The sequence below is a fragment of the Ptychodera flava genome, chromosome 6, assembly GCF_041260155.1.
Source record: "Ptychodera flava strain L36383 chromosome 6, AS_Pfla_20210202, whole genome shotgun sequence".
Taxonomy (NCBI): domain Eukaryota; kingdom Metazoa; phylum Hemichordata; class Enteropneusta; family Ptychoderidae; genus Ptychodera; species Ptychodera flava.
Window position 1 is genome coordinate 15,272,970 of NC_091933.1, and position 72,089 is coordinate 15,345,058.

Consider the following 72,089-nt stretch of genomic DNA (forward strand, 5'->3'; position numbering starts at 1 on the left):
TAAGATACCGCTTTCCGTATTCGACTGCTTACCCTTTGATGATTTTTTACACCAATTTGTGATCAATGGCATCTGACGTGGTTCGATTATGACAAGCTAGACATTAATACCTTTCTCTCTCTCCTTGTTAAATCCGATGAAGGTCAATTGGTTCGTCAGTAGACTAAGCTTTAAGAGGGAGAACAACGGTATACATCGGAAAATCATGAGAGAGCAACGACGAGAAATACAGGCGCCTACTTTATGGAATACTCCAAGTCGGAAAATAGGTCGATCCGATGCGAAACAAATTGCGTAATTGAGATTTGTAAAAGAATATCCGAAGAAAAAAGAATGTCAAAGAACTCGTACATGTTCAATCTAATGTTTCCAGTTAAGGCTTAACAGATGTCTTGTGGTCTTTCAGCATTGATGGTTAATCTCACCAATTCTTATTATTCTTCATCACCACTGTTGAGGAAAGTGGCCAAGGATTTCACACATTATTCTACTCTTGAATAATCAAGGTGCCAACACAACGATAAAGCAGATCGAGGCGTCCACTGCAATATGTTCCGGCACATAAGGGAGCTTTCAGTTGTTATGAGAGTGTTAGCTGGAGGAATTGGTAATGAGAGTGTAGGCTGGAGGAATTGATAATGAGAGTGTAGGCTGGAGGAATTGGTTATGAGAGGGTTGACCGGAGAAACTAGGGAGATCTTTTTTCAAACATTTCTTAAACTGAGCTTTGAGGAAAGTCACATTTTACATTTGCTAATTTTGCTAATTTGCTAAATTTGCGAATACATTTGAAAATTCCTACTATATTGTTTACAGTATAAGAAACTGTTCACATTCTACAAGAATCGCAATAGCTCTAATGCAGTACGTAAATTACATTGAATCAGTTGAATACACAAATATGTTCACTTTTGCAGTACTAAAGGCAACAAAAGACACACCGAAGCTCATGTATTCTATCAAAAACCTTTCCAATTACAGAATTATAAACATGTATCTCTTTTTAGCTCCAGCTTCACATGGTTTACAAAACCAATGTACCTTGTATCGCATCATATCAAAGTGTTTAAACATAGAAGGTAGACAGACAGATGGGCTGATATATATATATATATATATATATATATATATATATATATATATATATATATATATATATATATAATATACACATACAGACATAAACGGATAGATAGATAACTATTTTAATAGATCTATTAGATCGATCAATCGATCGGTCGATGGATAGATAGATTGACAGATAGATAGATAGATAGAATAGACAGATAGATAGATAGATAAGTGAATATACGTGTGGATTATACAAGCTCCAAAACTTCTAATATTCAATCTCTGAGTATACATAACTATAGTACAATACTTTCACAGTTGCATTCAATATAAACACTCCAGGCAATGTCGTGGAAAAAAGATAGATAGATAGATAGACAGACACACAGACAGACAGACAGACAGACAGACAGACGACAGGCAGACAAGCAGATAGATAGATAGATAGATAGATAGATAGATAGATAGATAGATAGATAGATAGATAGATAGATAGAGAGATAGAGAGATAGATAGAGAGATAGAGAGATAGATAGATAGATAGATAGATAGATTAGTGAATATATGTGTGGATTATACAAGCTCAAAAACTTCTAATATTAAATGTTTTCAGTGCACAGAACAACATTTCCAATACTTTCACAGTTACATTCAATAGAGACCCTCGAGGCAATGGAAAACAGATGGAAACAAACAGATGATGATTTTGGTTATGAAGATGGTGATGATGATGATGATGATGATGATGATGATGATGATGATGATGATGATGATATTTTAAAAGTGCTAAAAAGTGACAGTGATTGAGACTGCGGTGAATCTACAAACAGTAAAAATGATAGCGATATAGACAGTCATATAACATATATTTCCCAAGTGACTCAGTCAGGCCAAGGGTGCGCGACTTGGAAATCGTGCTATCAGTATTAATCGAACAAAGTTTGAATTGTGTGGTTACCAAAGTTTACACACACGCACAAGTCGTTCATAACATAAATGAATGTCTATGGTAATCGGTCTCAGTACATAATGTCTCTGTTAGTGCGAACATCCCTATATTTTCTTCGAACGGTTAGCTAACGCTTGTGTATTGGTGCGTCAGCACTCAAACGCTCAACCCGGCATGACTGGCTTCGAAAACAAACTTAACTGGCAGATCGAGGCGTCATTTCATAACTTTCGATCATAGGCATTATCATGTTGTACACTATGTACAAATTTCGAAATATTTTGCATTTGATCGCTTGGTTGAATATGATGAAATCAAATACCTGAAGAGCAATTTATCGTATGCCTTAATTGTTATTTCAAAGGTATGAGAGAACAAAATGTAGTGTTAGAGGGAAGGGCACCCACAACACTGGATAACTGACCGCTCTAGGCAAACCCACCCTGAGATCAATTTTGAATATATCTATGATAAAGTCAGCAGTTCTATCAAGGTTATACAGGCATTTCAAACCTTCAAATTTGAAGTCAGGGGAGGGTAATGCTTTTAAATTGGGAAAAGGGTAGGGTCACGTTTTAGAAAGGAACATTATGGACGTGCATATTTTAAATAATGGACCACCCGGCCCTCACCCTTCATGATAACTGAGAGCTCCCTTAGTCCATTAACAGCGGTACTGACGTACACAGGACGCTTGCACAGAGATCAATAATCGAGAAACGACACTGCAAATCCATTGCGAACCGCCAAAGAGAGAACGATGCTTTTTATTCGTTTTTTGTACCCTTTGAGTCTGTGTATTACGCCGCATGTACCAATCTGACATCAGGCATCGTGACGGAAAAAGAGCTCTCGTCCTTTCTGTTGACAAATACGAAATAGAGCTCTTATTGCTTGTTCATTATCTTTGGCTTCAGAGTCGCTCCACTGCAATGTAAAGTCTCAAATAACACCAATGAAACAAATTAAACTGATTAATTCTTGTACAGAAGGAGGAAATTAGAATGGTTATTTGTAATTCCAAATGACTTGACTTCGTCTCAAAACGTCAAAAAGCCTGCGTCATTATTACATTTGGGTCTTAAAAAATCCCAAAAGAAGTATGGCGAATCCAGCTTTCCTAGATAAATATCTTCAATCATCACGTGACAATCTTGTTACAAATTTTCACCTGACTGGGCTCCTCGTGTGCTTGATTTGTGTAGAGTCAATTTACGTGAGGCATTTCAACAAGCTCACGCGTTACTTCATGACTCAAGATCAAAAACAAGAACCTCTCAGTAAGCACAAAACAAATTTACAGTATGACGTCATAGAGACTAATTATAAACATTGCAATTTTGCATGACATCTGGTCTGGGTACAAACATATTATGACAACAACTAATCCTTAGATCCACTCGGCATAGGGTTGTCATAATGTACTCCACGCGCCCCCTAGCTAAAAGCGTTTGCGACACAGATTAACATTTTCAGCAAAGGAAAATTCATTCCGCATTTATCGCCAATAATATGTCACTAAATGATGAACGACTGGAAGGTGAAATCACTTCAAACTGCCGAGAGATCTAATAAAATGTCAGATGCCATGGAGGTGACTTAAGCCCTTGAACACATAAGAGGCTTACTTCAGTCACGGCGGCACTTGGCTGTAACCACTTTCCTCGCGAACTTAATATTTTAGAAAGCCAACTGACTTGGGTATAATACGCTTTGCCATATCTCCTGTTCTAATTCTTATTCAGTTGACATGTTTGTCGATGCCCACGTCCTGTAATCAGCTTAGTTATTATTTTTGCCGGTGATGCAGTGTCAGATATCGCGCGGTCAGTTCACTGCCGAAGATCACCTTAAGTATATACATCTGTGCGTGCGCAATCTCAAACATGTTATATTTTTGGTGACCGTTTACCTTTCTTATAGCCGGTAGTGGATTATGGAGGGTTACATTATTTGATATTTTCTTTCATATTTCAATTTACGTTGCAAAGGTTAGACTCGCAAACCTGAGGCGTGTGCACTAGGCGCATCGTTCACGTTGACTTATTTTTGTCATATGTCAATTTTGAGTGGTTGCAAATAGTTGTTGATTGAAAAACTAAAATTGCCCGAGGTTCCAAAAATCACCGAGCTTTGCTAGGCATGTCAAGAGTCTGGCGTTGAAGATAACATCTGTCAAGGCTTGATGTTGCAAGCAAGGAATACGGGATTGATCCGAGTTTACAAGATCCCTAATTGAGTTTCAATTTAGCATCATACTGCGACTTTCGATCTAAGTGTGGGTGTGGCCTGTATATTTTAGCTTATGTAATAGATACCTCTGGTTTTTTGTAAGACTCTGTACGTATCTGTCCGTCTTTGTGTTCTTCATCGGATTTTTGTTCCATTGTCGCCTCAATGATGTCAGCAAAAAAGTTCATATGGTTTATATTAGTAATGAAAATTTGCATAATTAATGAACTTTGAAACGGGACGCTTGGCACGAGATCAACTCAGAAAGTAACATACACACATATATGCATACATGTGCAACTATGTTCTGTGCGTCAAGAATACGGAAATTTGAAATCATTCTGCCTTTACAGTGCTTAATTTTCGCACCAAGCATTGTCAAATGTTTATCGGTATAATTTTTTGAAATCTAGAAAATGTATTTTTTACGTATTTTATAACATATATTATAATACGTATCTGGAAGAAAAGCTCCCAATTTGATAGGGTTTTAATTTAATTTTCATAATAGGTAACCATAGATGATACAATAAAACACCAAGAGGGGTTAATGTCAACTAATTTTTAATTTAAATATTAGCAAGGTTTGGTAATAAGTTACATTTCTATAAAAAATCCAGCTTCATGAGAAACCCCGCCGATAAATATTGTCTGGTCTACACACGAGGTTAAAAAAATAGTATCGCATTGCCACGTAATATGTTTTGTTGTGATTGTTTCAGGGGGCAAGACGGCTGATTGGAATACCCTAATCAAGGTATCAATAGGCTCGAAAGATTTGCATAACGCACACGTATGAATCTTTCACTGCAAAAATATTTTGTATCGGACTGGACAATATCTGCCGTTAAGAATGTCACATGATACATGGCTGGATGATGATGAGGTGCTGCCTGCATTGTCAGAGCTAATCTCCAATTCTGAAAATTGATTAACCTTGCTACAATATCGATAAACAGAATGCAAAGTTCACCATACGCTAATACATACGTAATACTGTAATTCGTACACGCCCTAAAGAGGACCTCTTGGGTCTACCTTTGATTGTAAAGATTGCAAAGCTGTCATTTCCGACTCTTAATACTCGATAAGTATACATAACTGACGTTTGGACGCAAGCTCACCGAAATGAGCTGACGTATGTAAACATATTGTTTTCCCAAACTATGATCTATTGCGGACAGAAATGTAAGATTGTTAAAAAGTCGTATTTTCTGGGGCTCTTATCCCAAGCCAGATATGAACTGATGATGCTCCAATGTTTCAGTTTGTATTGCAGTTGTCTGTAAATTGAAACTCTTACCACAAGTTTGCAACTTCATTAAAATTGTTATGATCATAATCGAAGACAATATTCACCATAGATTAATTTCGAAAATTATTAAGTATGCAATTATGTAATTAACTGAAATGAAAATATTAACTTTTTCACTGTTGTCATTGTATCACCAATAGCAAGTGTAATTGCCTTTGGTCAATTCCTTCAAGCTTTACATGCAAAACTATGAAAGCTCATTAAATATGCAAATTATAAATTAGCTGACACGGAAATACACAATGTCTTTCACTATTACAATATCACTCATTGTCTCTGACACGGAAATGCACAATGTCTTTCACTATTACAATATCATTTATTGTCTCTGACACGGAAATGCACAATGTCTTTCACTTTTACAATATCATTGTCTCATCAAAATCCGTAATAAGTTTTATACACTTTACTAAAGCCCTCCCAATCTTATGTCACTAATCAGGAGAGTTCGTTAAATATGCGAATTAGTAATTAAAAGCAAAAATTAAGAAGAAATGCTAAATGACTTCTTATAATCTTATATCATAGTATCTGCAATGTATGTAACAATTTTTGTCAACTTTGATCAAGTCAACCCAGATATATAGCCCTAATTAGGAAAGTTCGTTATTACATGCAAATTAATAATTAGCTGATCTCAAAATGGCAAACAAGTTGTGTAAGTATTATATCGTAATATGTACATAGCAAGGTTCCTCAACTTTGATCCAGTCAATCAATATATAGTGCTAATTAGTAAAGGTCGTTAAATATGCATATTAGTAATTAGCTGATCTCAAAATGCTAAATGACTTCCAATAATGTTATATCGTAGTAACGTCAATGTAGTAATTTCAATGCATATGGTAAGTTTTGTTAATTTTGGTCAAGTTAATCAAGATATATATCCTTAATTAGCAATATTAATCAAAAATGTTAGTCAGCGATTAACTTTCATGTCGCCCTTTATTATCTCTCATGGCTGATACATTCTTCTGTGATCAACGTTTGAAGAAAATCACATCAAATTTTTGTGCAGTCGTTCTCGATGTATATCACCGTTTTCTTAAATCATTAATTATGCAAATAAGCATAAATATGGAAACCACACCCACCAAAATTTACTTACGTGTGGGTCTTGCTATTTCCAAACAGAATCTATGTACCAGATTTGATTCTGATCGAATAAGCTGTTCTTGAGATATCGTGCCAACAGACAGACAGAACGACAGACACAGACTCACAGACAGAACGACAGACACAGACTCACAGACAGAACGAGAGACAAACAGACAAACAGACAGACAGACATCGCTGCGACACTTGAGCAAACCAGATATGAGCTGAAAAGACTCACATGTTTCAGTACATATTGCAGTTGTCCGTGAATTGAAAATCTTGCCCCATGTTTGCAACTTCACTGAAACTGCTATGATCAACATCTACAAAAATATTCACCACAGATTAAATATGCAATTAGCTGAAATAAAAATACTGATCTTTTTACCGTTGTCATCCACTTTATGTAGCAAGTGTAATTGCCTTTTGTTAAGGTTTTCAAGCTGTATATGGCAAATTGTGAAAGCTCATTAGATATAAAAAATCATACAAGCAGCAGGCACGAAAATACAGAATATCTTTCACTTATACAACACAATTGTCTCATCAATACACATAGAAAATTTCATTAACTGTTTTTAGAGTCCTGCCAGTCTTCTATCCCTATTTGGGAAAGTTAGTCAATGATGCAAATCAGTAACTTGCTGATGTAAAAATGCTAAACAATTTTTATTAATATTTTGTCATATTTCTTAAATGTACAAAGCAGGTTTCATAGACTTTAATGAAGTCAATCAAGATATATGCAAATTAGTAATGAGATGTTTTACAAAACCAAAAGTGACTTTTGGCAATATTATATCATAGTATCTACAATGTACATATAACGTCTTGTCATTATGGTCAAGTCAATCCAGATATGTATCCCTAATTAGGAAAGTTCATTAATATGCAAATTAGTAATTAGCTAAAATAAAAATGCTAAATGACTTCAATTATGTTATATCGTAGTCTCTTCAATGTACATAGCACGTTTGTCAACTTTGATCCAGCCAATCCAGATATGCATCTCAAATAAGGAAACTTTATTGAATATGCAAATTAGTAATTAGATGTTCTATAAAATCTAAAGTGACTTTTGGTCATTTTAGTGTCTTCAATGTACAGAGCAAATTTCAACAATTTTGATCAAGTCAATCCAGATATATATGCCTAATTAGGAAAGGTCGTTAATATGCAAAATAGTAGTTTGCTGAAGTAAAAATTCTAAATGACTTTCAATATTCTTTAAACTTAGTATCTTTCATTTTCATTGCAAGTTTTATCAATTGTGGTCATATCAATCCAGATATATCCCTAATAAGGAAAGTTCGTTAAATATGCAAATTAGTAATAAGTTTATCTCAAAACTGCTAAAACAACTTTCATGATTGTTATATCAGTGTACGTCAAATACACATAGCAATTTTCGTCAACTTTGATCATGCCAATGTAGAGATATATCCACCATTGGGAAAGTTCATTAAATATGCAAATTAGGAAATTGTTTAAGTAAAAATGCTTAATGACTTTCAATAACATTGTATCGTAGTATATTCAATTAACGTAGCAAGTTTCGTCAATTTAGGTCGAGTCAATCAAGATATATATCCCTAATTAGGAAAGTTCATACAAATTAGCCATTAACGTTTATGTCACACCTTTATGTCTTTCATGGCGGATAAATCCTTGTGTGATCAACATTGTAGCAAATCTCATACAATTCTGTGCAGCCGTTCTCATTGTATGTCTGCTTTTTTTCTAAATCATTAATTATGCGAATTGGCATGAAATATGCAAGCCACACCTTCCAAAAAGCACACAGTTCTGCATGCCATTTTAAACAGAATCTATATTATACCAGATTTGATTATGAGATATCGGGCCCACAGACAGACAGCCAGACAGCCAGACAGACGGACAGACAGACAGACACAGACAGACAGACATAGACACATACAGACAAACATCGCTGCGACATGAGCTCACGTGTGTGAACACGTGAGCTAATAATGGATACGGCAACATCTGGCGGATCTTAAGTGTTGATATGTGGTCGGCATTCGAGCGATTCCCATTTATACAAAAGGTCTGCACTGATATATCATAGTCCAAATTTAAAAACAAAACTCTTTCGACAGCAAGAATGTCCAATAAACCACCCTTCACTTCAAAGGTAGCACAGTTAAACACTTTGAGACAGAGATTTATAGGAACTTTCGGCCCCGGATTCATGTAAAAAGAGAACTATCTTCAACGTTGCGAGCTCAAAAGTAAATATCAATCGCCGCACACATGTATCTATAACAGAAAGATTATTTTTTCTGTCAATGTCCCGTGATGCACGGAGACTTGTTTGTGTAAAGAATAGGTAATGAGTTGAATACCCTGTATATGTTAAGGGATACGCAGAGAGGGCCGTGTTCCCTAAATGGACTTAAAGGATCTCGGTTCGCCTGAGGCAAACTCTTTCATTTTCAAATCGGTGACAACGGAAACTACAGAGGGAGTGTCAATACGGCAACAGCGTTACATGTTGCGTGACAGGGATATTTGATTCCCAAGGCAAAATATCGCTCATCCTCCATTGAACGTTCTTCAGATGGGAAAGGGGCAACAGAGATCCTGGAAAATTACTGCTACTTTGTTATAGAGCGTTGACATTTTTCGCCATGTTGTTTCTGAATGCACTTTAAACATATCAATTGTTTGGATATCCCCTGTTCGAAGCGCAATTTTGCGGCTGATTGAATGCGAGGAGTGGTTTTCAGGTTAGTTTATACGCAAGAATACCTAGGTCTGAAGTTGCCGCTGATTGCGCAAGCCGCTTGTCTGAACAGAGTATATATAGTAACCTAGCTGTACCCTTGAGTACGATACAATACGAATACTTACGGAAGCGTGTGAACAGTTTTTCATTGAGGTAGGTTTTTTGATCTCTGTGATATACTGGTTTAGTTGGTGAAGGGAATCAGAGGTATTGACTGGTATAGAATAAATTTTCTTACAGTTAACCTGGTGGGTTTAAATTGAATTTGTCCGAACTTATTGTTTCTTAACATAGCGTTTTGACGGATGTTTGTTTCGCAATGGCCATTGCACTCCCTACAATTCTCCCCAGTTACATGTGTGCCATACTGAATTAATAGGTTGGATAGTGAATGCGTATGCTTCCAAGTTACGGACCATCCATATACATGTGTATTTGACTTTTCGGTAGTCTGGATCTGACAACCCGAGCGAACAGTTTCTTATCCTTGAAGGATACATCGAATAAATGGTTTTATCTGTAACTCGTGGAACCAGAGTATTGCATCGCTTATCAAAGCACTGGACTTTTAATGCATGCTCTTTCTTCCATCATAACATAAGACAATGCCAATTACTGTAGTTGGACTTGAACTAGCTGTTGAGCCAATTTCAGCCCATGAATCATTTCTCGTTAGCGATAATCTGAGTGACCTCAGAATATCTGTCAACAGGTGTTTATATAACAGACGGTCTGGGGCCAGTGTTTTCATTATAAAGCTGTGGCTGTCGACATTTGATGGCTGTGACAGCAGACTTGGATTAAGGAGCATTATTATTGAACGGCACGACAATCGATAACGAGTAATAAATAAAAATGTCGCAAAAATTATGCAAGTGATCAGATGGTTAACATAAACGGTGGATGTTTGGGATCGACCGACATGGCAGCCTTTTATTCAGTTGTCGACAAAGTCGCTTCTTGCGTGTTCAGTGTAGAGCTCTAGTCGTATCATATGCGTTATATTATTGGCTGAAAGTGAGCGACTGTATCATTGGGTATGTTTTGTTTGACCAAAATACATATTTAAGTACGTGTATGTCAGAGTACATGCAAGAAGGCGAGTGATGTCTGGATGCGCAGAGTGCAGTCAATTTTAGTACGTCAAATGGACTCCGAGAAAGAGGTAGGGACATTTGTTCACTTTGAATAACTATGTATAGCAGAATAATAAACCGATGGCGTGTTCCGGTACGCGATGAAATCAGAGCAAAGTATAACAAATTGGGTGTGTTTACAAGTGTTGCCGTCGTACCTGATCAATCGTCGCTTGGTATAACTTTCGCACTTACAATACTTGACCCTTTTTAACATTTTAATTGTGATATTTGAAAAAGTAGTTTGGTACAATTCTCTCATCATATTCAAGTAATCGCATTTTATGTTTCCTGGTTTAGTATTGACCACAGATAGTTGATTCTTTGATTGTTATAAGAATCACCACTTTACTGTGATACATATAGCGGGAAAAAGGATGGTTTCTTTGGGAAAAAACTCATGGTGCTGATTTTTGTTTCGTGAGTTTCAACAAGAGTCATTTTAATATAAATAGTTACTTTTTCCCCTGTTAGTATCATAACTTAGGAGTAGTTTCCATTTTATCATCAGTCGACGTTTCGCTAACATCCATCATGCAGACTATTTGTCTCACCTGATTTGCCCTTTTCCCTCTCTGAAAAATTATACTACATATCGATGATGGAGCAATACTTAATGCAGATTGCGTGCAGTTAAGAGTATGATTTCTTCATTTTTATTGAGCTGGAGTGCATATTTTTATGAAATGAGATAAGGGATCTTTCATACTGGAATACTTTTTCTCTGGGGAAAAGTTGAATCAGAAGCATTTGTCGCAGATTAGCACGGTTTAGGTGAAGCTTCCAATCAAAAATAGAAATTTACAGTAATTCGAGAATATTCTCCTGTATGGTCATACCGTTATGAAATATAGTAGGTAACTGGTTACTTCATTTTGCATCTGAAATCTGTGTTCTCGATTATGATTCCACGTTATGGCGACTTTCACTGATTTTTTTTTTTTTGAAAACCTTCTCTTATTGCACGGTGGTTGACAGTATGGCTAAGTTACTTACCAAAGTTTCCGTAATAACAGTCTTGAGTCGTTCATTTTGCCCAGACGAAAACCATTAGCTGAATATTAATATCTTCTTATAAACGGCAGAAAGTATCGTTACTTAGGGCTGTAATTCTCTTCCGTGTGTTCGCAAATTTAAGGAGGTAGAGGCTATTTGATCCTCAGAATATAATTTCTGTCTTTTCAGAGTCTAAAATACCACTAAATTTAGTTCTAGCTTGTCCCCGAGCAAAGGATCCGCAGCTCAATAAATCACCAAAGCGGATGTTCAGCGCACAATGGAAACGCGACGTGAATCACGTGGGCGATCAGTGTTCGACCGGGCATGCGCTGGTTTGATTTCTCAGATAAAGGAGGGGTAATTTGCTTTTTTACAAAATAGCCGTAAAGGGAAGACTACACGTAAATATCACGACCTTCACGAAAAAGAAAGGCGCTTGATCAAGGTGACTTGGTCAAGATTCGGTCACTGTGACGCGCCGTACACCTATGAAAATTATTCCTCCGAAGAACAAACCGATTTCAAATATAAAGTAAAATAGTTTCTCAGGCAAGATTTTCTAAAAGTAAAGTAACAATAACTGAGCGCCAAAAGAATCCGCCAAAATATATCTAATAGTCGAGCTAATTTTATGGTTGAAATACAACTCAGAAGGAAAATGACCTGTGGGTCTTATTTTATAGAGACATAACGTGAATTAAATGTACCGATGTTCGCAATTACCTATCCATTTGCAAAGGACCCCCTACAAATACCTTTATAATTTTCTCGCGGTTGTCTTTGTTTTTTCCTTGAGTACGACCCCTTCTCGCCGCCGTTAGAACGAACAATGCCCCGCCCTTTATTTAGTGAATGTGAGGCTGAAGACAATGCGGGAGCTGACGTATGTAGAACTTGTATTGTATATGATAGAAAAGGGTCGGGTGGAGAGAGTCCAACAAATTAACTGCTGTACACCTCTGAAAGACCTTTTTCGTATTCCAAGAAGATCTGCCTAATCATTCATGTTATTGCTGTTCAATGACACAAATATTGGACGAATATGTGTCGCTGGCGTTCTGAACTGCAAATGAAACCGTACGCGTAATGACCAAGTGCTGGCGCTGTCTGTTTTTCGAACAACCGATTTCAAAAGTGAATATTTGCTGTCCAAACGTTTTGATACGTGTTTTCTTCGCGGTGGTTCCTGTAAGTATGCGCCTCGAAAGTGAAAGACGAACTTTTGCCCAAACTTCCCTAAATGAAACTTTCAACCATTCTCTTACCAAATCAAGAATAAAAACCAGGGGTCATCATGCAAAGTTTTGTACTAGGGGAACAAATTACCAAACATTTGACGATGTTTGAAATTGAAAATGGCCGCCACCTCTGCGTTAATTCTATGAGGAAAAATAAAATTTTCGATTTTTGAAAAACTAAGACGGCGAAAGCATCACTCATACCAAGAGCTTTAAAGTGAGCCCCACCACGAGGGGTAGACTAGAACAATATTTAAAAAATCTGAGAGCCCTAATATCTGTCACGGGCGCATTAAACATTTAAGCCACAAACACTAAACCAACATGAGAGCGGGTACTGTAATGTTTTGATTCGCGTCAGAATCCTACCGAGGTTTGGTGGGGATCTCGTGTTCGCTGTGTTGGCACTTGCTACAAACCATGCTCTGAATGTGTTCTTTAAACGTTCTGGAAATATCGAAGACTAATCGTCAAAACTATATGCAGACTATGTTTATCGTACTTTTTCCTCGGGCTTGTTTTTATTAGACAGTCAAATACATAGGTCTAAAGCAAAACAAACAGGATAATTATATATGATAAATTATTCATTCATAAAGCCGACAGACGTTTTTTTAAGTTTCGAACTCTGGTATCCATAACTAATCGTATCAAGGGGCTTATTAGCCAGCTCCACTATTTTGTCAACTGTCCAAATGACCGACCACCGAGACTGCGCGTGCGCTACATATACTTTATGTAGACGCCAAGAAAAACAGAAATCTAGCATTACGTCTCTCATCGCCCGCTCCGACTCAGAGCGTAGCCTGCCAGCAGCTTGAACGGCTTGCCGTTATGTGCTACCACGTTCCGGCGACAACAGTCGTAAATTGGCCAGTGTTCGATTACAACCATACAGAAAGACGCCGTGTTCTTCCTGAAACAGTCGCTGCTGCTAAAGTATGTTTATCGGTTTAAGTTAATTTTCCCAGAGGTTGCCGGAGTGGCGTGTTCGTGACAACGGGGGAATTTAACACTCTGTATAGCGGTGCCGGTTTGTTTCTCGGGTAAGTAAAGTAAACTTATTCGTGTCACACACATGTTCAACAAAATACTGTTGTATCAAAAAATCATTTAAGCACCAGACTTAGGTTTTTCGCGAAGATTAAGACGCGTCCCGTATGCATTGTAGATGTTTCCGTAGCTGGCATCTGGACTTTGCGGTTCCGAGTCTAGTCATCGCTGCTTTTACGTGAACTGAATGTAGCCACTGAAGATCCGTACCTCTACACATGTAGAAACTTGAAAGCAGAAGTATCGCTGGAATGGTGTGCAGTTCACTTTGTTCTAAATCAACGCACCGGTGTATATGACAACCGCTGGCTATGTCCTGCTACTTCCAAGATTTGTCGTAAAAAGAAAGCCGACATTTCCGCATTGTTTTCAGTCGCCCGAGAGGTTTTCTGTTCATAAATTTAGAGCGTCATGGCATGGTGTAATATCGGCGGCTGACACACTGTAGTGATAATTTCACAACTCGGGAGACTGGCGACAGATATATTGGCTCTGATATTTGCGAGGTGACAACTCATGATAGCGGAAGAAATGTCACACTCGTCAGCTCTAGTATCTCAAAGGGCAAACCTGTCCATATTTTTTATCGTGGAAAGCCTTTGTTTCACAGGAGAATTTACAACATTATGTCATTCTGTTAAGCGTCGTCGATCGTCATAGTCTATGCTTATGGCGAGAGGTAGTGCTCGAGTTTTTCGTCAAACAATATGTTGTAAGAAGTAATGTGACAAATAGCAATCGAGTATATTAACACACATCCGTTCCAAAGATGAATCATAGGCGACTTTTCCGGGTGTCTTCTCCACCAGGGCATACTATATACTCTCTCTCTCTCTCTCTCTCTCTCTCTCTCTCTCTCTCTCTCTCTCTCTCTCTCTCTCTCTCTCTCTCTCTCTCTCTCTCTCTCTCTCTCTCTCTCTCTCTTTTATATACAACGCAACCTTTATCTACACCCCGAATGGTATCTGGCACCCTAACTGATAACCCGTCTCAATACAACGAGGACCGTGTTCTACATGTATAAATTTACGACACTCGCAGTAAACCGATACGCAGTTGTGTCGAGTTATTCATGGCCTAGTTAACCTTGCAAATATATCTCAAACGATAAGAAAGCTATTTGTGAAATAACTGCTCTATTGATAATTCTTTAATATTCTCGTAGCTTTTTAAAATCAAAATACGGCAATAAGTCGCACGCTGTCCTCTTTTAGCCCTCGGAGTACGCTTGGCATGACATACGCGACACGCCAACAAACATCTATTTTTGCCGCGGGTCAGACTTTCGTAGCGTAATCGAATTCCGACCCCGAAAGGCACAGCGTGCAGAGGGAATGGATCACGGGAGACAAGTACAGTGCGCTTTCGTCGCTATCCTCGTAGAGCAGGCAGCGTTACCCGGATCTCGGACTCAAAGTTCTGCAGCCAAGTCGAGTTAAAGTCGGAGTGTAAAACTCTACCAGACAAGTTGCAAAGGTTTGTTTGCAGCGAACTGGTATAAATATGTGGACTCGTCAAAATCATTTTATTTACCGTTGTATAAGGAGGGCGCTATTTGAGGTTTAATTGACAGACCCCCCCCCCCCCCCCGTATAAGATCACGTTGGGCATCATCTTGTTATTCGTGGTACATACAACATAAAAATGTGGTCAATTTGAAAGTCAACAGACAATAAACGTTTTGTTAGGGCTGTTCCATGAAACACTGAATCAAATACAATCAAGGAAAATATTCACTTCTCGAGAACTTCCCGTGGCGTTAACAAAATAAACCTTGACTGTATTCCTATTGTAACTACTGAACATTGGAAAACAGTGAGTAATTTTATTTCTGATGAAGAAAAAAACACACCCTTTGCAATTGGAATAAAACCGACAAAACTCCCTATTCATTAAGGCAAAATCCGCCAGGGGGAGAGATTTTCAAATTCTCAATGTCTAACAACTCATGTGCTTGTCTGCAGCTCACTATTAGAATCATTAAAAAAATTCAAGAGGAAATAGATTTTCCACAGTGTTCTAGCGGAAATGAAATTTTGAGTTGTTTTTTTTTCTTCAAAGTTCAATCTCCCCCCTCCCCTCCAAAAAAAAAATAATCGGAGATTAGCTATCCTTCGGAAGTTTGAAATGTCGGTGGTATTTAAAGTAAACTGCTTCTCCATTCCAAAAATTAGCCGTTTGACATTTGATGATTCTTCATTATTGAAGAGGACAGTATTAACTTTTCCTGGAGAAAGCGTGCGCGAAAGCTTAATTTTTTTCATATATACGGGACTATATTCTACTTTTTAAATTGATTGAACGAAACCAAGTCACCGAAAAAAGTACATATTTGCCTCAAAGTGATGAGAATCTTCGTGTCCTCGTCAGGTGGGTTTCGTTGTCGACAGCTCAGGCTATTTAAAACTTCTGTGCACGAGGTTGTTATTTACAATACATCCAGATTAATGATATGATAACACACGCGTCGTCTGTTATTTTAAATAACTCTTTAAAACATGTGCTTGCGTGTGATGCTATGCCAGTTTTTCTCTACGCTGAACTCTGCTTACGTTTATTATCCGCCTTGAAATGGTCTGCAATTATGTTGAGTGTTTTAGATAGGATTTGACGCCTACAGAGGCATGAATGTCGATACACGTATTTGGTAACAGTGTGGAGACTTACATCAGTCACAATCTGTCAACGTTGAAACTTTTATTACGCCTCGTCAGTTTGTGAAAGTTTTGAATCACCTGGTAGCGAAGGGTCTTCATCGGCGCCGATGATTCGCAAAGCTTCGTATGTCAATTCACCGTGGATATTCGGGGTTGACATTTTAAAGTTGTGTAAGCGGCTGACGTAATTAAAAGGAGGTTGGAGCGTATTTTCGGCACTGAACTCGGTTTGTTGTCCTTTCATTGCGTCTCTTTGAAGTACGATGGTGTGTATCAACGCGGAGCTATCCTTAATGACCCCGGACTTGGCTCCTTTCTTGAAATCCTACCACAAATGTACGATATTCAACAAACACTGAAATGTTTCTTTGATAGGATGGTATTTGTCAGAGTTGCTTCATCAGGCTGGAGGGCTGACGCGTTCATTTTGGATGTAATTTGTTCTTCGATTTTTTTTATTAGTACTTATTTCTTTGAGCTGATTAGTTTTATTTATTTATACGAGAGTGTTTAACTGTCTGAGAGGCTCTGAAGAAAGCACAAATTCAGTTTTGTACACATGAAATTCAAAGATACTGAATTTTGGGTTTGAGGGTCTCTCATTGATGGAGTGTCTCGGCAGGCGTACTAGTATTTTCACGTAGATTTTGTTTAGAGCGTACAGTAAAGAAACTTCAAAAATCAGGTCGATATGCCTTGTGTTCAACTTATCATTACAGCACAACATTGTGTATGAGTAACGGCCGATCTTAGAAACTCTCTTGTCAAAGATAACACTGTATATTGCATAAAACGTATTGTATTGGTAAAGCTAATACTTTGTGTAATTCAAGTTTCTCTCCAACATGGTGCATTTCTTTCATATTACAACAATTATGAAAATACCCAAAGTTACAGCCACTGTATGCTTTAAAGGGAAACAGTCGTCGGAACTGCGTCTGTGCGAGTTCCTTGTTTACAAACAATGTATTTCGTGCACGATATCTATAGATGCACCTCATCATCATTGCTGCAACATTTAAATTATACGATGTAGATTATGACAGATATGTTTTAACTTTCATCAATCACCATCGTACCTTGGATACAGTGTTTACATTGGTCGCATGGGTCTCATACGACCTTTGAGCGCAGTTCCGACGACTGTATCCCTTTAAATGTGCCATGTAGTGGGATTGAATTCGCCACAAAGCACCTACAACAAAAGAACCACGAGGCAAAACTTCAATATGACCCTAGCTGAAGCATTGATGCATGATGGAGACAATGTTTTTCATGGCAGATTACATCGTATGTGGAGAAAATTCTCAGAGACAGAGAGAGAGAGAGAGTTTAAAAAGTGTACGCCGAATGATCGAGCGCAAGACCGAATGACGGAAATAAGAAGCTTTGGAAATGTTAATGCGATCTCTTTTATGTGTAAGGGGATGCAATAATTTCCTGTGCGCTTTCTGGATCAAGCAATTAACCTCACGGAGAAGGATTTTTGCGTGTGGTGGAAAGAGTGCTTGCTTTTCCAATTGGATAATACCGTATTAACCTTACAAGACAGCAGAAAGGAATGTAGCTTTAATGCGGTTGCTTTTCTCGATTTAATACCTTATTAAACTGCAAGAGAGGGAAAAACGTATCCGTGTGCTCAGCTTCATTCATGTGAGTTTCTGAAGAGAAAAAAACAAAGTATAGGTATTTTGTTTCACTTCGAATTTATCTGCGAGTGATGGGACACTGGAATCAATATTCAAACTGCCATCACGAGAATGAAAACGTTCAGGTTGCTGAATGATATTCCTATTATCGCGTACGATTGCTATGCACCAGCTTGACGACTACAAGCTGACGCCGATAATGATTTGCCGTCGGCTGATGAAAATCTTTGTTAACTTATCACTAGACGCTCATCGGCGGCACGGGTTAGGTTACTATGGCATAAGACAACAAGAATGGTTGGTTTGGCTGCGCTACCATAGCAACTGGCGGCACGGGTTAGGTTACTATGGCATAAGACAACAAGAATGGTTGGTTTGGCTGCGCTACCATAGCAACTGACACCGACAAAAACAGTCAGTATATTATCCTCGAGTCTTTCTGTGTCTCCAACCCCCCCTCTCTCTCTCTCTCTCTCTCTCTCTCTCTCTCTCTCTCTCTCTCTCTCTCTCTCTCTCTCTCTCTTTCTCTCTCTCTCATTATACATTTCACTTATACCTTGAAATTTGCTATTCAGAGCAGCTTGTTTCACTGGAAAGAACGTGTCGAGGGCTCGACAAGATTTGTGGGCATGTTCGATGGGTGTGCAGGCAGACGGAAATTTGAAATATACAAATTGTCACCCCGAAACATAAATTAGGCCTTATAGTCTTCATTATATGTTTTCTGTGAACCAAACATGTCGTTGCTAGAGATCAAATTTATGCTAGTTGTGGGGACGCTGTGACAGGCGCGATTTTAACGGTCTACGTACGTAAATCTTTTTTTATTCGAAAGTCACTTCGAATATTAATAGAGATCATTTGAGTTCTTGATTGAAACAACCGGTAAGAATAACATGTTAATTTACCAGAGAATACCGAACAATAGAAAATTTCAAGTGTATTCAAGTCAGCCACTGGCAGGCACTCATCGAATTTTACACCCTTCGTTCACTTGTCTTAATTCTGAAACAATTCTCAGGGCTACCTCACGGAGCACGATGTCAGAACAGCCTTGTTAAATGTTAATATGTACAAATGATGCTTGCGCCTATCTTAAATTCTGATAACAGTAACTGTAAAAAATTCAAATTTACGAGACTACTATACTCCGAAGCTGACGGCCATCGCAATGTTTTGTAAAACTTACACCAAACATGAATGCCTTGAGATGGAGAAAATATCACAGTACTCTGGGGAAAAAACACGTACCGTGCTAACAGATTATAGAATCGTACGATAGGAGAAAGAGAAGAAAACTTGGATGGTTGAGTCTAGTTGGTCCATTTAAAGAGTTGGCAGACGGTAACTCCACCTGGAGTGAAGCGACCATGGCTAACACGTACAGGCTAACACGTATAACATGCATAGATGGGCAAGTGAGGCAAAGACTGTATGCAGCTTGTATATACGAAGGGTCCCGTGTATCACATGGCTGTAGTTTTACGGTCTCTTTACATGCCTTCACGGTGTCCAAAATGGCCACGGAACGAGACTACAACATTTTCTCAGACAAACAGCAGTTAACCTGTTGACCTGAGCATTTTACCGAGTACTTAGCGATTTTTTTGAAGAAGCCAGTCCTCTGATGGAAATCTAGAGTTATTGCCGCTGACATGCGGCTTAAAATGACAGTGTTGCCGATCATTGTCGCTTAACGTGCACTGTTCCCATTAAGTTTCACGTTAGAAAGTTGACTGGCAACGCAAAGTTTCTGTAGGCCCTCTGAAAATGGTTTTGACCCCGATTACGGTCTAAATATGATCTAAACGTGATAAAAACAGTAAAGAGCCATTTCGCCACCTGATCACGTCGAACTGTCAATACAATTCACCAGCACGAAATCTCAATGTAGCATAGCGAATCATTCCCTCGATACCATCTTCTCTCCAGCATCTACTGCCCGTTTAGCTGTCTCTGTCCTGAAGTTTGCTTCAAATACTAGTATGCTCCGTGCTTGCTTGCTGACGTGATCCTCTTATCCCACTTTTCGGACCTCTGCATTGACTAATCACAACACGAGATGGGCCTAGAAACCACTACCAAATAATTTATTTCTTTAAGTATCAGTGTATTTGCTGAGACGATGTAAAAGGTTGTAATCTTGTCTCGTACTGGCGTTTGCAGGATTTCCGATAAGAACTTCGGCAGTGGTGTTTCTCTTGCCATTAAGGGGAATGAAAACAGTCTTTGATGGAATTCGAATCTAAAAACCTTTTATCGCAACTAAAGAATCGTCTTTGTGAACTTTCTAGGAGCTGAACTAGGAACTCAGTAATGGTTGCAGTTTAAATGTGATCTTTTTTGCTTTTTGGATATTCTTGGAAATGTTTTCAATGAGTCATGGAAAACCCAGTGTCGCCTTACCGGTAGATAAAATTGCCCCCGGCATTATTGTCTGCGCCGAAAACGTTCAAGTCTTACATCCAAGTAATTGGTCGACACTTAAATTGGAAGGGGTGGCAAATGAAATATATACATTATCTTGTTGTAAAGGCAAAACGTAGTCCCTGTAATAGTATATTACGATGCAGTTTACGATTTGAGAAGAGCTTCCTGTGAGAAGAAGGAAATTGCACTTATCTCGAAAGATAAGAAATCCTTTGGAAAACCATGCCCAGACGAAATCAGCATAATTCTTCACTTTTATGGTGAAATATTTCCGACAGCGATATCAGGTTCCCGTCGGGTTTATACGGTAACCGTGGATTGCAGATGGTAGCAGGATTACTTTAAAGAAGATCCCAAAAGGTGTTACAGATAAAAAAAATAGTGACACGAAAATCAAACAGCACAGATACATAAATTTACCAGAATTACCGAATCAAATTTCTCTTTTTACTTTCATACCGAACTTTGGAATTTCAAAGTATAACTCTAACAGCCCCCTCGGTCCTTTTTTTGTCAGCGAGAATTTCCAGTCCCTTCTAAGTAATCACATGATCAGAAATTCGGCTGCAAACCGACTGTAGTTCTCTCCTTAGAGGAGGGCTCTGATCGAAATAATGGAGGGCCCTAAGGTTTTAAGAGTGGATTTGAATAGGACGGATCGATAGGTATCTTTTTCTCACCGTACATAATTTTGAGGATAAAACGCGTCCCGACGGTGAAAACGTAATTACTTCTGTTTGACAAAATCCAACCATAGACGTCGTCTAGCTTTGCGATAGTGCTATTTGTTCGAAACAGATAAATTGAAGCCGTTCACAGGCAACGGGGAGGAGAGTCAAAATAAGTTTTTAGAATATGTCTGAATAATTGAAAGAAATGGAAAGTCACTCAGTTAATCGTTGGGATATTTTATCGTATCATCTCCAGTCTATGTGCACCCCCTCCCGCTCATACAAAAAATTGCCGAGAATGTTTCTTTAAAAACTGATTCACTTTTTCATCATGATATTTTCTGTACAATTTTAGAAAGATCAATCGTAATATGAAAGAGTGTTCGAAGAATGTCTGTGAGCTGCAAACCTGCTAGACAGATATTATCTCAGCTAGCACCAGAGACTATCCGTGACTTGATCGACATTTATGAATTGCAATTCAAGAACAGAATTCCGCCTGTGGCACTTGTAAGTTTTGTTTTTTTATCGAGAGTAAATACAATTGCAAAAAATGGCATACGCGTAGATCGGTAAAATTCTCGACTCTTTCATCTGTGCCGGCATTCTTACACAATAGGCGTATACTGGATTTAAATGGCGTACTATGACCAACGCTGAAGCAGCGTTTTTTGAAAACAGGGAACTCTGTAGAAGCCACGTTGTTGTGGAACTAACAAATGCAAATATATGAATGTGAATATGAAATATGAACACATATTTCTACCCGCCTCTGCTCGCTATTGTGTTTGCACCTTAGTCCAGTCGAACGGCGGTCCGGATTTCGCCTACTGTTAAAACATAAACAGTGGTGTAGCTTGGAAACTAAAAAAGTTGGAGAGTGTAAAACAGTTTATATCGAGGATTAACCGGCACTGACATATTGCATAACTGAAAAAGTAACAAAAAATAAAAGCATCGCCTAGCATCGTAACTATTTTACCAATGGAAATTAAGATTGCAGTGGTAAAAACGAACAATTTTAATAAGAGTAGGGTCACTTCACGTAATCCAGACTGCAAATACTATCGTACCAAAAGAATCTTGAGCATAATTACACACATGCTTTCAAAGTTTTGGCACCAAAGAGTGTGGTTCGCTAATCCAGTGTTTGTATGTGCTAACAAATTCAAATTTTCGTGTTTTACAGCTATTACTTCATAAATTTCTTTCTGAATATGAGTCTGATTGTGTCGAACAAATAAAGACTTCAAATTAATAGTATACGTATTATGTAAACGTTTGTTGTATCGGTAAACTGGCAGGCACTCTTGGTGAGGACGCAGACAAGGAAGTTAGGGCAAAAACCAGAGAAGGCTATTTCGTCACATTGGATGGCAGTACATACAAATAATCGCAATAACAAATCATAGTCAATTAAATGTAATGGTGCGGTCGTATCTGACAGATCATGGATTTCGTACAATTGTTGCCGTTAGCAACGTCAGAGCTTGATAATACCAAAAAGATAAAAGAAAACTTAGTCTCTAATAGGCCAAACCCGGAATTCGAATCGACCACGGTACAAACAAGCCATGTGCGCAAACGCGCATAAACGTACGTGTATTCCATGCGCGTTAGTACACATGTGGGCTTGTTTGTACCGGCATCACGTGATTATTTGGGCGTACTGAGTCTGTAGAACGTTAACGCATCGCGTCTTTTTTTATTCCGGAGTAGAACCATTGAATTAATTGTTCCTTAGCTTATATATAACTTTCTTTTGAAATTTGCACTTCTTAGTAATCAACAGGATTGCATTCCTCGTGTGATCACAGAAACTCGTTGATACATGGAAAAACAGTCTCAAATAATATGCATCGATTTTCTCTTCGTTTTGGACACTACATAATTTTATCATCGGAAAGAGAATTGTGACAAACAACTGGAGTATTGCCGAAAAATATGTTCACAAAGGAAGAAAAATAGTTGTTGTTGTTCTTTGTGATTTTTTTAATTTGTTATTTTCTTGTTCTACTAGTTTATATTCCGGGGTGAAAACTAGGTCGGATCTCGTATGCCTCCTTGTGGAGTTGTAAAGCAATAAGATTGATAGTGCAAGTTTTCCTGAACGTTTATTGATACGGACGTGACCGTGATTCAAAGTAAAAAGACACTCTCACAGCCGTCCCACGACGGAGGCAAACTCGTCGATTCAGCTAGGGTTGTTGTGCGTCGTATGCAATAAATAATATTACTTTACGACAATGTCGTCAATTTTCGCAGTACTCCCTAAATCATCAAAACAAAGTAACGCAGAAACGTCATAAGTCATTTACAGCAATTTCAAAGTTACTGTTCACGGATTTAAAAAAAAATGATTACTGAAGTGTTGCTGCCGTCAGGATGTGTTGTATGGATGCTGGACTACTTTTTTGGCGGATATTCACTGGAAGTGTTATTGTTTTCTGAAGCGTTGCTTCGATTCTACTGTTTTACTAGATCGCCTGTCAATCTAATCCTAAACAAAAACAAATACAATTTCAATTTCACCCATGCTTTGCAAGCTTTGTATTCAATAACCTGATCCCGTGTCAAGATTCCTGACCCTAATAAGGAATTGAAGTCAGCGTTTATCTATACAAAGCAATATTGATAATTTACATCTACGAGAGGTATTAGGCAAAATAATATGCCGAGCTTCAGAAAATACAAAGTTTACAAAGTCAAGGTCAAAATTAATGGTTGGCACGACGCAGAGTTAATAGAATGACATCGCATTTACTGCCCGTCAATATCCAATTTTCCAAAGACACACTTACCTTGTGGCCAAGTTCACCACTCTATGCGTCTCTGGATGAGTATAAGACCCCACAACCTACAGAGTGTGCTCCGGAGAAGTGCCGACCACAGCGTAACGTATTTTGTGTAATCGATTCAATTACGTCTTGAGGCTGATTAGATCTGATGCGAACAGGCATCTTATTTGCAGTGCTTCTCTGCACAGGGTAATTTCTCGGGACCAGCGTGTTGGTTACAACAGGGTTACTCTAGCCTTGGTTACGAATCAATTTCACAGGTAAATGAGAACTCTGTCGCGCTATTTCATTTGAAAGCATCTTGATAAATGTATTTAAATGTTAATTCAGACTTAATGTCTACTGGAGCTGGGCAACATGTTGCACTCACACCGAAAACCAGAATCCTTGTGATGGAATTTCTGTGTGTCACTGTGGCACCTTACATTCATGTGAAGCGATCTTAAACCACTCCGGCTATAGGACGTGGCATCTTTTCACGATCGTAAATGTTGGAGATTTTCGTCTGGTCGGGAAATACCAGGCTGGTTACCATGAAGGAAGTTATTGTCAGGAATTAAGAATACTACAGTGTACAAAGTTTCTCTGCTTGATGTGAAAACACAAATGTTAGTATGCCACGGGAAATTGTAGTCACCGACAAACACTGTCTATAGGTAACCGTCTCCGCTGCTGACGGGCGGTACACATTCAAGCGAAGTCACTCTCGACATGTATTTCTTTCAATCTTTTGTCGTGATCACCAGTTACAGTGATCGTGTCCTGAGAATATACTCGCGGTAATACCCTGCTTTGGTGCACTGAAGCCAAACACGGATATAACTGACGTATTGAATAGATGGGAAAGCCACGGATCTGAAGGTTGCGAGAGGTCATTCGGGTCACAGCGTGTTTGACTCGTTTCGCTGGCGTGGACAAGTTGCTTCATGCACAGTCCCTCCATCACGATGGCATTAAACCGGCCAATGCATGTTTGCGTGAAGGACACACACACAACCATGCAGCAGCGAGGATTCCTAGTCCTCCAAGACGTTATTCTGAACTCTTAGTGAACTTCAAGGGGCATACCACAGGCACTATAATTATACAATACCGAACATAATTGCATCGTGAGTGAACTTTGTCCACTGGGAATCTTAATCGATGCCAAACATAAAACATTTAAATCTAGAACAAGGTCAGTTGCGCTATCGTCAAAAATTGTCCAGCATATAAATAAATAAATAAATGACGATTTAGAAAGCAATTACTTGGTCCAGGATTTTATTCAATATTTGAATACTTCATGTAATGTATCAAGTGAACTTCTGAGTGACCACACACGAGTATTTCAGTCAAGGGTGTACCTGTTTCTTTCACTTACGAATACCGTCTACAGCGTGGTTTTGAAGATTTGTCTATGGGGTACCACAGTTCACCGTCTATCATTCGGGCATTGCCAGCGAGAGGTCGCCGAGAAACATACACACAGAGTTGGTTCTCACAGTCTTCAAAGATAACACGTTTATTTCATATGTCTAAAAGTTATATGTCGTCAAGGTGGGGCTAGCATTCACGATATTGTTTAAGTCTGGATGTTTACACAATACCCTATAGACGTGCTTTCAACAATACAGTATATGTTAATTAACGATAAAAGAATCCATTCAATCATAAATATCAATGCGATTTACATTTCATAATTAAAATTCATTAATGACGCGATATAAAACCCATCACATTAAATTATCATGTTCATTAAGTCATAAACACATTTAGCTACTAAATTAATTAACGTATGGAAACATACTCAGAATGCACAATTCATATCACTGTAACTGCCACGTTAAAGGGACAAAGTCGGCCATTTTTTCATGAATTTTTGTTTGATACGAGATACTATTTATATTGTTTGACATGTTGAAAGATACTGAATGAATGGGTGACCATGCATATATTAGACTTCGGTTTTAGACAAATTAAATGAAACCATAGCGAAAATGAATTAATGGTCATGACCATTAATTCATTTTCGCGATGGTTTCATGTATCGTGTCTAAAACCTTGATCGAATATATGCATGGTCACCCATTCATTCAGTAACTTTCAACATGTCAAACAATATAAATAGTATCTCGTATCAAACAAAATTCATGAAAAAATGGCCGACTTTGTCCCTTTAATCTGGAATTATGCAAATTAACTTGTTCCCATATTCTTAATACTTGGTAATTCAAACATATGTTGTTTTCCTCAACGTTCTCAATTGACAATTAACATAGACACATGTTGTCTCGCGCTCCGTTGTGTCTGAAATAATTTTATGATTGACCCAATGGTATTTTGGCAGGGTGGGGGAAGCCACCGCTCCGTAAACTCTTCTTTCATACCCCCTTCCCCTCGGCAATCATCTACAGAAAGTACGAAGTAATATATTTAGCGTTTTGGTATTTTCTTCATATGGAGTAAATTGTATTGTAATACTAGATTGTGACTCGGTGTATGTAACATCCACTCATTTATGTAAACAGCCCGAGTGAAACAACCCTTGAAGATGACGGGATACTGCATCCAAAGTAACTGAACACTCAACAATTCTATACGTGCAAAACGTGGAATTTACACAGGACGGTTACACAGAAAGCATGCCTGCTAAGGGCGAATGAACACGAAAGTATTCTGCACCCGGACATGTGTGTGTTATAAAATTGCCTCGTCTACAGTAAATGTTTGTAAATATGAAAGAGGACGTGATGTTCAGGAACTAAGGACATTCGCATATGTACTTACAGCAGAGAGATTTGCCCATTTCGAGCCTTGTGCATACCTTCTGAATCAATCGAAAATACAATGGACAACGGGCCCTGATATCCTCTAACCACAGGTTTGTTTTCAAGAATACACTGAACACCCTGAAATTTCATTTTAATAGCAATCTCTCCTGTTGATGTCTTTTTGTTTGAAAAAAAGGTGAGAAGTCTTTCCAAACGTGTGGTAGATGCAACATGGCATGCTTTGTAGCCTACCAGTGATCTCCATTCTGTGTAATTCCAGGCACAGTATATCCGTTATATTAGCAAGTTTTCTGTCCTCTTAAAGTGAGATTTGCAAAACACCCACAAATATTTGGTTTATTAACATGGCCTGTGCACAAAAGTGTTGTTTACATTGTGGTTGTTGAGAGTGGTGAAATTCAATTAGGACTAAAATGCATTTGTCATTAGTGGGGATGCTTATAATTCGGTACACCTGTTTTTACTAACAAGTCAAACAGTGGGTGTTTGGCATAGTTTTGGTGGGTAAGAACACGAAACAATAGTAGGTCCATAACCATTGTTACCTAGATACCTACATATGCCATGCCACTTAACTTTCTGAACACGTAATATGGGACTTAAAACATGCGGCACAAGCAGTAAGCATAAGTTGGATTATCTTTCTCCAGAGCGATACATTAACGAAACCAGTGATGCAAGATTCGCCTCGTAGAAAAACTCATTTCATAGAACAGGAATAAACAAATTGAATCCTGCCTGGTGAACTTCTCCTGTGGCCCTACAAAATAATGGAATGGACCTGTGCGTATACCATCTCCACACCGTCTGCGCGACAAAATGTACGCGCTAGCGACACAAAAAATCACCATGGGGAGGGAGTTGTGTTTTTTTTATGAGCGTCTTACTCTTACAGCGTGAAGCTAATATTAGTATCAAAACAAATTTATTATTAGAACTTTACCGTATCTGAACTCTGTACCGATAGCTGTATTTTGATCGAAACAATATCTTGGTTCATTATTTGCGCTGTTATAAAGCCTCGTCACGTATCCAGTAAGGCAATCGAGGATATAAAGTGAATGAAGCTGATGTGTCTCTATTCACATTTACTTAAGTCTCCTTTGTTACAATCTGGGGTATTTTTTACGAAAACACTGCCGTTTTTTTGGGAAGACATGCCCCCTGTGCCTCATTACCCCCCACCCCCCAACCCCCGCTTCATCGAAGTCGATAACAAACAATCCCGTAGGTCTAGCATTCCATGTGGCAACATTCACAGTGTAAGTCTTCAGGGGTTAAAGACCGAAGCCTCAGTACGGCTGTGATCTTTCGATATAAATCAGGTATGGAACAAAAACGTCTCGATGATCAAACTGAATGTGTCGTTTTTCATCACGTCATAAATTATACAACACAATTCATCTTTTGAAGAAATGACAGCGCCATTCTGTCTTTTGGTGGAGTCTTCAATAAATGCTAAAAACGTCTGCGGATGCGCAGGAAATCGCCCAACACGCGGCATACAGTCACTACTGCCGTCTCGAAGAGCCATAGACACTCGCGATGGCGTTGCACTGACTTCTCTCAGATGCATCTGGCGGTGAATTCTCTTCAAGAACGTCAGAGCGTATTTGTTTCTTCTTCTGATGAAATGTACAGCTGGTTTTGCAAAGTAAACAGTATTATCATGCAATCACTGCGTATTGAAGACTCTCAATGCAGTCTTCAATGCATGGTTCTCGTATAGCGCTCGTTGGTATTGACCATTGACATGGTGTTTTAGTCCTTTGTGTTTTCCCTTGAAAAATGTGTCGACTAAATCAATTTGTCATGAGATAAAGATGATAAAACATACCCCTTTAAGTGATTCGTTTTCATAGCAGGTCACCAGATCACCATGCGAACTTTATCGTGAATACTGTTACCGCTTCACAGTCGAGAGAGAGAGAGAGAGAGAGAGAGAGACAGAGAGAGACAGACAGACAGACAGAGGACAGACAGACAGAGAGACAGAGAGACAGACAGAGAGACAGACAGACAGAGACAGAGAGACAGAGGGAGACAGAGAGACAGAGAAGACAGAAACAGAGACAGAAACAGAAACAGACAGAGAAATGAAGAGAGGAGGACCTGGGACCTGAATCTTCTGAATGTAATTTATAATATATATATATATATATATATTATATATATAATATATATATATATATATATATATATATATATATATATATATATATATTATATACATATCTTAACTCTCCTCCCATACGTTAATATCTACATACATAAATACAGACGTAAGAATGTCCGTATATCAGTACATACCCTTGTAAACGCTCAAAATGTTAGTTTTCTTCTAAATTATCATCTTTCATCATTCATTGGTGAATACTACAGAAGCTTGCTACACGTAATCGACGTTCGTCTAAACGTGAATAGGCTGCTGTTTTTTCAATACGATTCTTGTCAGTAACCTGATAAAAAGACAAATCTGATAAGAAGCGTGTGTCAGTCGTGCTGGATGCATAATTTTAATGTCTCTTTACCTCTCTATCTTTCAAGTTTGCTCTTCAAGATAATACGATTTGCTGACAGGGGCTTACTTGATAAAAAGGTATTTCGTATTGGCCTTTCAATGTGCGCACCTTTGATTTAGATTCTCATGTTCCGGGTTTCTGTTTATCTCGTACGGTCCTTTAGATTTTGTAAATTTTGACAGGGTTACTATTCCTCTGTTGACTTCCACATGCGGGATGAACACTTTTGTAGAAATTGTCTTCACTTGAAGGGAAGAATAGCAGTAATTTTGGATAATATTTTCATTTTTTAGTAATAAACTTTTTTCTCATTCTTCTCCCCAAAGTGTGTTAAATGCATAGGGCTAGCCTTTTCAATGACAATTAGCAGTTCCTGTATTATTTTTGACATATGAATTCCTGTCCGGACTTTAATTCAGTTTTCAACAGTAACGTTGGATATCGAACACTTACAGGCTGTATTTTACAGGCGTTTTACGACACCGAACGTTTCGACATGACTTTGGGAGTAGCAATAATAACTTCATCTTAAAGAGCCATAAGACTGGAAGAGTTCAACCAAGGTTAGAGCTAACAGGCCTTTAATTACAGTCTCAAGACTCTCAATTTTCGATGTTAAATTTTTGCCCAATTTTGGGCTAGAGAAACTTCCATTTCTCACAAACAAATCCAGACCTTAGCAATGATGAGACTTCTGTGGCAGGAAAAATATAGTCTTTTTGACGGCCAAATTCAAAGACCCTTTTCCGACGATTGTAAGCCACATTTTGCACTGTGTGCTAACCTTTGACCTCCCTACAAACTCAGGACATTCAAACTACGAAGGTGAGCACGTCTTGTCGTCGCAGAGGTCACAAAAGAAGCTATGCTCGGGGCGCTGTGTAATAATTATGACTAAGTGCCAACCTGCTCGACACGACATGACCATATTTGATATTAACTTCTAGTCCTCCCCGAAACCGTTAAAAGTAAATTGATTTTTTTCGAATTGGTTATGAGGGGCATTACCTTATCAAATCAAGGTTAATTCAACCTCGAAGTTGAATTCATTGAGGTCGCTTTCAAGGGCTCATACAGGTAAAAAGTAATAACGAGTTAGCCGACAGATGAGCGGAACAAGGTTGCATAGGTCCTAGTTTGGGCAAGGAAAGATATGACAATTATAATCTTTTTCTGGTAAAGCGGATTCCTTAGTGTGGATTTTTCTAATCTTGTTATTTTCACTTTCATGAAAGCAATGGTGATGCTGCTGAAGTTCGTTTTAGAAGGCCATAATATGATTTAGCCTGATTACATGCTTTGGTTGTGGCTTTTTCTATTTAGAACGCACAAGTGAGTGATGTTAGCGGGAAAACAAGACGTGTTGCGGTGTATATACATGGTCATTGATGGAGTGACGTTGGCGGTGACCGGTAGAGCTGCTGTTACTCCTGATTTTACCGTGATAATTTTTTAAAATCATAATGTATTTTGATAGTTATAAAACCACACTATGCCGCACTGTTGGATTTGACAAAACTTGTCATGATGCCAGCACAGCAGAGCCAGTGAGTGTCCCCGCTTGTGTCCTGTGAAATTGTAACATTAGACTGCACATACATGAAGTTATACACGAAAATCAAGAATATCACGAATTAAATGTACCGTTCTGCTGATACAAAACTGGCTTTTATTTTAATACCCATCGCAGCCGACGACATCGAAAGCCGGAAACAGCCTATATACGACTTTCACGTGGGGATTATAAGCATGTTGTCCCACACATATCTATTAAACCTTGCGGCGGTACAACATCAAGAACACCCTATACGCTGAGATGAGAGTCTATTGAACCGAAAGAGGATAAAAAGTGAATGGATAATTCGATTTTCCAATGTTGTTACCTGCTACTAAACTAAGTGATGCACCAGAAGACTTCATCGATATCGCTCAATACAGGTTTACCAGCTAGAAAATCTTTATCCGTGTTTTATGAGTATTAAGTCTGACATAGTGAATCTGAAGAGTTAATGTTGGGAGAAAATGAAGCGCAATGTTCATTGTATATCGGTGTTTCTTAGACTTTTGAAAAACCACATTAATTGTAATTGATTTGTACATCCTTCGATGAGTTGACTGATCGATTGATACTTGATTGACCAAAATATAAACCGACTGACCACGTAAATTGATTTGGTGGATAATGGAATGGAAGTCAAATTGCCTTGGTAGTACCTTGATGCTATATTGATGATAAAATTGACGGGGGAAGTTCGATGGGGTTGTCAACGAGTATTGATTGGGTAAGCATATGGTTTGGGCAGTTCAACCACTCAGAGCACAAAGATAAGAAACACATTCGACAATCTTATCCAGTTCATTTCTGCCGTCTGATCCAGGGACATGCCAGCCATTTCAACTTATTTGCCGTCTTTCTATTCGTCTTCAGTGCTTGTCGACAGAGGGCGAAATTAGAACACTTTGGCCACACACATTATCACCTCAATCCCGATCAAAGACCGATTATGAAATCTAAAAAAAAACGACGCTTAAACTCGAGAAGTCGTGCTTTGAGCATTAAAAGCGAGGACTTCTCAGGTTCGCCGGCGGACTAACCGGAGACACATTCTACCAGCCGACAAAGCTTCACACCAGTTGACCAGCTGGTCTTCCCTTTCTTATTTTTTGGAACATTGGTTTCAAGCCCGTAAATGCGGTTTCCTGTCGACATATACAAAACCCCTCCCATTGTATCATTTTGTTCGATGGTCACGTGAGCACTGTATGATTTCTCGCCTTATTTACGGCTCCTGTTGTTCACAGTTCGACGTCACAGGAGTCCTGGTACGCTCTTCAAAAGTACACTGTCGTGTCAAACCAAGTTTCTGTACACTTTCATCCGGATAAAATTGACGTCAATTTCTACTTCAACAATTCTATGAGTATAAGAAATCAAAATGAATTGCGTGCTCTACTTTAATACGTACACTTCGAATGAGAAACGGAGACATCGACTGTAACCACTTTCCCGCCGTAGTAATGGCGTGTCGACTTATCCTTTTCACAAAAGTGACTGTTTTAATTCAGGAATGCGTGTTTTACTTGAAGTTTCAAGGGTTCTGTACGATCCGTTTCTTCTGTTACCAATTAAACTCGAACACATCAGTAAGCTAACACGGTGGGAATCTTGACGAGGAGAGGACAATCCACAAATCAGGGGCGAACCGATGGTGACATGGCAATAGTTAACACGACAATTACCAGTGACGAGTTCACGGTGACAATGAATATGACGAGTACGCAAATGTGCTGCTATACGAGTACACAGATATCATGTGATGAAAGCGCAAGTTTAGCGGATAAATAAAACAACCCCTGACGGTGACGAGGGCAGAATGCCATCGTTGTTACGAAGTCAAATGTAATTTAATGTGATCGTTTGCCCATTACACCAATAAATATGATTACAATTACTTTAGGATGACTGTACAGACGTTATTTGATATGAACACGGTTGGAACTAATTTGGGATAATTGGATGGTGATGTAATGTCGGTTTAATCTGGAAATGTGAGCTCATTTGCTTTTCTTGTTAAGTTATACACTTGTATTTATGAGTAATTTGAAATATTGGAACATTCGGCTATAGGTCACCTAACACTTTTGAGAAATTTGAAAACTACTAAGATCCAATTATCCCAAATTAGTTTCAATCGTGTGTATGGAATATCACCGATTCGATTCACTGAATATGTCGGAAATTAGTGTTCTTTGCGGTGTGAAGAAGATGCTCTGTCTCGCACACTGTCCCGCTGATCGTATTAGGGTGTGTAGGGTATGTGAAAGTTGTCGAAATGAAGTCTTTTAGTCTGAGTTGCGTTGAATTGTAGAGACGGTTTCCTATCGATGTGCTACATGCGGTTTCTCCATGCTTGTCAACGCACTTGCTCTCAACACTATATCAGTGAAGCCGGCACGGTATGAGAAACCGGTGACTGCATCACACGAAAATCATTGAAGTTGCACGGAGCACGGTAACTCTCACAATAGCCTGTTTTCTAAAATTCAGCCATTTTAGAAAACAGGCGACTGTGGTTACCCTGCCCTACATGGACACATCGTCAGCCGTGCGTGTTTGTTTCGTAGAGAATATTTATAAAAAGCTTCAAGGTACTAAGGTTCCATACGCTCGCAAACGTTTGCAGTAATATGTCTGACAAACTTGTGCTAATTCCTCAAAGAAAAACCCGCCTCCATTTTAGGATTTAAATGCTCCTTGTGCATGACCTAATCATACTTCAGCGAATTTATGCACATGAAAACAGACAAACCTCGATGACCTCTGACCTACATTTGATGAAATCTCTCCCTGGCACAGTGCATTGACTCGGGCGTGCTAACTAGTGATCGCGACAATACGCCGAATTACTTAAATTATGAAGAATGGCAACATATGCAAACAAACAAACTTCGTTTGTTTGAGGTCACTGTATTTTCCTTTTTTGTAGTTTAAACAAACGACAGTGTTGTGAACGTTGCTTGCATGATATATTGATGAACGCGCTGATCCGAGGCACGTGGCACTTGGGAATTATTGAGTATGCCCCTACAGAAATGTGTTAGCAATCATAGCGTAACTGCAATGAATCGTGACTAGAATGATTCGTCTCTGCAGGTAATTATCCCAGATCCATCCCTTCCTTTCATTCTGCCCTCCTAAAATCGTACTCTGTGCCGCCGCCCACTCCCTCCCAGTGGCGAAGAAGCATCAATAGTTCTAAAGCAAATTATCGGTAGCTCTGACAAAGTTTTTGATAGCAGTGGAATTGTCCTTTCAAAAGTCCTGTCTTCTAAAAAAACTCTTTTTATATACCGATGATGAGCATAGTACACGATGCAAACTATTCTGTCCAAGCAATTTGTGTAAATAATATTGCTCAGGATTTAATCGCCAAGTCAACTTGAAAAGCAATCTTCATTCTAGTTTGAGTCATCCGTCACAAGTGACGTATGTTTGCTAAGTTGCCGTCTCCACACTTTAGTTTTGTCATGAAATAGATGATGATGATGATGATGATGATGATGATGATGATGATGATGATGATGATGATGATGATGATGATGATGATAATGATGATGATGGTGGAGCCACACGTGTACTCTACAGTCATCTTAAGAAACTTTAATTCGAAGACGTAAATGTTATGTGTTATTCATGGTGTTTTCATGATTAAACAATGATCGTCTGCACTCATTATCTTCTATTTACCAATCGCCAAGAATCTCTCTCTCTCTCTCTCTCTCTCTCTCTCTCTCTCTCTCTCTCTCTCTCTCTCTCTCTCTCTCTCTCTCTCTCTCTCTCTCCATAAGACAGAACCGCTGGAAAACATTACAGGGGAGGCGCCGTCCCAGAACGCGAAAACGATAGCCCTTCGTGAATTAAAGATGAGACGGGCAGCATGCGCACTTGACAGTTATTGGTTCGTGACTTGAATAGCTTTTCAGTACTTCACCTTCACAAACACTCGCTTTAATGTGTCAATCCATTCAGCGATACCTGAATGCCGATAAACCAGCCATTGGTTTTAAATTCCGTCAATAGGCTCAGTATTATTGTCATGCGTAATAGTGGCGCTACTAGCGGTGCATTATGGACCTGGTCCATTAAAGCGATGCTCGTACTATGAGGTTCACTATGCTAGTCGCACCTACGCACACCGGTACTATGGGAAATAAGCTGAATTCTGACGGACTTACGCTCTAACCAACGTTAACACTGGTGAGTCCATCCGAGTTTTTTTCCTTCTGAAAACGCGACGTCATGATTAGTCCTGCACATTGACGGGGAAACAGTCGACGGGGATGTGGGTCGTAGCTAGCTGACAGCAGACGCCTGTATGTGAACGAAGTCTCTCATTCTCTCTACAGGTAAACAAGTTTGTACGCTAGACTGAGCTGTTAAAATATGCGTGTAAGGTTTGGTATGTAACCTTGTATGTCTTTAAAAGAGTGGCCAGAAGACACTCCTGGGAGCTTCTAGTTTATGGCGTGAGTCTCATTGCCCCTTTTGAAAATGGACCGAAGTGGCCCGTAAAGTTATTGCCGAGATAAAGGTAGCCGGCTGGCCGGAAAGACGGCAACCACAAACACTGTGGAGGCAGAAGCGAGACCTTCATGATAAGAGAGTCTGTACTTTCGGAATCCTGATTAGCTCAATGATGGTCCGTCGCAACCAGCAGTCAACACGCAATCCGATGACTTATCACCGTTGATAACCCTGTGTACAGCCTAAGTTTAACAGAAACACGTACCAGTCCTTTTTATTGACATTTTGGCACGTTTCCTGGGGATATCTATTCACAAACAGTGACGAACGGCGCCTGCCCTGGCTGCGGAGGAACAAACCCCCTTTTGTTTTTGTTGTTTTGTTTGAGCAACTGAAGCCGCCTACAAACACCTACAAACACCTGAACATTTTCACACAACCAGCAAGATACATGTTGATTTTATGGAATTTGTCGACCAGTATATTCGTATGATAGAGTTGCCTTACTGAATGTGGATTTGCCTATTTATGGGGTCGGTTGACTCTTGATACACTGTATTGATTTATTATGTTTGCTAGCACCTTTTTTCAATTATTCAAGGGGCTTACTAATAGCAGTGTAGAGGGTCTAACAGGTGCGAATAACGACCTGCCAAAAGACAGTGCCACACTGTAGAAATGTAAAATGAAATTGATCGGCGACGGTGTCAGATGGTAGGTCAAATGGTATTGTCAGATGTTAAATTTGAAAATAATTCATTGAAGTGTTCATGCTTTGACTGTGTTCAAGCCAAATTTCCGTATACATTTTACATATATTCTGCACCTATCTACACAACAGTGTCTCAGCTATCAGCTATTAACGACTATCAGCTGTCCTGGTCTCTAACGCCATCAATACTAACACTTTGACGAAAGGGCTAGTGTAATACTCCATAGAGATCAGTGAAATAATTATGTTGATGATGTCATTCAGTCACTGAGTTGTTTGCAAAGTAGGCTGTTCCGAAACAGTGAAAAGCTGTCCATTGATATAAGATGCCTGAAAAAAGAGGGAAGTTCTGGGCCGTTTTGAATGTCATAAGACTTTGGAAGTGATTCGTCACAGTTTTAATCGAAAAGAGTGAAATGCCTAATTTTATTCCAAATTGATTACTCCCACGCTAAATCCCGAGGGATGTCCTTGAAGAAGTGACTTTAAATTGTCCTCATTTTGGAAGTTCAAGAGACTTTTTAACTTCAAGCATCAGCGGATTACTTCAACTCCTAACGGAACAGCCCTTTAAGACATGTCAGATATCCGTATCTGTATTAGATCTATGATAGAGTGCCGTGGGAATGGAAAGTTGGCAATTCGAGTGCAACCAGCCGGGTCATAATTATCTAATTATCCGTCAATATTAATGATAAAGATCTGCAAAATTTCATTTCCCATATCCACGCTGCGGTCTATAGTCCTTGGACAATGCTAACGAACAGTGACCACTCGGTAGCTCGCACAATCAAAGACGTCATGTTGGGCCGGACTGCTTTTTAGATTTCGATATATTTAAATCATCAACGCTAATGTGGCATGAAGTGCATGATATTTCAAGTTTGTGCCTGCTTAAACCGAGTGACTTTTTCAGGAATTTAGAAAAACAAAATTTATGCATTTGGCTTTATATGTTTTGCCCCCTCGTTATGGCATGGGGTAGAAACTCATGTCTACCCCTGTGGTTGTAATTTGTGCAGCGGTGGCGGAAGTGCATCACCGTCGAAATAGCGTTCTTGAGAAACTTTCTGTTGGCAATACATAGACAATCAATAAGAGCAACTGCATCAGTTTTCTTGCACTGTCGCACAATTGCAAATGGCAATCGATCGGAAAGCAGGATCTCCAGGGGCAAGTGTTTACGCTTACTCTAATACCAAACTGCCAAAAAAGCAAAACGAAAACTCTACACACAAAGGACTACGGGCTATTCAACGCATGCATGCCTCCGGAGCCGACTCCCCATGTGTGACACAATTAATGGAAGCCCGGACCAAAAGGTTCATGCCCTCCCAGGAGAGGTTGAACTGTGTTGTTCAGAATACAATATTTCGTTGTCGAAAAGTTCCAAGACATTGCGTCATTTAGAAGACAGTCATGCTATAATGATTAACATCCTACAGGAACTCAGCGCTTATAGCATTGATACTGTTTTCCTGACGTTGTTAGTAATTCTTCTCTCAATTGAAAACCTCCTTTGTTAATCAGTCTACCTTCCTACCAGGACACCAACCACGAAAAAAAAAACAGATAAACGATTGTAATTAGGATCGCTTATAACCTATGACACTCTCAGTATCTCTTGGTTTATCGTCATCCGTGTTGGTAGGTCCAAATCGTGACGCCAATCCTTCTCCATTGTTGGTCAGGCTTTTTTGTTTTTATTGTTTTATTCTCTTTAAGCGCGCTGTCGGCACCGCGGTAATGTCGGTTATTACGGATGGTTGAATAAGCGATAATTACAGCGTTTATTATCGTGAATTCCATCTCTCGATCGCACAGTGTAATTATGTAAGTCCAGTAGGTAGCCAATAGGCGTTTCCGCAGGTGCTCCTAACGATATCAGCTCAACGCACGTAGAGTCACAAAGCGCTGATATTTACATGGGATGTATTCATCACTATACACAATGGTTCTCCAGGCCAGGTTGAATGCCCACGATATAAATTAAATTGCTTTTTATCGTTACAGGTTTTTTAACCCGACGGACAGGTATCATGACGACGTCGGTGACCCCGGAAGTGACGTCCCTGGCAACAGCCAACGCGTCTGGGAACGATACCGTGGTGGAACCAGGTCAGAGCAGATGCCCGTTTCAAGATGACGACTTGATGTTTATCCTATATGCTGTGGCATGCTCCGTGGCGCTGGTTGGCAACGTCTCCTTCCTGACCGTCGTCATAAAATTAAAAACCATGAGGACTATCCCGAACTTCTTTTTCATTAACCTGTCCGTGGCGGACACGATATTCATGATGTATTCCATGATATTCCTAATTGCGCAGAGGCTTTCTATGGCGTCCTTCTTGAAGTTCCATATAACCATTGGGCACTCCATCACCGACGTGGCGTTCTGTGTGTCCATGCTGACAGTGGCTTTGATAAGCCTGAACCGATACATCGCTATTTGTTACCCTTTTAAAGCAGAGAGCCTGAGACTGCAGAGCACGTCCAGGGTGCTCGCTTCGACAGTGTTTATCTGGGGGATAGGCGTCTCCATAGCGATCTTCGACGCGCTGAGCTACAAGAGTAAAGTCAGGGACAAACTCTTCCTGGCTCTCTTGATCCTACTTTTCATCTGCATCACCGCTTCCATCGTCATCGTCGTGACGACGTACGTGCTGATCGCCAGGAAGATGATGAAGAAGAAGCCGCGATACGCCCCCGCCGGCGCTCCGACGTCGTCCCGCATATCGGAGGAAATTCATGTGCTCCTGCTGTGCGTCGGCATCACCGTCGTCTTCTTCGTGAGTGCGTCGCCGCTTGCCTCGGTCTACATCGTGGTGACTCTCTCGCGCGTGGTGGGAAACTCGCCCATACCCATGGGCGATCTCTTTTGCTTGTCCTACGTCGCCAAGCTGATGATAACGCTGCATTTTACCCTGAACCCGATTTTGTACAACATTGGCAGCAAGAACCACCGTGCGGCGTTCCGCAAAGTTTTCTGTACGAAAAGGAAAAAAGTCAGAAGATATTCCAATGCTCGAGACGCTTCACCGATGAACTCGTGCAATATAAGTATGACGATGTCCACGTATGCCGACCGATCAGCAATTTTCAACAGCTCTCCTAAGCTTTAGGTTCCTCAGATTTCACCTATCAAAATGAGATCAACGAAACTAACGTAAAGAGAGCTGCTAACTTTTGATATTTTTCAATATTCGCGGCTGACTTCTTTTCAGTGCTATCATCAAGTTGAATTCTGTGAACTCGCGTAAATATACTAAACCGCCTTGAATTTGTAACGTCTTGCACTTTTCTCCTGAATGCAGTATTTACCAGGTGCGCCGTCAGCGTAAAGACTTCGAGTCATTTTTGTCTTGACAATAACCATACAAAATAGAACACATCCGCCCTGAAAAGTTGAGTAAATGTTGTTTCTGAACTCGCTTCAGGATGCGGGCAAAGAAATTCTAGTTCTCGCAGCTGCCGTTGCGTTTGATCGCCGTTTGCCTACAAAGCGCCGGACGATACGAAGGGTGGATTCGTGAGAGAAAAATACTCTCCAGACAATCGGTCCTCGTAATAGAAGGAAACTTCGACTTTCTATAGACGACACTTAAAAAACAAAGAGAAAATACTGTGTTCATATATAGGGACATTTTCATGTTGCTTCACACGGGCAATGCGAATCAAAGACATCTCGTTGCCCTTGGTTCTCCCACGAACAGTTTATCACTTCTTTTTGTTCGAAATATTCCATGGCTTTTCTCATTGTCGCCCCCACTTTTTGTTCAAGATTTTCTCTTTCAAATTTGTCGAACCCCGGCATATCCACGACGACGAGCATTTTCGAACGCCATCAAAGAAATCGACAGATGAAAACTACCATCACAGATCTACCCGAAGGCGGAACAAGATGGTTATTGTGATTCCCATACCACACGCTATCAACATCTTTTCATGACGAGAAAAAGCTAGGTTGAGTAGATCAGAGTTTTGTATTTTATTTATTTATTTATCCGGGTCATATTTTAGAGTACATCTCATTATAATTTACAGTAGCACAACTTAGAAAATTGAGGACATTAAGGTAAACGACCGTATTTTTTCTGAACCCTCTATATTTACGTCTCACAAACTTTTGGAAATTTGGCTGAATACTTGGATACAGAAATGCGGTCAGGCGTCCTCCACATTTTTCTAATAAGGCATTGAAAAATAATTGAGAGCTTCCTAGTCTTTTTAAGGAAAGGTTGTGATATCTGCAGACCAAAAGAAAAAAGTTCAACTCAGAACGTATACACTCAACGCTATCCCAACGCCATCAAATTGATCCAGAGTCTGTCTTGGCCTACTCACTGAAAGAAAAAAAAATTGAAATTGCAAATATACATGTTTAGACGACTCGAGCAATGTTCCGTGAAAAGCTCCGAACTTACTAAATGTATCTTTGAAGGGTCATTATCAGACTTCATATATTCCAAGTTCAGTTATCTGTGCACCTATATGTTCGCAACCCAAAGGTTCAGAAGAAAAAAGACATTGTAACTAGTTCCAAAATAACATCACCTAGGTGAGCATTAACTCGCTCTTATCGGCAATGTTTTCAACTGACTATCACTTTGCTATTATATACCGTCATCGTTGTCATGGTTACTTGAGCATTTGTTTGTACATGTGTCGACGAGTGCGAATTCGTTGCTTTACAAAATCACGTTTCATTAAGGGACCCATGGTTCCACCGCGGGGGGAAGGTGAAAGGGGTGGTCGGTTACCCACAGTTGTTGAAACTGTCCTCCGCAGCGCTTGTTGTTAGCTGTGAGGTCTAAGTGTAGTTTTGAATCAGTTGACGTGAAAACAATCATTATTCAACGCCATACCTCAGGAAATGCGCCGTTTGCGTGTATTTCCGAAAAGTGTGTCGCTTGGTGCAATATGCCTTTCACTTTCTCATTTCTAGGGAAATCTAACCGTGTCCGTTTTCTACATCGTTTCTTAGTCGTTACCCTGTAGATACGAAAATGAAGAACTCACAACAATTTAACAATTTGCCGGAACCATGTCTGTTTGTAGTAATAATTAACAAAATAAAGACAAATATTCCCTTACCTACGTTTTTGCAACCTTGCCATTATTGTACCCCCTTTGCACGTGGGCCCGGGGTACTTGGAATAGGAATAAATGAGCACGATATGTGTTCTCACTATGTTTATACAGATTGAGTATTACATCCTCGCAATGTAAGTCAAATCTCCATGCTCTCGTGTCCTTCAAGCAGAATCATACCACATATAACTCACTTTCGAGATATATGCAATGAACACAAGTCTTCCTGTTATTTTCGGTTTTCCTGTCGTAACGGCAGATGCTATATATAACCCACTTTCGAATGCAAGAAACAAAAGCCTTCCTGTTTATTTTAGGTTTTCCGATTTGACTTGTGTTATCTAACTTATTTCAAGACACATATACAACATGCACATATCAATTTATCTTTTTTCCTGTTTGAATTCAATGGCCGACAATAGGAAGCAAAGATATTTTTATCATGAAACCACTAAATGTTTCGACTAAAATCAACACGTTACATAAGAAAGAATACGCAATTTTAAATCCCAAATAGATTTGCATTGTTAATGAAAAAGGCATTCTTCAAAAGGTTCCTGGGGTGATATAATTACTCTCGCTTTGAAAAGCATCGGCCAATTTAAAAACCACGAATCAAATGTTATAATTGTAATCGACAAGAATGCAATAAGGTAGAATGCGCCTCGGTGACATACATATTCTGACTCTCAAACTTTTACAATTCTTTCCTGATATACCTCATGTCGGGATTGATTTTAAAGCTCTTGGTGAAATTATATGTAAACTTTTCACCGGCTTAGTTTTTCGAAATTCGAGAATTAACACAAGGATGGCGGCCATTTTGAATTTCAAATGTCAGTAAATCTTGGGTTATTTGTTTCTTTAGTACCGAAATTTGCACGGTGACCCCCGATTTTTATTCTTGATTTTGTAAAAAAGAATGGTTGAAAGATCAAAAGTTTGAGCAAAAGTTTAAGTCTTTCACTTTCAAGGCGCATACTACCTTCATTATCGAGTTATACAAGCTACAACGTTCAGCAAACAAACCATTCGTAATCAAAAATAAATAATAGCATGTCATTACAGGAAAAAGTTATTAACTTCATTTATTTGCAATGTTCGGCTGCAATTCGATTACTTGACGTTAAAATTGAAAAATGTTTGTAAATGGGCCACAGCTAAAGGCGAATACTCGATAGCCTCTGTGTTAACGTTTCATGCGTGAAATTGACAAGACCATTCGAGGCACGGAGTATATTTGCGATGCTATAGCCCTCTGTCAGAGATCCCGACACGCATGCAAAGATCGGCATAATGAGCTTCGCAACATGAAATGCATGAGCACATATGGTTTTACGATGCAAAGCCACAGGTATCTGGTGTACACCATGGTCAGAATACCAGTATCTCCTGCATACGAAAATAACTTATTAATTTTATCGTTGGGTATTTAATATTGAAATGATACATTTTTAAAAGATGTGTTTCCATCCCTGCGACTGGCCCCTGACCCTTCTGCTCAAAATTCTTCTAATTTTGTAATTTACCTTGTTTTGTATTCCACGTAATATAAACGTTGAACAGGTCCCCTGATAACGTTACATCACTCAGACTATATCCCTCTGCATTCATGACGACTCGATGATTATTCCGACAGCATCCGCTGTTTCAGCTGTAGCACCCAGTATGCAATGACCTACTCGTGTTTGACAAAGCTGGCGCTCTAAAAGGTGACAGGGTGGCTCGTACTGTAGCCAAAAGAGCAATTGATTCGTCCGCTCTTCTATACAAACAGTCGGCTGGGCGACTATTTTGAAGCGATCAATGTCTATTTGTAAACTTTAACAGTGATGTCATTTTTAACGTTTCGATTCTGTCATGTATATGACGCATTCTCTATCCTGGGATGTATCCATCCGAATCAGTTCGTAAAACCGGAGTAACTGATACTCTCTGTACATTTATATATTCTAATATAGCTCAGGGATACAACTTCGAACACTGTACATCGGGAAAGACACACAGATATTTATTTGTTAATTTATTTATTTATTTATTAATTTATTTATTCTGGCTTGGATATATGGAAACATATGTGTTCTTTAAACATACATGTTATATACATATTAAGTACATGCATATATTTACATATATATATATATATATATATATATATATATATATATATATATATATATATATATATATATATATATGCATGTGTGTGTATGTGTGTGTGTGTTTATGTGAGCCCGCGCACATAATACGCACATCCATATATATATATATATATATATATATATATATATATATATATATATATATATATATATATATATATATATATATAATATAATATAATATATATATATATATATATATATATATATATATATATATATATATATATATATATATATATATATATATGCAAGAAAATAGCGGTTGTCAAGAAATACTCAACATATTCATGTTAGACGTTTGTCTTCGTTTATCAGATAAACGGTCCGGCCTCGTCATCCTTGGGTAAGGCGCATACTCCTAAACTGTCGATAAAAACTCGAGGTCATACGTCACTTCTGGCGAATTGTCCATGTAAATAATAATTAGAGTAATTTTTTCTGTAATTTTGAGAACTTAAGTTCCTCCGTAATAGGTAATAATATTTCACTCAATACATATGCGGCGGAGGCAATTACAGATACAATCATAAAGATTGGCCCCCTTTACAGTATCGAAATTAGGCAAATCGAGTAAAACGTGGCGCTTTTTGTGAGTTCTCAAGCGGAAGGTAGCGAAAGACAGTGCAGACAGAACGACCGGGCGGTTGAAATTCAGTGCATGAGAGCGAAGCTTTGTCACGACAGCGCTTCAAAGATGAAAACTTGTATAAATTAACGTCATTAGGAACTTCAGTGCCGACGGATTATGGTCTCACCGAAAGGCGGTTGATTAGACTTGGTTCTATGGCTGATCCAAAAATACTGTCATTCTCTATTCAGGAAGACACATCCTGCCTAAGACTCCATCGTCCTTCAGCATCGCCGTAATTGATGACAGATCTCTAAATTTGCGTTTTAGGTGAATTTCCTGTAACAGGCTTTTAAGTGGCTCGGGATTTCATCAGATGGATGAATGCACGTCTCCGTAAGCTGTTCATGTCACGTGATACAATGGTGTCGCAATTTTCTCAGAAAGGATTGCACAGGTTCCAATTATTAGTGTATTGTTGCGCGCTACGCGCTTAGTACCGATGAATTTTGATAGTCAAAGGGGGATTACACGGAAAATAACGACTCTCCCCGCATTGGGATATTTTGGATTCACGTCATGTATTTCAGCTGCCGTGCAAAAAGATTGATTGATAAGGTGCTAAGCTGGATTTATCACGGTTTATGATGCTCTGTCAAAACTGCCCATTTATCTTTCTTAAGAGTTTTAACAACCGATGCTTGTTGTTCTTTTGCAAGGGATTAAGCTTGCGTGTAAGTCTCAATGGGAAAAGTTAAGTTACAAAATGTACTGTGGGTTTTAACGTTTACGAATATGAGATAAGGTGGCGTATAGCTGTAGGAAGGATTCACGTGCAGGAATATACATGTATAATTATTCAGTGCGACCATCATGTGAAGACCAGAATGCAAAATGTCAGGTGAAAGGCATACACTTTTCAGCATTTTTAGATACAAATCTAGCCCAGCAGCGCATATTTCAAACCATTGTTTTGATGTTTTGCTTTCGATTGGTTGAAACACGTTGTCGCATATTCATCAATTTTCTGTGCCGAGAGTACGTTAAAACTTATCCTTTTTTCATCGAAACACTACCCCTCGTTTCAATACAGTCACTTGTTAAATGTTGGCCATACGATGTCGTATACATGTCAGAAGGTGTATTCCCAGTCGATAAATATGTATATAGCGAAAAAATGTCCTCGTCACGACCTGGTAAAGAGAGGCATTTAGTATAGTAATAACCAATAGCTTCAATACAGTCAGAGTAAAAGGCTGTGAAAAGATGGGTACTTCGAGAGGCTGGATACTGAAGACGTATTGAAGCTGGCGCTAATGGTGCAGTGTGTTAACACTAACTTCCTCGGTGCTCCTACAAAGGTCCCCACAAGCAACGTGGGTGTGCATGAACGGATTCACGTCTCTGGCTAGTCACAAAGGCCGTCATTACACGGGATTCCCCTCAAAGGTTTCTGCATCGTGAATGTCTAGAAAGTCTCATTTGGCATTTTTCACTCTCGTGGACATGAAAGAAAACTTGCATGAACGCAAATTGGCAGGTTTTTTGTGACATTATTTTGGTTGCACACTCTTAGCATGCTGAATCCTTCAAGCGTATACATGCATTAATCGATACCCCCGCCTCAGATTTCTTTCTCTGCTTCGACATAGCTTGGAAAGGTAAAAAAAAACAACCTTTCTTGAATGCAACTCCACAACCAATGACGCCAAATTGCATATAATATAATGTACATTGGAGCTCAGCGTCTAGTTTGTGGACTTTCTTGTAATTGGAGCAAAATTGATATCCAGAAGCAGCTTTCCATGTCTATGCTGCCGGCGAACACGTAATCTTACATTCTGATTAATGTATAGGCACCGAGGTCCAACGTCGGCGCCTTCCCCGGGGGACTAGAGAATAGAGGGTTTGTACACCTGTTGTCTGCTTTCAACAGCTCATAAGCACCGACTCCACGTGGTGTCCGTATATACACCTCCGCCATACTGCGAAGGGAAAATGGCAGATGAATTAACGAAATGAGCTCGAAGCTACAGCAAGCCGCTGGTATAAAACACCCGGGCAGGTATTAATTAGCTGCATTCTTTTATACCTTCAGTGTTTGTATAAGGACACCAGGTTTAGGGGACAAATTTCATCAAAAAAGTATGTACGCCTCGGTTAGGTCAACAAAAGTTGCCGTAAAATGAACAGATTGTAGCAACGGGATATCGGTACTGCAGACAGGTGAAATAGACCATACAAAACACATATTTCACAAAATTGCATGGAAAATACTCTGTGTCGCATATCGACTGGGACACTGTTTTTGTCATCAAAAGCAATTCAATCCGCATGTACTCGTCCTGGCGAAGACTCCATTTAGTTTGAATACTTCGGTTGATTTCCCAAACACAAATTTGAAAATCTAAGTTTTCTGTTCTGCGCACGCATCATCATAACAGGTGTTTCTCCGTAACGTTTTGGGTGAGAGCTGGGCCAAGTTCCGCGGGCGGGCCCTCCAGCGATGACTCAGTCCCATGGTTTTTCATTTTACATTGTTGTCTATCCACATATACTTTCCTTCCGCTGACCTGACTATGTTTGTTGTTATCGTGGCTTTAACTTCTCCAGAGAACCGATCTACCGTAACAAAAGCAAAGTCACAGGCTGTGTTGACAATGGTCGCATAATCCTTCGCCGTTTTGACTGTGAATCGAACAGCACCGTGGGTGTCATGAAATCGCCGCACTAGTGTAGCAATCTGCATTGGCATTGCTGGTTTGTTTGTTCGACGACGGTGGTAATTTGTTCCACAATAAAAATAAAAACGGAGAGAGGGACGAGGCTGATATTGCATCAATTGCGCAATTCATGTTATACGCTGTAATAAAACTGACACAGTAATATTCCGAACAAGTCAACTGTCCACCGACTGTCATTCCTGTTGCACCTCATTGACCAATTGCAGTAAAATCTACTATATTTAATCAACCGAAGTATTCAAATTGAATTGAGTCTTCGCTAGGACGAGTACGTGCGAGTTAATTAATTTAGTCATGCTAAAAAATCCAACTGAAGAGAGCACACAGAACGGTGAAGATTCAACATTCGCGGTCAGAATGTTTTGCGTTGTATCATACTGGAATAGAAAGTGGATGTAAAGTTGTACATATTTTTGTGTATATGATTCTTACAACTATGCAAAATGTAATCGGCAGTGCAAATATAGCATATTTAGCGTCTACAAATAGTACCGCCTATGCGGTACGGTAGATTTCCCATAATTCATTATGATTTGTATCCTCGGAGATTCCTCAGTAAAGTACATGTCACCCATTTGTAGACAAATTCACAGAATAGTTGTAAAAGTTTTGACGAGTCGACGTACTTTTAAGCACACCATTCTTGTCAATTCTCATTGAAATGATTGAAAAATTATGCATGATTAAAGTTGGAGACAGCATTTTTGTAAAATTTCCCACTGATTGTGTCTTCAGCCATACATAATAATGTGATTGAAAGTAGGGAGACTAGTTGCGCCTGTGTTATGAAATAATAGGATATTGATTTTTTCTAATGGAAATGACAAAATGAATTTACATGCTAAGTTTTCTCAGCAAATGACCCCTTAAGTTCGTCATAACTTGTTGCCCAAAGTATGGCATTTGTAGTACCTAAAAAGAATGTGACTTTTACGGTTTTTTTAATAGTTATTTGGAAACTTTCACTAAAGTATATCTAAACGTACTTTTACAAAGTATTATTTAACAACTATTCTGATGCTTTACATTATTGTTTATGTGCAGAACTGAAAAAGCTATTAGAAAAGTAAGCTTCAATGATACAAATCAAAGAGAATTGTGGGTAATTTATCGTACTGCGCGCCTTGGGTGAGTGGGCTATTTCTCTCGAGTGATACGCATGTAATACGGCCCCCTAAGTAGCGAAAGATTACTTCGTGACGAAAAGAGTTTCTGACTGACAACATCATCGTATATAATTTCATCTTCGTTGTAAGGCTATATCATGACAGAAAAAAGGGAAATTTTTCATATCACTTTAATTTTCAAAAATCGTTTTACGATGAAGAATTGGGAACCCTAAAAGTTTAATGGTCGGTGGGCCAGAGGGACAGGTGCACGGTTGCATTTCTCTGTGTATTGTGAAAAGAGTTTCTGTGTTTCTAATCTGTATCAAACCTTATCAGGCTGATATTTGTTTAGAGAGCAATGCACTTCATACAAATTAATTCTATCTTTTTTACGTCCGTTTGCATCCAATTAAACGTTTTTATCTATCCTTCAGTATGTCAAACTTTCTGTGTATGTATGTATGTATTTGTACGTATGTATGTATGTATGTATGTATGTATGTATGTATGTATGTATGTATGTATGTATGTATGTATGTATGTATGTATGTATGTATGTATGTATGTATGTATGTATGTATGTACGCATGCATGCATGCATGCATGCATGCATGTATGTATACATGCATGCATGCATGCATGCATGCATGCATGTATCTATCTATCTATCTATCTATCTATCTATCTATCTATCTATCTATCTATCTATCTATCTATCTATCTATCTATCTATCTATCTATCTATCTGTCTGTCTGTCTGTCTGTCTGTCTATCTATCTATCTATCTATCTATCTATCTGTCTCTCTCTATCTATCTATCTATCTATCTATCTATCTATCTATCTGTCTATCCATCTATCTATATATGTATCTATGTATCTATCTATCTACCTATCTATGTAATTGTGTATCTATGTATCAATATATCTATTTATGTATAAATAGATGAATGAATGATGATAAATAAAGTAAATAAAGAAATAATAAAAACTGATTGGATGGTCATATTTCTGGGATCCAGCGCAATAAACACACAAATAGATTACCATAAATTCATTTTATCACCTTGATCTGTAGGTGAGAGTGTGAAGTGGATGTGGCTCTGAGAAAAGCGTCAAAGACACTATAAATGAAAATTCCCTGATCTCTGCGTTATCGGGTCTTATCTATTAGATGACGCACTCCCCTGTTAAATTTCTCATCGGCCTTGGTTATTTTGGCTCGCCATCGGAGACTTGTGCTCTATATCCTTGTGACTGAATTATTTACAACGTGTCAGTTCCTGTAATTTGATAACAAAACTTATCTGTGCCCGAGCCCTACCCAGTCTGTTATCCATATCTTCAGGGCCCATTTCATTGAGCTCGGTGTCAGTATTGTGTGTTCCTTAAGTTTCATAACTTAAGTCTGCACATGTAGTAACTGTTTCTATAATTTGTGCTTGTCGTGGATCCCACACAAGCTAGACAACTCACAGGGGGGACCTAAGCACATTGTCTGTACAATACAACGATAAGTTTTCGCATCGCGATACCCATATGTGTTTCGTCTCGCCTGGTGATTTAGTCCGTTTATCTAAGATGAAAGCGCTTATAGTCACTTTGCCTTGTCCAAGTCCATGGAATAAAAGTTCAAAAGGCATTCAGTTATCTGTGCTCTATATATTCAGTCGATAATGTGGAGTGGAATGTGTGTGGCATTATTTTTTCGGTTAGTTCAGAGCGCAACACTTTGAAATTTTAAATATAAGAGCTATTCTCAGAAAAATGTATGTGAAACCAACTGAAAAGCTGCATAACTAGAGAGATGTGCCAATATATTATGCGGTCACTTTATATGTTGTTTAGCGTGTCTGAAATCGACTATAATTTCAGCACATTGCCTTCTGTATAATCTGACTCTTTATATAAACCTGTCGGTTTTCAAGAAACGGGTTTATCATATGTCAGCATGTAGGAGGCTTGCTCACATACTTATTGTTGCTTATCGGTGTGCCCAGATGACTTATAGATGATTTCCATAAGAAATGGTCCCTTACAAAGAGAAAGAGAGAGAGAGAGAGAGAGAGAGAGGAGAGAGAGAGAGAGAGAGAGAGGGAGATGGAGAGGGGGAGATGACAGTGCTCTGACATATGGCATGCGCAAGTTAGAGTGACATATACATTTAGCCAGATAAACAGTAGGCGACAAAGACGACAGAAATGATGCGATGGCTGTCTGTTACTAGTTTTTTGAATTCATCTGGTAAATTGCGTCTTCGCTTGATATCGCAACATTCCTGCAGAATACACCCAGACACCTGCAATATCAGCAATATGAAAAGTAATATACCTTTCCCATGTCATTAACAAAAACCGAATAGAAATGTCTATACAGTCCTTCATTGTCCCGTCGCATGCAACTGCTTTGATGGGTTTATAATTCTTTAAAATTGTTCAATTCTAAAAGGACTTCTCTTCCCCGGCAAAGTCATCAAATTATCAGGTTTTGCACAACTCGGGCATGTAATGTGTTTCGACAGAAAATGTGATTTTGATCGCTTCACTCGACTTCTTGATTGTGTCATTGCCTACGATAATATATCGTGGGATGGCAACTGCGCGAGCTCTCCAACCTACAGTGATACTGTCTCGTCAAAGTTAATTCTGTCTCCTCGTCGGCGTAGCGCCGAATGTCAGAGTAGATTATGAACATCTGAAATATTGTATTGCTCTAAAAGACTTTTATTTATTGACAGTTATGAGGAGGATGTATAAGGTCAAGACGTTTACTTGAAGAGTGGGGGTTAAACGCAGTGTTGATCACCCTTCACGTGGTCCAAGTGGTCGAGTGTATCCATGGTGACGTGAAGATAATATCATGATTTGCTTTGCTGTGTGCTCCCAGAATCACAGATGATAATAATTATGCAGTATTTATGCCCTGGAAGTTCCAAGGGAGCACATATCCTGCAATGCCTCGCTGTTTTCCAGGATCTGCTCTGCCGTCGAAAAGTTTGTGATCCGTGACTCCCGTCGGGGAGAGCGCGTCATGGGGTCTGTTGACCGTAAATCTGATGGGCTATTTCTCAAAACAAAAATGACATTGACACGCACAGATATTCTGGGCGGTTGTTATCCCTTTTATCATCGACAACAAATCAAATAACCCGTATTAGGTAGGCAGTATTTCACTAAACCATTACAATCGATGAAAGATGTTTCATTATAAGTTTACTGTCAAGTAAAGGGGACACAATGGTCTCATTTTATAACTCTCTTTAGATAGAAGATACAGACTAATAGGGTTTCATCTATCTTCACAGGCAGCATCGTTCTTTCGGAGTTTGCGCTCACAACATTTTCAGCGTCGACACTGGCATACAAGCGACAAATCACACTGATCTGTTTTATTGCCAGACAAATGAAAACCTCGTCCACAAAGAAATACAATATCGGGTGATTTGATAATTCTATCAGACAAGTCAAAGACACCCGGATCGCCCCCAAAAACAGTAGATTTTTGCTCGAGATACGATTGAGAACAGCAAACTGTGTAGTAAAACGATTTGCACCGACAGCTATCGGCCGCGCTCACAATTATCATGTAATAAGTATTCTCTGTCAAGTCTTACTGGATAAACCCTTGCATTGTGTCCTTTCTGGTAACACGCACTAATGTTTGAGACTGTTGCTTTACAATCTTCTTACTTGGCATGGACTGGGGCCACGTTTCAAATGTTCCCTTATTGTTACACTGAGGTATCCTGCCAAAATTTACTTGCTATGATGGCAATGATACGGCCACATACCTAAACTATCCCAGTCTCGCGAAAAAAAGTTGTTTTTAAGTGGTAATTTTTTCTCATAGAGCATTTTATTTTTGCACAGACGGCTTAACATTCTACAGGGCACCGCCCTTGGAAATTTATCTGTGAAGCTTATTGCCGTACTTAAAACCGAGTAGACCATGTTTTGACTTTGTCGTGTCTGGCAATTATGAATTACGTTTCTTAATTTAAAGGGATGTTTTAATGTTTACTTGCACTATTATTGTCCAGCGTAAATGCAGACTGGGGTGGGCTATTGTAACCCAATCAGAGTGACTTCATAATCCCAAAATACTACTGGGTGTAAACGCATCTGACTAACGGGGGGGGGGGGGGGGCACGTACTTAAGCGAAGACCACGGGGCAGACAAGCTTCATTAAAACAACTAATCTTCGCTGTAAATATAACTGTAAATAACATGATGAGATGTAAACGTTATCTAGATGTTGTATGAGGTATCATTAAATCCTGACAACACGTGCCCCAAAGTAAACTGCACACACGGCAAGTCGGCGCCCATGCGAACAATAAGATCCCGTTGCTTCTGGCCAGAGTGCCGAATGCCGAATCTTAACGTATATGAGTGTAACGTGGCCTGAAACCTCGCGAGAGTTCCAAGTATACAGGGCCTCATTCAGTTTATCCATGTAAGCCAAACGTCAAAGGTAAAAAGCTGACAGTAAATCTAGAACAAAGTCTGATTTTTGTGAAGGAGGTTTATTTTAGTATTCGCTAACAACAGTCTATCTTTCAAAATGTAGGAAATAGTACCTTTAAGATATCTGATTTCTAACATTTTAACCAAACTTAATTTAGCTGACGGCTCGTCGAGCACCACGCAATAAATTTTGCTGCGAAGATCCTTAGCTCAGTAATGGTCCTAAACACTAGTCACACAAATCCCACTCGTCCACACCCAACAATCACCGCACCCAACCTATAGGTTTACAAGATCATAGAATTCCATTAATAAGGATGTCTGTTCCGATGAAGAGTTCCAGATATAAGGGTGTCTTTAAGTTTATGGGAACAATGTCCCTAAAGCATTCCTAGATATGTAAATGCTACCATTTTGGTTCGGTTTATCATGCTTGAAGTGATAAACATAAGTGGCAATTGCAGACTCATACGCAAATGTGACTTTCGTTTGCATTTCCAATAGCATAAGTTGCAAGGTCAACTGGAAATCAGTAACATTTCTACTTTGGCATTCAAACTGAAAATGGCCACCACGAAGTACCGTAATAGTTATTGAAAAATGTTTTCAACTTAGTTATTACTGTCTTCGACTCTCACAGATTTCCCATCTCGGTTAACTTATTAACGGCATTTCGAACGATAAGCTTTGTCTTATTCGCAATTTTGCCAACATTGCGATCAGAAATGTAAAATTCTCGTATAGAATGACTGTTTTCCGATGAATTGCTGATCGACATATGTATCAATCAAACCATTTAGGATTCAATGTGCATATGAGCACAGAAGGTAAGCTATATGACCTTGCAGGCACAATGTCGATCATGTTGCTAGTAATATGCTAGTAATAGGTTGCCATACCATACGGGCGTTGACTCAATATAACAATCAACACTCGCGCTTGGATATATTAAACGGCCAGTAATGCTGGCTTTTGATGACTTTTTTTCATTTTTTTATTTTGTGCGTCAAGTGCAAGTTCTTATCCTACTGCCAAAAGAATGCTGAAACACCTACTATTTAGCTTGTTCATATAGCGTCTATATGTGTAAAATGCACTATTATTGTTTGCATTTAAATTAAAATTCGGATTCGAATTCACTCGTCGACAATAACAATGTAGTTTACATGTGTACAAGCCTAGTTGACAAGCGGAATGCTGTGTATATCAACATGCTTTGGGGAGTAGAACAAAAAATAACAATAAAGATACTGAAAAAAATCATCAAACTTGATCATTACTAGCCCTTTAAAAATGCGAGCCAACAAGTGGATGTGTTTTCATGGCTAAGGCATACCCATGCTCAAAAACAAGCACATTATGGTCCCACTGTTTGAGAACGCCATTAACACATTATGAAAGCACTATCGAGGATAAGATGACACATTCATCATCAATGCCATCATCAACTTCGCCAAAACCATCAATTCAACAAATTATATAAGCGACAATACCACACTTGAGCCATTACCAATACATCAATACCGCCCATATCATAAGTATAACTGTCAACATTACAACCGTCACCACTATTATCAGCCACAACACACGCACCCACATTGCCATCAATAATAACACAGAGAAACAACAACAACGCCATAAACGCCACCACAAAATTAAAAGCAACAAGAACACCTTAATACTACTCTTACACTCATTATCCATTTCACCATCTAAACCATCATCCATAGCACTATCCACACCATCATCCTACTGGGAGCCACATGCAGACGTGTTCACATGTATGTGCGTTTTAATGCATTCGTCGACACATCAAGCAGTCTTTCTGTCTGTATGTATGTCTGTATGTCTGTCTGTCTGTCTGTATGTATGTATGTATGTATGTATGTATGTATGTATGTATGTATGTATGTATGTATGTATGTATCATTCTATGTATTTTTCTATATCTATGTATCTATCTATCTATGTATTAATCTACCTATATATCTATGTAAACTGACATTTTTGAGTAAATTTATTTTAATATCATGTGTTAAACATATGAACACTTTAAACCACCCTAATCTATTCAAGTACATCCATATTAATAGTCAAACCAAAGTAATAATTACTTATGGGTGAATTAACACTTTGGATGAAGTTCGATAAAAATGTCTTGCACACATATACACTTTTAATCATCCCTCTCTTTTCAAGTATGGTGATATTTCAAATTAGCTGTGTATTTCGGCTAAATATTGAAATTAGCTGTGCATAGCGGCTGGCGTCATATGTGTACATATAGCTTTTATTAGCTCAAACTTGGGTTGTGAAAGTGGATATATCATACATAATATGAATGGATAGTAAGATTTACAAACACTATACCAGTGTCATCTATGTCATTCATCATGATCATATTTATGTATGAAACCTACCAATTGTATTGTTTTTACTGTGGGATAGCTAAACAACCCCATTTATAGGATTACTCTAAATTTTTTTTAAATTCTACAAAACACATTGAAAATTTGTATCTATTACAAAATTTCTTTCCCTAGGCTTAGTTTGCAAAATGTGACCCTGGCCTAAAGGCATGTTTGTAAAAATGGCCTGCCCCCCCCCCCTTTTCCCTGACCCATCCACTCGTAATAACTGAAAGCTCCCTAGGTGTTTACTTATACAGAAACACTCATAGTGTTTCTTCTGTAGCGAAAAGCCGTAGGATAATAATAGGTACAGGGACTCACAGTTTTGTTCGGCGAATTCAGAATTGTCGGCACATTAGGCACTTCTTCGTGTATGTCCGCCTCATCGTTAGCGATGGATTGAACAAGCATTGGATTTGGAATACAAATCAAGATCGAATGCCTTAGGAAGATTGACAAGACGTAAGCTTGTAATCGGGGTTTTTCAGAAATTTTTTTCAGAAACGCCAAAGGCAAACTCCGGATGAGCGAAAAGTTTAGGTGTCGCCAGAGTGTGTGTGACGGAAAAGCTTTGTAATTATTTCGCAAAGTTAAATGTCAAAGCTCCATCAGTACACATCCATGTTTACTTATAGTTGCAAGTTTATAAACCATCGCCGCTGTTAGAGACATTTTATGATGCTAAAATAGGACATACACTCAAGTTTGTATCAATATACCCTAAGTTCGACAGCGACATATAAAGGCTGATGTTTGATGTCCATGATATTGACTAAGACAAAATTATGGACAGCATTTCATAATTTTGAGCGATATGGCAGGGCAATAGGCGATGTCATTGGCACATGTCAGGTTCGACAAAGTTGCTGTCACGCACCTGTCGTGATGATTAATCCATATAAAGAAGCAAACATCCCAAACCAGTTAATGCAATGAGTTTTCATTTTGTGGAAAATTACATGATGCTTTCATTGCGCAACGAACAGTGGATCATATTTATTGAACTATAGTGATGAAGACCGATTTCCTGTCCGATAATACCACTGGCTGCACTGTGTGCTCACGATTACGACTGTGATGGGAACGACAAAAGTGGCAGGCTGGTTGTTAATTTAAGGAAAGTAATCAATATATCACTGAAAATGCAATGATGATTCGGTGTAAACAAAATATGCATACCTCTTGTAATTTTTTTGTCGCGGTTTGTTTTTTAACATCAAGATTCTACATTAGATACTACGTTGTCGCAGAGTGTATGTTACCACTTGGCCGTCACAAGGTCTAAATCTTGACCAAAACCTGGTGGGTCTGTTCATGACTTTCTTCATTTGCAGAACATAGTCAGCGTTAGAGTGGAACAAGAAACCGGCGGAACCGGTGACCTAGTGACGTTTGATATGCATCTGATATTACCCTTCAAGAAAAAATAGTCAATTGCGCCTATTTAAGGTGAAATTTCTATCAGATATGACATAAATTTTGATATTTTCCGCCACGATAGCAGAGATAAATTTCACTGACTAATCTGTAGGAGTGGCAAAATTAAGCTTACTCATTTATTTCATTTATCACATATGACAGCAAATCCTACAGTACAAGGTCGTGATCACAAATGCATACTTGCTCTCTCTCTCTCTCTCTCTCTCTCTCTCTCTCTCTCTCTCTCTCTCTCTCTCTTTTTAAATACCGCGTTCAAAAGATCAATATTGTGTTACCAAGCTATAGGGGCGGTTTCAGTTATTACGAGGGGCGCGGGTCTTTTTTCTGAATTATAAATTTATCCAAGCTTAAGCACGTTTTCGTTGTTATCTTTCCAATTTAGCAATCGGGGAAGGTCGAGGTGAAGGTGTAGACCCTCACCTCACAATATGCAAGATTTGTTACACAGGTGACGTTGAAGACGAGTACCACTTTCTCTTAATTTGTCCAATGTACAATCTTCTCAGAACATAGTTTTTACAGCGATTCGCACATGTTGAACTAAACCATGATAAATTTCTGTGTCAGATAGTAAGACGCTTATCGACCTTTGCAAATATGTATTTAAAGCCATGGATCTTCACTTGCCATATCTGCGTATATGTTTGTGTTATGCAATTTCTTAGGCATGACCTGTAATTAATATTTCACTACATATGGGCCGGTGGCGTAGAAAAGCAATAAACCATTGACACTGAAGATATTTCAAATTACCGCATGACACCATTAAAGAGCAAAACGCAACCAGTTGATGCAATGAGTTTTCATTTTGTGGAAAATTACATGATGCTTTCATTGCGCAACGAACAGTGGATCATATTTGTTGAACTATAGTGATGAAGACCGATTTCCTGTCCGGTACTACCACTGGCTGCGCTGTGTGCTCACGACTACGACTGTGATGGGAACGACAAAAGTGGCAGGCTGGTTGTTAATTTAAGGAAAGTAATCAATATATCACTGAAAATGCAATGATGATTCGGTGTAAACAAAATATGCATACCTCTTGTTATTTTGTTGTCGCACTTTGTTTTTCAACATCAAGATTCTACATTAGATACTACGTTGTCACAGAGCGTATGTTACCACTTGGCCGTCACTAGGTCTAAATCTTGACCAATACCTGGTGGGTCTGTACATGACTTTCTTCATTTGCAGAACATAGTCAGCGCTAGAGTGGTAAAGAAACCGGCGGAACCGGTGACCTAGTGACGTTTGATATGCATCTGATATTACCCTTCAAGAGAAAATAGTCAGTTGCGCCTATCAAAGGTGAAATTTCTATCAGATATGACATAAATTTTGATATTTTCCGCCACGATAGCAGATATAAATTTCACTGAATAATCTGTTGGAGTGGCAAAAGTAAAGCTTACTCATTTATTTCATTTATCACATATGACAGCAAATCCTACAGTACAAGGTCGTGATCACAAATGCATACTTGCTCTCTCTCTCTCTCTCTCTCTCTCTCTCTCTCTCTCTCTCTCTCTCTCTCTCTCTCTCTCTCTCTCTCTCTCTCTTAAATACCGCGTTCAAAAGATCAATATTGTGTTACCAACCTAGGGGCGGTTTCAGTTATTACGAGGGGCGCGGGTCTTTTTTCTGAATTATAAATTTACCCAAGCTTAAGCACGTTTTCGTTGTTATCTTTCCAATTTAGCAATCGGGGAAGGTCGAGGTGAAGGTGTAGACCCTCACCTCAAAATATGTAAGATTTGTAACACAGGTGACGTTGAAGACGGATACCACTTTCTCTTAATTTGTCCAATGTAGAATCTTCTCAGAACATAGTTTTTACAGCGATTTGCAAATGTTGAGCCAAACCATGATAAATTTCTGTGTCAGATAGTAAGACGCTTATCGACCTTTGCAAATATGTATTTAAAGCCATGGATCTTCACTTGCCATATCTGTGTATATGTTTGTGTTATGCAATTTCTTAGGCATGACCTGTAATCAATATTTCACTACATATGGGCCGGTGGCCTAGAAAAGCAATAAACCATTGACACTGAAGATATTTCAAATTACCGCATGACACCATTAAAGAGCAAAACGCAATTTCTACGAACAAAACTATGAATCACACAAGGTGTAATAAATGTTTTCAATAAATGCGACTGTTAGTAAGTCGTAAAATTCAGTTTCTAAGTTCACAACTTTGCATATTAAATGTAGATTCGAAGAGCAACATAGATTGGTACATTGTTAAGAAAAATAACACATACTGCACATGTGATTCGTTTGACTTCTTTGGTTGGTCGACCTGAAATGTTGCTCAAATGGTGAAAGGTTCGGATTATGTTATGTAGGTCATTTCCCCCACACTCATCATGACCTGAGTTCAATTAGTCTAGAACATTCTCAAGGTCACTGCCCTTAATGACCTCACAACCTTGAATTCAATTAGTCATGTTTGGAATGTTCTGGAAAGTTGATTAGTTGTGTAAGGGAGATAATTTTAGAACAGTAATTAGCATGTCAATAAAAGTTCTAGATTGTTCTTATATGCCTTTATAAAAGGGACGTGCACAGCTTCCAGTCAGACTTTTGGGATCGTGTCTCTTGTGTGTTACTAAACTCCAGCAGTAGTCATTCTCAAGACTTTTCAAGACCTTCACTGCCAACGCTGGATTTATACTGTGGACTTTGTGCAGCTTCAAGCCTGCAAGCCAAAGGACTGTTCATTCATCCAACTGACTGTTACAACTCTGAGACTGGAGCTTTGCCGTCCCAGCTGAGATAAGTAGTCTGTACACTTTTAAAGCTTGTACTCTATCCCTGACTTAGCAATTAGTTTTATTTTCGTAATAAATTTTGTTTAAACGTTAACTGCTGAGTTCACCCTTTTGTTCGTTTTCTCTGCACGTAACAAATTGGGGGCTCGTCCGGGAGACGAATATTTTGAGCCGTTTGCCAACATTTTGACAGCCTTTTCAAAACTACTATATACTGTGAACTCAGCGAAATTTAATCATGGCGAATTTAAGCCAGACGAATTTATGGATGACCTTGATCAGGACACATTTAATTCCCTCAGAAAAGACAACCTCATAGCACTGGCAAATTTCCTTAAAGTAGATGTCAAAAGATCTATGCGCAAGCGAGAAATTCAATTCAAGATTGCAAAACATTTAGTTAATTCTGGCCATTTTGAAGAGTCTGCCTTAAAAGATTATGAGCCTGAGTCTTCCTTCGAACTCAAAAAATTAGAATTAGAAATTCAGGCAGATTTGGAGCTTAAAAAATTGGCATTAGAAAAAGAAAAAATACAAATGCAATTACAAATGAAAGAAAAAGAATTGCAAATGGAAGAAAGACAGAAAGAAAAGAAAGGCAGGAAAGATTAGAAATGGAAGAAAGACAGAAAGAGAGGGAATTGGAAATGAAAGAGAAAGAATTGCAAATGGAAGAAAGACAAAGGGAGAAAGAAAGAGAGGAAAAAGAAAAGGAAAGAGAATTAGCTGAACACCGACTGCAGTTAGAAATGAGACGTTTAGAGCTTGGAAAGTCAGGAAAATTCTTCCCTTCAGACAATTTTGACATCACTAAGCATTTCAGGTTAGTTCCCCCTTTCCAAGAAAAGGATGTTGATAAATATTTTCTCCATTTTGAGAAAATTGCTCAGAGTCTGAATTGGCCTAAGGAGTCCTGGTCTATGCTTTTGCAGAGTGCTTTGGTGGGTAAAGCCAGAGAAATTTACATTCAGTTGTCAGTAGAGCAGGCTTCAGATTATGATTCTGTGAAGGAATTAATTCTCAAGGGTTATGAGTTGGTGCCTGAAGCTTACCGTCAGAAATTTAGGGATTGTGAGAAGGTGAAAGATCAAACTTACGTTGAATTTGCTCGAACAAAAGAACAACTGTTTGATCGTTGGTGTTCTTCGGAAAAGGTCAGTCAGAATTATGACAAATTACGACAACTTGTTTTGATTGAGGAATTTAAAGGTGCATCCGGAGTGACATCAAGACGTTTATCAATGAACAAAAGGCAGATACATTGGAGGTTGCTGCACGTTTGGCCGTTGATTATTCATTGACCCATAAATCTTCCTTTCTCAACAAACCATCCCAGTCCTTTTCACACAGAAACAATGCAGGTAAATTTAACTCGTCCTTTTCATCCCAAAAATTTTTCAAAGGAGAGTAGAAAATCAAATGACAACAGTTCACAGAGTTCAAGTAACACTTCCACATCATTAGATCCAAATTCTCAATCTCCATCTGGCAAATAGTTTGGTACACTTTCTAAAAGTTATTGTAAGAAAGATGGCCATTTAATGTCAGATTGTTTCAAATTGAAAAGAAAACTTGAAAGTCAAAGTGGTGAAAGTGGATCTAAGCCAACCGGCTTTACTTCTTCATCATCTCAATTAGAGCCTAATAATGAGTGCAACACATTTTCTGAGGTTAAACCCCTCTTATCCCCAATTAATGAGGTCAAGGTCAATTCTTCTCAAGATAGCATTATGGGTATTTTCGAACCATTTATTCATGATGGTTTTATATCACTTTCTAGTGATTTCTCTTCCGCTACCCCTGTCAAAATTTTAAGAGATACCGGGGCTTCCCAGTCTCTTTTGTTGGCAGATACCCTGCCGTTTTCTGAAAAGTCATTTTCAGGTTCTAAAGTTCTTATTAAGGGGGTAGATTGTAATGACTACATTCTGTTCCTCTCCATAATGTCTATTTGTCTTCGGACTTTGTTTCTGGACCTGTGACTTTAGGTATTAGGCCTTTTTTGCCTTTTGAAGGGATTCACCTTCTTTTGGAAACGACCTTGCTGGGGACAAGGTCATTACTAATCCACTTGTGACTGATAATCCTAGTTTAGATCAAAATCCAGAGCCAATAGAGGAAGACATTCCCGGCCTTTTCCCATCATGTGCCATTACTCGAGCCATGTCAAAGAAAACTTCCGAGAATCAAAATACTCTCAAAAATAATGTCACAGATGTTGACTTAAATGACACCTTTCTCAGTCAGGTGTTTGACACGGATCATTCCGTTATCCCTCGTGGATTTGAAACTTCCAGTAAAACTTCTGCTGACCAAAGTCAGACATTTTCTAGATCAAATCTCATTGCAGAACAACACAAAGACCCAGATATTTTGTCTTTGTTTGACAGGGTAGATGATGAAGGTAAAACTTCAGATAGCTCTGTTTCCTATTATACAAAATCTGGTATTCTCATGCGTAAATGGAGACCTCCAGATGTCTTGGTTGATGACGACTGGGTATAAAACATCAAATTGTGGTTCCAAAGCCCTATCGTGCTGAAATATTGCGCCTGGCCCATGAAACCGCCCTGGGCTGGTCATTTGGGAGTAAGGAAAACTTATCATAAAATTCTCAGTCACTTTTATTGGCCTAATCTCAGGCAGGATGTAACACATTTCTGTAAAACTTGTCACACATGTCAGATGGTAGGAAAGCCGAATCAGACCATTCCAAAGGCCCCTTTACAGCCAATTCCTGCATTTCAAGAACCATTTAGTAGGATTCTAATAGACTGTGTTGGGCCCTTACCAAAACAAGATCAGGAAATGAGTACATGCTGACAATAATGTGTACATCAACTCGGTTCCCAGAAGCCATACCACTGAGAAATATAAAGACAAAGACTATAGTGAGAGCTTTAGTCAAATTTTTCACTTTATTTGGCCTCCCTAAATGTGTCCAGTCCGATCAAGGCTCCAACTTTATGTCTGGTATTTTTCAACAAGTAATGGATCAGCTAGGCATTAAACAGTATAGGTCATCCGCCTATCATCCAGAAAGTCAGGGTGCTCTTGAGCGATTTCATCAAACTTTGAAAAACATGATTAGGACCTACTGTTTTGACACAGAGAAGCAGTGGGATGAAGGAATTCATTTTTTGCTCTTTGCTGTTAGAGAGTCAATTCAAGAGTCTCTTGGTTTTAGCCCATTTGAGCTTGTATTTGGACATACAGTCCGTGGCCCACTTAAGCTCGTTAAAGAGAAATTCCTATCAGACGATGATGATTGTCTGAATATTTTGCAATATGTGTCAGATTTTCGTACAAAACTCTCTAAAGCATGTGAATTAGCCAGAGAAAATCTTGAGTCATCTCAGCAGTCAATGAAAACCAAATATGATAAAAGCACCTCAAAACGGAAGTTTAAACCAGGTCAAAAAGTTCTTGTTCTACTTCCAATTCCTGGCAAACCACTCCATGCTCGTTACTTTGGGCCATACCTAATTGATAAGAAATTGAGTGATTTAAATTACATCATAATACACCTGACAGGCGAAAACAAAAACAGCTATGTCACATAAATATGCTTAAGCCATATTTGGATAGGGATAATCCTACTAAAACTCAGCCTGTCAGTGCAGTCAGTTCAAACCATTATGAAGATATAGATGATACTGAAACTGACTTGAGTGAAAATACTCTAAACTCAAAGCTGGGCTCGGTCAAGCTTCAGAACTCAGAAATCCTGGAGAAGCTGGAGTCTACAAAGTTGGCACACCTCCAGCCAGAACAACAACAACAGGTGAAAGAACTGCTCCACGAATATAAACACCTGTTTCAAGATGTTCCAACGAGGACAAACGTCATCTATCACGACGTTGATGTTGGGGACAGTAAGCCTGTAAAACAACATCCATACAGACTGAATCCAACAAAAGCAAAATATCTCCAGGAAGAAGTCAAATACCTGCTGGACAATGACTTTATTGAACCCAGTAAAAGTAACTGGAGTTCGCCGTGCATACTTGTTCCCAAATCAGATCACAGTTATCGTATGTGCACGGACTTTAGGAAGGTCAACACTTTAACAAAGACAGACACTTTCCCAATCCCGAGGATTGATGACTGCATCGACCGAGTGGGAAAAGCCAAGTATGTGACGAAATTTGACCTACTGAAGGGATTTTGGCAAGTCCCTCTGACGGATCGTGCTCGTGAAATATCCGCCTTTGTTACACCAGACGGATTGTTCCAGTACAAGGTGATGCCAAGGTGCAATGAAGAACTCTCCGGCAACGTTCCAACGGATGATCAACGACGTCATATCCGGGCTAGACGGGTGTGCAGCTACGTTGACGACGTCGTCCTGTATAGTGACACCTGGGAGGAACACATCAAGCTCATGCGGAAGTTCTTTGAGAGACTGAGCAAAGCAATGTTGACTGTCAACCTTGCCAAATCTGAGTTTGGTTGGGCAGGGTAACTTACCTCGGACATACTGTAGGACAGGGTGAGGTAAACCTGTTGATGCCAAAATCAGTGCCATTTCAAGTTTTCCCATACCAAACTGCAAACGACAACTGATGCGCTTTCTCGGTATGGCTGGTTACTACAGAAAATTCTGTCCAAATTTCTCCACAATTACTGAGCCTTTGACTAACTTACTTAAAAAGAAAGTAAAGTTTGTTTGGTCAGAGCAATGCCAACAGGCATTTGATACACTTAAAGCCATACTGCAAAGTGCCCCAGTGTTGTCTGCACCAGATTTCACTTTGCCATTCAAATTAGCTGTAGATGCTAGTGATACGGCTGCTGGTGCTGTTTTATTGCAAGAGGATAGTCATGGTATAGATCATCCTGTTTGCTATTTTTCACGCAAATTTAACAAATCCAGAGAAACTACTCTACAATTGAAAAAGAGTGTTTATCTTTGATATTAGCTTTACAGCATTTTGAAGTTTATGTTACTTCTTCAAATCAGCCAATAGTGGTTTATATTGATCACAACCCTCTTGTTTTTCTGCAGAAATTTAAAGGCAAAAATCAGAGATTGCTTAGATGGAGTTTAATGTTACAGGAGTTTAATCTTGACATTAGACATATCAAAGGCAGAGACAATTTAATTGCAGACTGTCTCTCTCGTATTTAGAGTTTATTGTTGTTCACTTTCAAGAAATTTTATTGTTGTTCACTTTCAAGAAACTTTACTTTAGAGTAAAACAAAATTTGAGTACTTAAATCCTTTTCAAGATTACATTTGTAAAAGAAAGATTTTTCTTTGAAAAATTTTCTTTTTTTGAAGAGGGGGTGTGTTATGTAGGTCATTTCCCCCACACTCATCATGACCTGAGTTCAATTAGTCTAGAACATTCTCAAGGTCACTGCCCTTGATGACCTCACAACCTTGAATTCAATTAGTCATGTTTGGAATGTTCTGGAAAGTTGATTAGTTGTGTAAGGGAGATAATTTAGAACAGTAATTAGCATGTCAATAAAAGTTCTAGATTGTTCTTATATGCCTTTATAAAAGGGACGTGCACAGCTTCCAGTCAGACTTTTGGGATCGTGTCTCTTGTGTGTTACTAAACTCCAGCAGTAGTCATTCTCAAGACTTTTCAAGACCTTCACTGCCAACGCTGGATTTATACTGTGGACTTTGTGCAGCTTCAAGCCTGCAAGCCAAAGGACTGTTCATTCATCCAACTGACTGTTACAACTCTGAGACTGGAGCTTTGCCGTCCCAGCTGAGATAAGTAGTCTGTACACTTTTAAAGCTTGTACTCTATCCCTGACTTAGCAATTAGTTTTATTTTCGTAATAAATTTTGTTTAAAACGTTAACTGCTGAGTTCACCCTTTTGTTCGTTTTCTCTGCACGTAACAATTAGAATACATAAAAAAGAAATATCCTTCAAGTGAGATAAGGGTTTCTTTAAAGAAAGACTAGCATTATTTACAGAAAATAGCCTTAATTTGTAGAAATCAGAACGTTCAGTGATACAGGGTCTTGGAAACTTGCACTGAATTCTGTTTTTTAGAAGAAGAAAGAAAGTAGATGCTGCTCCAGAGAGGGCGCTAGACAACGCTGATCTTATATCATCATCCTCGTCATGGTATATTGTCAGTATAGAAGAAATTAGGACTTTTTTCACAAGGTATTTCAGCTCAGGCTGTTATTTGTCGGTCATTATAGTAGATTGTCAGTTCATACGAGTATTGTGTGAAAATGAAAGAAACTGATGTATGTTTCAACTGGTCAAAACCTCTGATACCCACAAAAACAATATTTAATACAAACTTAAATGTAATTGCATCTGAGGGGAGAGGGCGCTTCACTGATACTACATCGTCCATGTATCTGCTCCGATACAAGTCAAGTTTTCACACTTCCAGAAACCTTTTGTACGTGCAAAACTTTGTCAGGAGTAGTGTAAGTACATGAACATTGGTTTTATGGAACAACTTCAATAATGGGCATCTCACTGGAGGCGTATCGTGCAAGAATTGGTTGCTTTGCCAGGTACCTGAAGTCAACATGGTGTCCCTTTGTCTTCTTACCCATGCTTTTGCATACTAATTATCATGGAGTAACCCATGCTGCTATTATGAGTGACAATGTTGAACTAAATCCCGGACCTGATACTCGTTCACAAGCTACGTCAATATCAAAAAATGATCTAGACACGATTCTGAACTCGTTGTCTGAAATAAAGAGCGACTCAAAAGAACTGAAACGCCGCTTTTCTGCCATAGAAAGTCGTATGAATAACATCGAAGACACCTTGTATGCTATTTGTGAGACCACCATTTCGAATGCACATCGAATCGATGATGTTGAACATTCGTTGGGAGGAATAAAAGAGCGTACAGAAGAACTGACAGAAATGAAGAAAGAAGTGAAAACACTACGAAAGCAGACTGATGGCAACCAGTTTGGTGGGATTCACACTGTCAATATGCCCAGAATGACAAGTATAGATGTCTCAACAATTTCAGACTCACGAGTAGTAATGATGACTTGTACAATTTTGGTGTCATTTGCGAAATATGAGGCGCAAGTATGTGTCTACAAGTGATATTACAAAAGACCAATGGTATGTTTCGCTCACTGCTTAACAATTCTTCATCTACACATATAGATATCTCTTTCAGTGAGACTTGAAAGACTTGAAACTTGAAAGACTTGAAACTCATGATCAACATTGTAACAATTGTCTTGATAATGTTCCTTATGAGCTTAATGCAGTTATTTCTCTGGTTGAAATTGAGAAAGCTATGTATTGTATGCCAAATGGGAAAGCACCAGGTCATGACGGTATTGTTATTGAATTAGTCAAGTATAGTTGGCCGCGTGTAAGTAATGTTTTATATCTTTTGTATAACAATATTTTTTCTAACGGTACATTTCCTTCAAGTTGGAGTAAGGCTATTATTACGCCACTTCATAAAAAAGGAAGCCTGTGTGATGTAAATAATTATAGAGATATTTCCATTCTTCCTGTACTTGGCAAAATATTTACAAAGATTTTGAATTTTCGTCTACAAAATTACTGTCATGGTAACAAAATTATTTCAAAAGCTCAGGCAGGTTTTCGACGCGGCTATAGTACCATAGATAACATTTTCACACTACAGGCTATGTTAGCCAAATATCTGACACTTCGAAAAGGTAGATTTTATTGTATTTTCATAGACTTTTCAAAGGCCTTTGATTCTGTTCAGCATAATTTATTGTGGGATAAATTGATTAGATATGGGATTCATGGTAATTTTTTGTCTATTCTTAGATCAATGTATAGCAATTTACAATCTTGTGTAAATACTTCTACTGGTATCACTGATTATTTTGAATGTACCATTGGAACACGGCAAGCCTGTATGCTAAGCCCTATCCTATTTTCTTTATTTATCAATGACCTTGTCTCGTATACCAATAAGGTCGGTTGCGAAGGTGTTTATGTTAATGAAGAAGCCCAAAATATTAATATTTTGATGTATGCCGACGATGTGGCCGATGGATCAGATATGCCAATCCACACTCAGAGACAAATCAATCAGTTACAGCTTTTTTGTTCTCACTGGGGTTTAAGTGCCAATTTTGATAAGACCAAAATTATTGTGTTCCACAGAGGTGGTTGGATTAAAAACTATGAAATATGGTTCTTAGATAAAAGGCAAATACAGGTTGTGCAATACTATAAGTACCTGGGTTTAATTTTTTCGTCCAGACTCAGTTTGAGCACAACCAAAAAAAATCAAGCGTCACAAGGTAGAAAAGCCATGTTTCAACTTAAAACTGTTTTGAAAAACTAGAAGGAATGTCATTGACAGATTCTTTTAAACTTTTTGATACTTATGAAACCCCGACTTTATTGTACGGTTTTGAAATCTGGGGCTATGATCATGCCCCGCAGGTTGAGCAAGTTCATTATCAGTTTTGTAAGTTTCTTTTAAATGTAAGCGGGAAGACAAATGATCTAGCTGCAATTGGTGAATGTGGCAGATTTCCCCTCTATGTTGTATATTTCAAAAGATGTGTAAGTTATTGGTTAAAACTTTTACAGATGGACTCTAATAGGTATCCTTACAAATGTTATCTTATGTTGAAAATATAAGCAGAAGAACGTGGGATAAAATCATTGCTTTTTACGTTAAAACCCGACTTTGCCGTTTTGGATTTGGACATGTATGGATAAATCAGGGTATAGGTTCACTAGGTTGTTTTTATTTCAATTTTCTCAGAGACTGAGAGATTGTGCTCGACAGAGTTAGCACGAGGGTATAGAATCATCTTCCAGGTTACGTTCTTATTGTGCCTTCAAATCAATGCTTGATCCAGAGAAATATTTGTGTTTACACATTTTTAAATTTAGAACTGCATTATATCAAGAGTCCGTTGTTCTTCACATGTTTTGGAAGTTGAGAATGGGCGACACGACAATGTACCTGCTGATCAAAGGTTTTGTAAATTTTGTATGAAAAATAACTATTATTGTATCGAGGACTAGTTCCATTTTCTCTCTATCTGTCCTCTCTATAGAGACCTTCGAAATGAATTGTTACTAAAGTAGTTTTGTATCAATCCGTCATTCGATGGGTTTATCTCACTGATGAGCACAAGTAATGTTACTTACTTAAGCAACTTAGCATAATTCATTTATTTTGCAATGAAAAGAAGAGTGGACTCTCTCACCGTAAGTTAAAGTTTCTGTAACACTTTTTCTCTATGGGCCTGTGGCCTATGGTTATGAAATAAATGATTTGTCGATTGATTGATTGATTGATTGATTGATTAGTAATTGCATCAAAAATACTGTACACAATACTGTACACAAGGAACTACAGCATTGCATGCGGATGAAGAAAGACAATAAACAGTGAGAATATGTAAATGACCCATTGGACGATTATGTCGTCTCTTTAAAATACGTCCAAAGTCAATTGACCTTGAAGGGAGTAAGTTAAGGTGGTCTAATCATAAAGGGACAGGAGAATGCAAGTTTTGCCCTGGTGAAATACAAGATTCATATCGTTTTCTCTTTACATGACCAGCTAGAAAGACATTTTACCTGCATTTGAATGATATAATCCAAAAGTAAGATTACAGAATGAGCATAAGTAAGTTTATTTCTTGGGGAATGAATTTTAACTTTAATATGTCATTCAGTAATGCCCTGTGGGAAACATACTATGACCTTGGGGAAGCTGTCGAAAAGGTTAACCATGAGGTTCGTTCTTCGGGAAAGAGAGAAGCGCCATCAACGACAATTTATGTTCTTGACAGCTGGTGGCCTGTCAGGTTATACTTTTTTCTTTTGTGTGTGTTTTGTACCTGTTTAAAAGTGGTTTGCAATCCCTTTGATTGCATTCTCTGTTTTTAAATAACAGTATCAAAGGTTGGTAGTAAATAAATAAAATGAATAACTAAATGAATTCACGGAAATACGATCGTCCAATCTTTGACCAATGAGTGACGTGGCACGTTACCACAGAACACGGAAATCTCTCTGATTGTTCCAAAGGCTCCTGTCGTTTAAGTCGTGCTACTTTTGTTTCGATTTTCTATATCCATTCGCCATCCGAACGATCGAAGTGGAAGTACTAGGGTGAAATCACGTGCAAGGATAGCGATATTTCCATCTTCTCTGTTCCGGTCGCTACTCAATCAGGAGGGGCGTGTGCCGTGCTTTATTTTAATTTTTCGATTTTTCCTTATCAACTTTTATTATCGTTATAAAAAGTCACGGCAACATTAAAATACAGTGTTGAACTGGTACGTACACGTTTATTCACGGTAACCCCACAATTTTTGTAGCTTGACCCTCGTTTACGTATTTGTTAACGCCCTCAATGGAGCAATGCTGAAACATGCTTTCGTTTTTGTTCTTACAAGTGTCTTATGGCGATGTCACACCTTGACGATTATGCCAGCGTATGCCAACGTGTGAAAAATTTGGCGAATAAGTTGGGCCTACGTCGAATACGTTATGGGTAAGTTTTGTATAAGTTGAGAGCACGCTGAAGCACACTGGTATATGTCGTAGTACGGTGAGGTTGTCGAAAAGTTTTGTGCATGCACAAAACTTTTCAACGTATGCCAGCGTATGGCTCATACGTCCCGCACAGGCTGGCCATAAGTTGTAGGTAGGTTATGCGCTCGTTGACACACGTTCACTCACTTACTTGTAAGTTATTCATAACTCGAAATGCGTCGAGATAATTGTCTAGCGTACCTAAAATGTATTTTTAACTTATGAGTACGTTGTGAATACGCTATGTATAAGCCCTAAATTGAAAAAATACATCGTTAGTTCAGCAAGCCAGCGTTTTAGAGGAATTTTGATACATCGGCATACGCTGGCTATTATCGTCAAGGTGTGACAGGGCCCTAACGGAGACGTTGCGATACACCTTTTTGTGTCCAATAACACTTTTCTTGCAAAGTTTTATTCAATTTTCAATTATTTAGAACCCAAGATTGAAATATTGGTAAGCGTTTACATTAAGCATAACAAGTAATTGTAAGTTGGGTGAGAAAGAAGAGAAACTTTATGCAAATATTATATTATTGTACTTGGGCCTCAGCCCAAGTACATTTGTTTTCATTCCGTGGGAAAAAACTCTGTAAGGTATAACCATTTCTGGCTGAGACCAGGGAGGGCAAAATGTCTTGGCTTCATCTTTCTTGGCATAAAAAATGGCGTAATGATGTTAACTGAATGGAAGTGCTGCTCTCAGCCAGTCTTGAATAAGTGAGATGTGAAATGCTTCTCTATCTGAGTTTTTGCCACAAAATCTTCTGAATATAATCAAAATGTGCATCGAAATGCAACAATTTATGCACCCTCCGTTTCCTAGGCGATGGCACGACCCTTGCTACACCCACTGGACGAGCCAAAGTGGGAGGGGTAATTTCAGTTTGGTCGAACAAGAGGGCTCGAGACCAGAATTTAACATTTAAACTTGAAACATGTTTAATCGCTGACAATATGTGGACTAGTGTTAATCAAAGTAAAATTGTGAATAGGAAAGGTTTTATATCCCGGACACAATGAAAAACATTACGACTGGAAACTGTACCCCCAGTTGAGAATAGTAATGCCCACAGCGATGGAGAACACTTATCCTTGAGCTGAGAAAACCAGACCATCATTTCGAAATAGAGCTGCAGATTCGAGAAGCTCGTTCAAAATAGCTAGGTACACCCCATATATAAAAGGGTGGTTTCGAGTATTGAGGGCAAATTTCGCCTCCTTCATATAGAAATCGTACGTTTGTTTTTCCAGGAGAACACACCATTTGACACAAAATTTGCATGTAAAGGGGTCGCCAGTAAGCACGTGGTCAAATCTGGCATAAGAAACAATATAAAATGTTGGGTAAAGCCAGTCCAAAATAAACTGATTTGAACTTTTGTGTTTTGTAATTTATACCACTGCAGTAACATTACCTTTTTTTGACAACATCACACAATATAATACGTTTTGAAACTGAATACTCCGACGTATTCTGTGTCTCCTTTGCTAAAAAATACGGTATGCCGATTACCATGTAAGGAGATGATGACGTCAAGACAGATTTGTAGTGCGTTTGGTCCTGGATGGTGCACGAAGTTTTGTCAAGGTAGCTTGTGTATTTATTTCCTAAATGGGAGAGATTAGGGTCGATCTAAACGAAGGCCGAAGAATGTTATGATACTCTAAGCGAGCTGAACTCTAACGCGAATGGTTGGATAATTTGGAGGATGTCTAGAATGATCTCGTCTCATTAAGATTATTTGGCGGTCAGTATTGAATTTCAACTGCGTCACAAGTTGCGAAATGATCAGTATTCCGTCGAACGGTCAACGAACGATATTTAGAAATCTGGAGACATGGCACATCGCATTTTTATTTTAGTATTTTATGTTTTACAAAAGATTTAAGAAGCAATGATTTGTCGAAAATTCTGAAAAAAATACAGGAAGATTTGATCGCGAACACATTTTCACTTGGGGTCAACTAGCCCTGCGTACGATGCTGTGTGTTCCGCTACAGCTAATCGCCCCGCTCACCACAGCCCTGCAAAGACCCGTACGTAGGGTCGGTGACTTCAAATCCATTTTGGGACTTGACGTAAAAAGCCAAATTACTGCCGAAATTCAGCGTTCTTGGGCCCAAGTCGTATCCCAGCCTACCTCAGCTACTCGATCGCTTCCAAAAATGACAGTCTTTTATTCACTTCTCGTAAATAACCGTCTATGTCTCGCTAGCCCTGCGTACGATGCTGTGTGTTAGCTGTAGCACATAGCATCGTACGCAGGGCTAGGGGTCAACATGGGGTCGCAGCCATGTTGCCTCAAAACTTATTTCTGTCTGCACTCAAAACTCAAAAATGTCGGATATGAACCTGAAAAATCGATGCAATTTTGTCAAACTTCGGCGAAATATCAGCCTATAGACAAAATTTCATCTAGGTAAGGTAAATTTACTGAAATTTGATCGACAAATAATCCTGAGCTTGAACGTGACAGCTCGCCTTCTCCGGGAAGTCAAGTATCCAGCTGCCCATACACAGTTGCCCATATGGCCAGGTTTATGAGATTGTTTTCAAGCGACGGCGGCAGACCGTACGGGGCTCTGGATATGAACCTACCGCCGGTGTAGCTGTAATAACTGTTGCGTTGTTTTTAGTGCCCACGGACGAAGTCCTGGGGGAGTTATAGGTTTGGTCATGTCAGTCCATCCGTCCGTCCGTCCGTTCACGCAGATACCCCA

The 72,089-nt window shown here is 38.9% G+C and overlaps 1 protein-coding gene across 3 annotated transcripts; it reads left to right on the forward strand.

Annotated features, from left to right (window-relative positions):
- The first annotated feature begins 13,527 nt into the window (after positions 1 to 13,527).
- Positions 13,528 to 41,171, forward strand: LOC139134947 (somatostatin receptor type 5-like). Of its 3 annotated transcripts, none has more exons than XM_070702051.1 (2): positions 13,528 to 13,833; positions 38,092 to 41,171. In XM_070702051.1, exon 2 carries the CDS (start codon positions 38,118 to 38,120, stop codon positions 39,198 to 39,200), a length of 1,083 nt encoding a protein of 360 aa, XP_070558152.1. In that variant the 5' UTR covers positions 13,528 to 13,833; positions 38,092 to 38,117; the 3' UTR covers positions 39,201 to 41,171. The 3 variants fall into 3 exon arrangements, with proteins under 3 accessions (XP_070558152.1, XP_070558150.1, XP_070558151.1); XM_070702049.1 differs by lacking the exon at positions 13,528 to 13,833 and adding an exon at positions 34,941 to 35,248; XM_070702050.1 differs by lacking the exon at positions 13,528 to 13,833 and adding an exon at positions 34,941 to 35,099.
- Positions 41,172 to 72,089: the final 30,918 nt, after the last annotated feature.

Excerpts from the sequence above, each read along its gene's own strand:
- LOC139134947 (XM_070702051.1), top strand. The coding sequence starts at position 38,118 with ATGACGACGTCGGTGACCCCGGAAGTGACGTCCCTGGCAACAGCCAAC.